This window comes from Dipodomys merriami, unplaced genomic scaffold (assembly GCF_024711535.1).
Source record: "Dipodomys merriami isolate MVZ:Mamm:240054 unplaced genomic scaffold, mDipMer1.0.p SCAF_39, whole genome shotgun sequence".
Lineage (NCBI taxonomy): Eukaryota > Metazoa > Chordata > Mammalia > Rodentia > Heteromyidae > Dipodomys > Dipodomys merriami.
In genome coordinates, this window is record NW_027205492.1 from 4,779,282 (window position 1) to 4,848,759 (window position 69,478).

At 42.9% G+C, this 69,478-nt stretch overlaps 6 protein-coding genes across 6 annotated transcripts; 1 reads left to right on the forward strand and 5 right to left on the reverse strand.

Moving 5' to 3' along the window:
- Positions 1–9,515: 9,515 nt before the first annotated feature.
- Positions 9,516–12,905, reverse strand: LOC138805216 (WAP four-disulfide core domain protein 6A-like). Its single transcript, XM_069989853.1, has 4 exons — positions 12,723–12,905; positions 11,541–11,672; positions 10,795–10,962; positions 9,516–9,809 (listed from the first exon to the last, which is right to left on the reverse strand). Exons 1-4 carry the CDS (start codon positions 12,841–12,843, stop codon positions 9,787–9,789), a joined length of 444 nt encoding a protein of 147 aa, XP_069845954.1. The 5' UTR covers positions 12,844–12,905; the 3' UTR covers positions 9,516–9,786.
- Positions 12,906–16,868: 3,963 nt separating this feature from the next.
- Positions 16,869–25,005, reverse strand: LOC138805217 (eppin-like). The gene is made up of 4 exons (XM_069989854.1): positions 24,785–25,005; positions 21,515–21,646; positions 17,946–18,145; positions 16,869–17,202 (listed from the first exon to the last, which is right to left on the reverse strand). The coding sequence occupies exons 1-4, from the start codon at positions 24,873–24,875 to the stop codon at positions 17,191–17,193; spliced, it is 435 nt and encodes a 144-aa protein (XP_069845955.1). The 5' UTR covers positions 24,876–25,005; the 3' UTR covers positions 16,869–17,190.
- Positions 25,006–27,058: 2,053 nt separating this feature from the next.
- Positions 27,059–41,853, reverse strand: Wfdc8 (WAP four-disulfide core domain 8). Its single transcript, XM_069989855.1, has 7 exons — positions 41,694–41,853; positions 37,767–37,858; positions 35,193–35,333; positions 32,646–32,813; positions 29,512–29,652; positions 27,824–27,966; positions 27,059–27,353 (listed from the first exon to the last, which is right to left on the reverse strand). The coding sequence occupies exons 1-6, from the start codon at positions 41,819–41,821 to the stop codon at positions 27,827–27,829; spliced, it is 810 nt and encodes a 269-aa protein (XP_069845956.1). The 5' UTR covers positions 41,822–41,853; the 3' UTR covers positions 27,059–27,353; positions 27,824–27,826.
- A 4,472-nt stretch (positions 41,854–46,325) lies between these two features.
- Positions 46,326–48,502, reverse strand: LOC138805219 (protein WFDC11-like). The gene is made up of 3 exons (XM_069989856.1): positions 48,274–48,502; positions 47,541–47,690; positions 46,326–46,897 (listed from the first exon to the last, which is right to left on the reverse strand). Exons 1-3 carry the CDS (start codon positions 48,380–48,382, stop codon positions 46,884–46,886), a joined length of 273 nt encoding a protein of 90 aa, XP_069845957.1. The 5' UTR covers positions 48,383–48,502; the 3' UTR covers positions 46,326–46,883.
- Positions 48,503–54,300: 5,798 nt separating this feature from the next.
- Positions 54,301–59,090, reverse strand: LOC138805336 (protein WFDC9-like). The gene is made up of 4 exons (XM_069990122.1): positions 58,984–59,090; positions 56,872–57,034; positions 54,977–55,118; positions 54,301–54,492 (listed from the first exon to the last, which is right to left on the reverse strand). Exons 2-4 carry the CDS (start codon positions 56,957–56,959, stop codon positions 54,453–54,455), a joined length of 270 nt encoding a protein of 89 aa, XP_069846223.1. The 5' UTR covers positions 56,960–57,034; positions 58,984–59,090; the 3' UTR covers positions 54,301–54,452.
- Positions 59,091–61,812: 2,722 nt separating this feature from the next.
- On the forward strand, positions 61,813–63,207 carry LOC138805337 (WAP four-disulfide core domain protein 10A-like). Its single transcript, XM_069990123.1, has 2 exons — positions 61,813–62,074; positions 62,854–63,207. The coding sequence occupies exons 1-2, from the start codon at positions 61,957–61,959 to the stop codon at positions 63,024–63,026; spliced, it is 291 nt and encodes a 96-aa protein (XP_069846224.1). The 5' UTR covers positions 61,813–61,956; the 3' UTR covers positions 63,027–63,207.
- Positions 63,208–69,478: the final 6,271 nt, after the last annotated feature.

The following is a 69,478-nucleotide window of genomic DNA, read 5'->3' on the forward strand; positions in this document are numbered from 1 at the left end:
AATACACTTCATGGTGTTCCAAAATTGACAAAATCAAATTGCCTCGTGTACTCATCAATTTGCTTGTGTTCACATGGAGATCAGGGACCCCAGGTCAACATTAAAGACAAGTTCTGAAGCCCAAAACCTCCTCTGATACTCATAGAACTCATCTTGATATTTGGAAGAGACTATTCTGATTCTGTATCAAGTCCAGATTACTTCCAGGACCTTCCCTTGAGAAAGGAATCCAGCAAACGATTTCTGTGCTGCTCCCTCCTAGCCATTCATATGTGGCAGGACCTTTCCAAGGTAAAATAACCCAGTGGCATATGGGGCCACAGTGTGAGTGAGGATAGGCTTCAGGAACATTCTAGAAAGGGTATACATTGGACTATAGCACATAATGGGAACACCTATTAAGCTAGGGGGGAAAAATGTCTTCTGTTGTGGATTTCTAGACCAAGAGTCCCTTCATATCGTGCCTTCTGAATCTTAGCAGACACACATGCAATTCTTATTATTTTAAACAGAAAATAAATGTTTTGGTGCGTGAATATGTATGCCAGTCCTGAGGCTTAAACTCGGGGTGTAGGTCCTGTCCCTAAGCTTTTGCTCTCAAGACTAGCACTCTGTCACTTGAGTATTTCTGGCTTTTTGGTGATTAATTGGAGATAAGAGTCTTATTTTCTTTTTCAGGCTGACTTTTGAACCATGATCTTCAGATCTCAGCCTCCTGAGTAGCTAAGATTAGAAGCATGAGCCACCAGTATTGGCAGAAACGCTTTTAAAGGATGTGTGTCGGGGAGAGGGGGTGCGGGGGGGAAAGGAGGTCATGGGGCTTGAACTCTGGGCCGGGTGCTATCTCTGAGCTCTTCCTCTCAAGGTAAGTGCTCTACCACTTTGAGCCACAGTACCACTTCCGGTTTTCTGTTTATGTGGTACTTAGGAATCAAACTCAGGGCTTCCCAGCCCAGGAATGCATCTTTTGCTTGATAAAAAGAGAAATTCAGTGGTTCTTCACACTCTTGCCTCTATGGGGAGCTGTGTTCTGGTCTGGAAATTAGGTGACTTTGTGGCCAATCCCAATCCCACACAGTATTTTGTTGCCACCATTGTCATTGCCTCTGCAGCCAATGTAGATACATTTCTCTCATTTACTGGTCTTCACATTGTAATTCCACCACACAAAGATGTGTCCACAACTGCCTTTGGCAGGAAGAAGTGTGGCCAAATGGAATGAGCTTGTTTGCACGATCAGAAGAGAGAAAATGGCTATCGGAAGCCAAACTCATCTTCTAAACCCATCATGGCGCATGGCCACATGGCATTAGTTGGCACATTTGTCCTCTCCCCACCCAACCATAAACTTAATCATCTCCATAGAAACTGAGAGTTTTACTTCTTATCTGGTGCTGTACCATTTGACCCATGCCTCCAACCCCACCCAGGTTTTTACTTCTGAAAGTGGCCTAGTATAGTGGGAAAAAACCTATAGTTGAGAATCCAACTCAAGTGGATTCAAATCCCAACTCTGTCATTTAATTCTGTTCAACATTATACAAAGTTAGCATCTCTAGCTCTCTATTTCTTTTTTCTTTTCTTTTTGTCAGACTTGGGGCTTGAACTCAGGGCCTGGGCACTGTCCCAGAACTTCTTTTGCTCAAGGCTAGTGCTCTATAATTTGAGCCACAGCACCACTTCCGGCTTTTTACTGGGTAGTTTTTTGGAGATAAGAGTCTCACAAACTTTCCTGCCCCAGCTGGCTTCAAATTGTGATCCTCAGATGTCAGCCCCCGAAGTATCTAAGATTACAGGTGTGAGCCACCATATCCAACTGGATATACCTTTTAAGTCATTCAAAAAATCCTTCCTTCATTGATATTTTGAGGACTCAACACTAGAGAGCCATGTTTTATGGTTATAGGTAAGAGTTCCAGGAAAAGATTTTTTGGGGGGAGGGGGGGTCTGGTCGTGGGGCCTGAACTCTGGGCCCCAGCTCTTCAGCTCAAGGCTAGCACTCTACCACTTGAGCCACAGCGCCACTTCCGGCTTTTTTCTTTTTGCTTATGTGGTGCTGAGGAATCGAACCCAGGGCCTCATGCCACTGAGCCACCTTCCCAGCCCCCAGGTAAGGATTTTAAATACTGATCTGGCCAGATTGTGTGAGTGTGAGAGGAAGTAGGCACTCTGTAGCTGTGGTGCCCTGGGGGATATTTGCTTATAACTCAGTGACTTAGCCTTGCTGAGATGATTTGTGTCGTAGTGTTTCAGTAATTCCAGAAGATGGAGACCAAGTATAAATTTTGCAGCAGGCAGCTCTTGCTAGTTAGTTATCATTTAAGGCCATTCAAGGAGTCTTACCCTGTGTCAACCATACATGAGTGTATGTGGGTAAAGAACAGCTATGAACGGAAAATGGAAGACCTAAACCATGAATCATGGCCATTGAAGAAAGAGAACTTAATGTATAGATAACCTATTCTATAAAATTATCACAGAAATATTCCTTGAGGGCTGGGAAGGTGGTTCAATGGTAGAGCGCTTGCCTTGCATGCATGAGGTTCGATTCCTCAGCACCACATAAGCAAAAAGAAAAAAGGCTGGAAGTGGCGCTGTGGCTCAAGTGGTAGAGTGCTAGCCTAGAGCTGAAGAGCTGAAGGACAGCGCCCAGGCCCAGAGTTCAGGCCCCACGACTGGACCCAAAAAAAAAAAAAAAAAGAAGAAATCTTCCTTGGCCCTAAGGAGAAGAGCGCCATCTAGATAAAGGAGGTTTGCAGAAAAAGAAACTGGCAAGCTCAGAGAAGACATGGAGATAGATATATAATTAAAACCCTAAATGTACAGAGCAAAAAAAGAATATTGAAAGCTGCAAAGAAGAGGAAAGAAGTCATGTACAAGATCAAACCTATTAGAATAACAGCAGCTTTCTCCCTAAAAAATTTAAATACAAGTAGGGCATGCTATCAAAGAAGACAACTGCTGAGACACTATGTTGGAAATGAGCTTTACAACTTGGGGTGAGGGGAGTCAGTGGGGGAGGGAAAATGGGAGAAAATGAGGGAGGGGGAAATAATGTTCGACAAGATATGCACCTCACTTATGTAACTGTAACCCCTCTGACATTGCCCTTACAATAAAATTAAATTAAATTTAAAAAAAAGACAAAGAAAACAACTGCCAAAATTAGTGTAGTGTATTTAGTGTATGTAGTGTCGTGTAACTGCCAGGATTAGGCTAGTGTCTAAGGCAAAATGAGCCTTCAAAACTTAAGGAGAAATAAAGATCTTCCCTGCTAAATGAAAAACTAAAGAAATTCCCACCGGGCTCTGGTGGCTATACCTGCAATCCTAGCTATTCAGGAGGCTGAGTTCTGAGGACCACAGTTCAAAGCCAGCCTGGACAAGAAAGTCTATGAGACTCATCTCTAATTAACTACCAGAAAACTGGAAGTGGCGCTGTGGCTCAAGTGGTAGAGTGCTAGCCTTGAGCTGAGGAGCTGAGGAACAGTGTCCAGGCCCGGAGTTCAAAACCCCACAACTGACAAAAAAAAAAAAAAAAAGGAATTCCTGATTACTAAACCAGCAAAGCTTAAAAGAGTCAGACTGTCTGTAGCAACTATTCAGGAGGCTCACACCTGAAGATCTCGGTTTAAAGCCAGCCAAGACAGAAAAGTTTGTAAGATTCCATCTCCAATTAACGGGCAAAACAACAACAACAAAAACAAACAAACAAACAAAAAAATCAGTCAAGTGAGAGTGCAAGGCTTTGGAGATTTTCCTGTTTCTTTGACTACATCCTTGGTACTTGTGGCCCAAGAATCTCTTCATCAGGATTCATCATAGCAATACGGATTTATAGACATTAATGTAACTCTGATTATCTTAGGCAGAAAATAATTTATTAAAAAAAATTAGAGTCACTTACATAATCACCAGCAGGCCCAGAAAAAAAAATAAGGTTAGAATAATGAGTGGGAATCCAGGAGGCTGCAAAGTCTCAACCAACAGAACCCTGGACACTGGTTACCTATCTGGCACCGCTGATGCTGTCTCTGTCATCTTTGCTACCCCCTGAGCTCCTTTGCTCACTAGATCCCAGCTCACTGTCTGTGTTGGTCAACTTTTCAATGCTGTGACAAAATATTGAGGCAAAAGACTTAGAGGAGAAAAGATTTCCTTTAGTTCATGGTTTTGGAGGTTTCATTCCATGATTGATGGACCCCATTGTGTCTAGACCTGTGGCAAGGCAGAAACATCATGGAAGGATGAAAGTGGGAGAAAGGTTCTCACTTAGTAGCAGACAGGAAACTTAGTGACACAGACAGAAAAGGGACAAGGGCAAGGTACAACCTTCAAAGACATACCCTCTGGTGACCTACTTACTCCAATCATGTCCTACCTCCTAATCTCCATCATTTCCCACTAATGCCATCAAGTTAGGAAGACATACCGTCATGATCCTATGACTTCTCCCAAACCCTGTTATCTGCCGAACAAGCCTTTAATACCTGAACTTTTAGGGAACATTTTAGATTCAAACTATAACACAGTCTGAGGTGAGCATATCTGATTGGCCACTTAAGCTGAGCCCCCACTTCTTAGCTGCAAGAGAGGCTGGGAAAGCAAATGTGCTCATTAGTTTAGCTTCTGTCACCCAACCCCAAACCCATCCTTTGACAGACTTCTGCAATGCTGAGAATGAGATTGTGCCTAAGCAGTTTCCCTTTACTCTTCCAAGCCAGTTTGCGTCTGGCTGTATTCAGGGAAATAAGTGGAGAAAGTTTTCTTTCCCATTTCTGGCTTTCAGTCAGCATGTGCCTAGAAGTAATAAAGTGATTCCTCTCTGACCCAACAGCACTAAAGCTTCCCGGAAGTACTAGCATCAGCTAGCTATACCTTCCCACCTAGTGCTCCAAATACCATCTGAGCCTCTGGGGGTCTGACACCAACAGTAGCATACTTCTAGAAGACTGAGCCAGCTCTGCAACACAGCTTCCATCTCTCTGTTCCCCAAAGAGTTGGCTCCAGCCGCCAACCCCTTGTCTCAATAATAATGTTTTCTCCTCCCAAACCTATCAGTGATCGATGTCTCAGCATGTTCTCCTTTTTAATCCCAGGTCACCAATAAGTAATTCTTAGTGTTACATCATCTCTGTTTGGAATGCCCAAGATGGTTTCTGTATTCTTCACTGTACCTGTCTAATACAGAGCAAGACCCTGATCAGCTCTGATACTGGAGCAGGGTCTCACTTCCTTCCAAGACTCCCCTGGTAGGGAATTCTTCAACTGGGAAAATGTAATGCTCAAATGTAGCAATATTTGTAAAATGTAATACGTGCAAATGTAGATACTGAATATTAAAAAAATCCCCAAATGAAAAATAGTCACTCAATCTACCCTGATTGTCAGGAGTTTGTAGAATCTGGCAACATCAGCCATCTCTTTTCTTACCTGAGTCTTAGCTCTGGTTTTGCTGTTGAGGTGCAAAGTTTCCCTTTGTTCAATATAGACAAAAAGATAGAGGATTAGGGGTAGGGATCAGACACTCTCTGTGCTTCCAAACCATACCAGCTTCCCCTCAACTTTTACAATTCTAGAGACAATTCCGAGGGAGAATAGGACAAGAGGGAAAAGAGGAGTCCTGGGCCTATGTAACATCTCGGTAACACCTGAAGATTCCACTTGAGGTGTCTTCTGGCATCCAGTAGGCAGATTAATGAGCAAACCATTGGTCATAACAAGATACAGGGTCATCAGCCTCCTCTGAGTGCCTGCAAGGCAAAAGTTCCTGGTGCTTAGCTCTGAGTTCATTTCTGAGCAGAATAGGTAAAACAGATGATATCAGCCACAGGGCACCCTCTGGCCATCTCAGGCCTTGTTGGTCCCTAGACTTCTGGAACAGAGCGATTTGTTCTAGTCATACACGAATGCCAACTCCAATCAGCGACCGAAGTATATCAAAAGGATTCGTGAGCACTGGGTATTTATTAGATTTGACAGGGTCTCTATACTGTCATATTCTCTTTAATGCACAAAGACATCATTAGTTCATCACTGATGAGAAAGAAATTCTGAGAGGAAAATCTCTCCACCCTATCCTGTCCCATGTAGGGCATTCATTCAACGAGGGTCAAAGTTGATTCAAATGTGAGTCTCCTTATACCATATTCCTTCAACAGGATGCAGGCCACTGATGGTTTCTGGGTAATTTAGTCTGAGTCATACAGGATGCGCAAAACTAGAACAAGCTGCTGCTCAAGATAATAGACTGGGGTCTAGGAAGGTGGCTCAGTGGTAGAGCGCTTGCCTTGCATGCATGAGGCCCTGGGTTCTATTCCTCAGCACCACATAAGCAAAAAGAAAAAAGCCAGAAGTGGCACTGTGGCTCAAGTGGTAGAGCATTAGCCTTGAGCTGAAGAGCTGAGGGACAGCGCCCAGGCCCAGAGTTCAGGCCCCACAACTGGACCCCCCCCCCCAAATAAAGATAATAGACTGACCCACAGAGATACAGAAGCAAGGAAAAACTAATGTAAGCAAATGTCACATAGGGGAACAACTTAGTGAGGTAGATATTTTACAGTGGTTTCCTGCCCTGCTCCTCCTTTTAAGGCTTCTGTCTGCCCTCAATCTTTTCTACACCAGAAACAGATGGCAAACTACTTCTTTTTAAAAGTTTATTAGAGCCAGGTGCTGGTAGCTCACACCTGTAATCCTAGCTACTGAGAGGTGAGAATCACGGTTCAAAGCCAGCCCAGGCAGGAAAGTCTGTGAGACTCTTATCTCCAATTAACCACCAAAAAACCAGAAGTGGTGCTGTGGCTCAAAACAGTAAAGCACTAGCTTTGGGCACAAAAGCTCAGGGACAGTGCTTAGGCCCTAAGTTCAAGCCCTAGGACCAACAACAACAAAAATAGTTTAGTAGCATCAGTTAGTTATACCAAGATGTTTCTTTGGACATGTCCATATATGCATACAATGTGCCTTGATCAGACTCACCCCTCTTCCTCAACAGCTCCATTGTTCCATTTCAGACATGTACATAAAGTAATTTGACCATATTTACTTCTTCATCTTCTCCACTCATCCTTTGCCCACCCACTAGTACCCACACCCCAAACAAGATATGTTTCACCTTTCTAAGTTTCATTGGTGCTAAAAGACGTAGTGATTGTTCAAAGCAGCTTTACATATACCTGTACCATACTTCAATCAAGTTGTTCCTAAGGCATTTGGCCCAGTTTAACGTGTAATCATTCAGAATTTTAGTAACCAGAGCCCACTCATCTGGCATAACTCAAACTATCCCTTCATATGCTTTGAACAGCATCTTCCTAGAAATCGCCACTCAGTTCTGCTTCTCTAAGTTTGATTATTCTACCATATGTCATATGAGCATGTACATTTTTTCTTTCTGTGTTCTGCTTATTTTATTTAACATAACGTTCTTTGGATTCATCCCTAAGGTAGCAAATCACATGATTTCCCTCTCTTAAAAGGTATTACATTGTTTGTCTATGTTATATTTTCTTTCAGTGGAACTGAGTTTTTTTTTTGTCTTCAAAGAGCCCAAAGGTTCTTTTTTCTCTCTTTTATTTATTATTATTTTTTTACTGTGAAAATACCGTACAGAGGGCTTACAATTACAGGGGCATGGTAATGAGTACATTTCTTATCAAGCATTGTTGCCTCCTCCTTTGTTTCCCCTTCCCATCTTTTCCCATCCCCCCCCCATCCTCCACCCCCCTTCCCACGGTATAACCCCTGCTTTCACTGTATTTGATATTGGTATAATTTGTGGAGGGGAAGGGAAAAAAACAAATTGTTTAAATAGGGATACAGGTGGACCCATTGCAACAATGAGATGTACAACAATGAGATGTACAACAATGAGATGTCATTATGTCGGAACTAAGATTTTTTTTGGGGGGGGGTCCAATCATGGGGCCTGAACTCTGGGCCTGGACGCTGTCCCTCAGCTCTTCAGCTCAAGGCTAGCACTCTACTGCTTGAGCCACAGCGCCACTTCTGGCTTTTTTTTTTTCTTTTTGCTTATGTGGTGCTGAGGAATTGAACCCAGGGCCTCACGCATGCAAGGCAAGTGCTCTACCACTGAGCCACCTCCCTCGCCTGGAACTAAGATTTTTAACTCATGCTTTCTAAGCAACCTCCCTTACCAGTGAACCATGCCTTCAGCCCTGACTTTTGCTGGTTATGTTTCAAATAGGATCTCATATCTTGCCAGGGCATAAGAAGATCATTAACAACTCAATATTTGCTGCTTTACACGCATGAGGAATATTTTCTTTTAGACGGAATTATATAAAAGATTTTTTTTATCGTTCTTGTGGTTCAAGGGCACAGATCTATAAACAGAACTTCAAACATCAAGGATGGCTTTGCACCCTAACTATAAACAAAATCAAATTTTACTCAGGGTTTTTTTTTTTTGTCGGCCGTGGGGCTTGAACTCTGGGCCTGGGCGCTGTCCCTCAGCTCTTCAGCTCAAGGTGAGCGCTCTACCACTTGAGCTACAGCGCCACTTCCGGTTTTCTGGTGGTTTATTGGAGATAGGAGTCTCACGGTCTCTCCTGCCGGGGCTGGCTTTGAACCACGATCCTCAGATCTCAGCCTCCTGAGTAGCTAGGATTACAGGCGTGAGCCACCAGCGCCTGGCTTACTCAGGGTTTAATGAGTAAGGTTACATGAAAAACTAAACTATCCTTCTATTCTTCGCATAAAAATCAAGTCTTACAGAGTCAGGAGCTGGTGGTTCACACCTGTAACCCTAGCTACTCAGGAAGATGATATCTGAGGCTTGAGGTTTGAAGCCAGTTCAGGCAGAAAAGCTATGAGAATTTTATCTCCAATTAGCCAACAAAAAGCCAGAAGTAGAGCCATTCTTTAGTGAAAAAGCCAAGTAAGAGCACCAGGCTCTGAGTTCAAGCCCCAGTTTTCTCTCTGTTTCTCCCTCTCTCTGTCTCCCTCTCTTTTTCTCTGTCTCTCTCCCTCTCTCATACATACACACACACACAATCCTTACAGAATTAATATGATGAATACAACACACTAATTAATAATAATTTATATGGATTTTGTGGTATTTATCTACTTTTAAAAGTTTGCAGTTGAGTTTTGTAGAAGGGGAACTTCTTTGTATAACTAAAGATAATAATAATAATAAATGTTAAATAAAGAAATGCTAAAGAAAAAAAAGTTTGCAGTTGGTTGTGAATTTCTGCTTGGCGTTTCATTCGCACTGAGGTTTTCAAGAAGCCTATAATTTTTGTAAGGTTTAGCTCATGCAAAGTCTGATCTGTTCTGGCTGCATTTTTAACATCTTTTGACAATACTGCCAGGGAGCAGTATCACCATAGTTCTGAAGCGTTAGAATGTTCACATTCTTCTTTCTTTCTTTGTCAGTATGGAGAAGCCTAAACACTTCTTGTTCTCTATAACCAGCATATAGGGAGATGTGAATATATGTGTCTTTCTGCATGTTGTAGATGGAAATTATTCAGACTCAGAGATAGCAGACCTCACAGAACACTTTATAGAGTCTTACAGAAAGTTTTATAGAAATAAATGGGGATCCTGATGAAGGGGGTCAAAGGGTGAAATGCAAACATGATTGAAGAAAAGCTTAATTGGAGGGAAGGAAGAAAATTCCATGTATATATTTTTTTTAATAGCGAAGTCCTAATTGGCTGAAGTCTGGCCAGTGAAAGCCAATAGGAAGCCTCAGTTGAGCGCACATGGAGAGAGTTCTCGAGTATGAGCCAATCCTATGGTTTGTTCCATCTCTGCTTTACCCCATCCAGGAAGTCGCATCTGTAAGATAGCAAAATAAGGGTTGAAGCACTTAAGGAATCAAATTCAGAAGTTAATGCAGAAGAGAGCTGAAAGCATTTTGACATCTTTGGGAGGAAGTGAAAACCAACGTGAGATGCGGGGGGGGGGGGGGGACGACTCACAAGGAGATTGCACATTCTATTTTGTCCAGTATAGTCCCAGTTGATACCTGTTGCTCCAGCTTAATAAACAGCCACACCCTTTTAATTCTCGTAATTGTCTTGATTTGGCCAGTTAAGTATGTGGCTTCCCTGGCTTTAAGTGACCTTTCAAAGTCTGGGTGAGAAGTAAAAGCCTGTCAGGAAGGCAGGTGAACGGGCCAATGCAGGGCCCCCTACTGGTCTGATCTGACACACTCCACTGTCTTCTCTGCACTGACACTTGCCAATTTTCCTTCCTCTATGTCCTTTCCTGTCCTCTCTTTCCCCAGAGGCCCTCCTACCGACACCAGCACAAGGTACATTCTTTCCTTTTTCTTTTTTAGATCCAAGACACAGACTCAAACTCAGTACCTGCCTGATGACTTTGCTCATTGGCCAGTGCTCTACCAACTGAGCCATGCCTCCAGCCCCACAAGGTACATCCTTTTTTTGTTTTTTTTTGGTCGGTTGTGGGGCTTGAACTCTGGGATTGGGTGCTGTCCTTGCGCTCTTCAGCTCAAGGCAAGCGCTCTACCGCTTGAGCCACAGAGGCACTTCCGGTTTTCTAGTGGTTTATTGGAGATAAGAGTCTCATGGACTTTTCTGCCCCGGCTGGCTTTGAACCATGATCCTCAGATCTCATCCTCCTGAATAGCTAGTATTACAGGCGTGAGCCACCAGCGCCTGGCAAGGTACATCCTTATCTCGTAATTTGTACTACTTCTGTCAGCCCCAGAGCATCCAAGGTCTTGAAATAAACCAATTCCTAGATCTCTCAATGTAGGCCTGGTGAGCATGGGTGTCTGAGACCTCATGGAACTTACGTTTTCTTTTGCAGGTGACAGAGCAGACAGCTTGGGATTGGAAATTGTTAAGGTTCCCTTGGCAACCGCCATAGATGAACTTGGTGCAGAGCTCAGTTTCTTTATTATACCACCAGCGCGGAAGGTAGGCCAAGCAAGGGCCAATTTTCTTTGGCATACTGCATACATCTAGGAAGATCACAGAGCAGAACCATTTGGATGTCTGTCTCCCTGGAGGACATTCACCCTACCCGCTTGCTCTGTCTTCTGCTCTTTTGGTCTCCACTGAAGCATATACAATAAATGTGATATGATTATTATATTATAAATGATTATTGTACTGGCATGCGATTATTATATGATGTGATCTATAATATGATTATATTTAATATATCTTGTCTTATATAGTATATTACTTTACATTTTGTCTATTTATATTTTATATTTACAGCACATATTCTGACTCTCATAGCTATTATATGCGTGGGAATGATGCTCACATCAGGTAGAATTTAAGTGGCTACTTGACTTTAATTGCAGACAATCACTAAAGAAGGGCTAGGCAACGCTATGGTCCAGCTTCCACATCAGTCTATGGGAAGGAATGCCAAGATCCAGAAAGAAAAAGAAAACCCACACTGCTAGTGTGACGGGGGCAAACAGGCAAAAGGAGCTACAGCCACATCTCCGTGATCCAGGAGGAGGGGTGGGACTGCAGAAGGGGCAGGGAAGAGGGCATCCCCTGGCTCCGGGGACCTGGGAGGTACCTTCTGAGATGTCTAGACATTTCTTTCCACAGCTGAACCAGCAACACTTCATTCTGTCCGGGCACTGGGTGCTCTTCTGACATTGGTTCAGTTCTTGGATTTCACACTTTACTCTGATATGAGGACATGACCCTGAGGGAGGAGAAATGTGCTCCCTGAGGCCTGGAAGAAACCATTGCTCTTGCTTCCAAGACCCAGACCCCAGAAGGTGTTTTAGCCCTCAGAGAGTTCAGGGGTGCTCATACGAGGAACACTCTCAGCCCCATAACAACTTAGTATCTAACTCCAAACACCCACCCTGCACCCCATTGCCTGCCAAGTTCCTGGGGAAAGGATGTGATCTTCTAGGACTGGTCGGGTAAGTTGTCCTTGCTGTGTTGGGCAGGAGGTTTTGTACCCTTTGGTGTTTGAGATCTTCTTTTCTGACATCAGGTCTGGGTTTTAGAGTTCAGTTAAATTTTTGGTATGGAAGGTACTCTCTTGATTGGTTTGTTGCCAGTCCTGGACTCTAGTCTTGGGCACTGTCCCTGAGCTTTTATGCTCATGGCTAGAGCTCTACCTCTTGAGCCACAGCTCCACTTCTGATTTTTTTGGTGGTTAATTGGAGATAAGAGCCTCGGAGACTTTCCTGCCTGAGCTGGCTTTGAACCATGATTCTCAGCTCTCAGTCTCCTGAGTAACCAGAATCACAGGGTGAGCCACTGGCATCTGGCTTAACCAGGACTTTTTAAAGTGCCCAGTATATTCTAGTTGCCAATTGTACAGTCTCCATATTTCAGCATTCCAAGGGACCTCTGGAAAGTTCTTTACTACGACGGCATGGGCCCTAAGTGGCTGTGGGGAACACAGGAACCAATATGGGTAGTGCTAGGGAAAGATCTATCCTTAAGGGGACACCTTTTTGACTAGTCAGCTTTCAGAATGGATTCCATGACTCTAGATCCAAGCATCTCCTGGAAGAACTCCTTGGAATGCCAATAAGGACTCCGTTGGCATAGATCTAGCTCCTTGCATTTACCAGGAGCATCTTACCAGGAGGAAAGGGACTGACATACAGCTTCCAAAGCGCTCCTCTCTCCTGCCCCAGGGTCCCAAGCTGAACTGTGGAAACTATTCTTCATTTATTCTCTCCTCCCCATCAAGGTCCCTCTCCCTGGACAGGCCTGTGTCCCCAGTACTTACTTAAGAAGGATCCCTCAACCAGCCCAGGGTCTCGGACACCTCTCAAGAGGATGGATGGTACCATGAATGGTAGAAGTCCCAAGAGTTCCATTTGAGGAAGTAGTGGCCTAACTGGTAGCATCAAAACCAGGAGTAATGGCTCAGAAGCTCCTGCCTCTATGCTGTGGCTGCCCTGGCCTGATACGCCGGGAGAGGAGGTTGGACACAAGCCAGCCACTCTCCCTCCACAGAGAACACCAAGTCCCCAAGGCGATTGGTGAAACCAGCTGGTATCCACAGTGCCGGCCCTGGGGAAGGGGCTCTTGATGGGCTGCTCTTGGCCTCAGCTGCTGAGGCTGTCTGCTTCTCATGTCGACCCTTGGCCAGGACATTGCTTAGCAGAAGGGTTGCTCAACTTGAGATTTCTTTTTCCCAGAGGCAGTCTGGAAAACAAGAGTATCCTAGCTCACGTCTTTTTCATTTCCCTCTTCTCCTAGCATAACTGTTTCTCACTATTTTTCTTCTTTGTACATCCTTATGATTTTTTGTTTTGTTTTGTTTTGGGGTGGTTTTTTTTTTTTTTTGTCAGTCATGGCACTTGAACTCAGGGCCTGGGCACTGTCTCTGAGCTAGCTCAAGGCTAGCACTCTGCCACTTGAGCCACAGCACCACTTCAGGCTTTTTCTGAGTTGTTTATTGGAGATAAGAATTTCATGGACTTTTATGGCTGGGCTGTCTTTGAACCATGATTTTCAGCTCTCAGCCTCTTTATTAGCTAGGACTACAGGTATAAACAACTGTGTGTGTGTGTGTGTGTGTGTGTGTGTGTGTGTGTGTGTGTGTGTGTGTGTGTGTGTGTGTGCGTGTGTGTGTGTGTGTGTGTGTTTTGTTTTGTTGGGGGTCCGGTCGTGGGGCCTGAACTCTGGGCCTGGGTGCTGTCCCTCAGCTCTTCAGCTCCAGGCTAGTGCTCTACCACTTGAGCCACAGCGCCACTTCCGGCTTTTTTTCTTTTTGCTTATGTGGTACTGAGGAATCGAACCCAGGGCCTCAGGCATGCAAGGCAAGCGCTCTACCACTGAGCCACCTTCCCAGCCCCTGTTTTTGTTTTTTATCTCATGCTTGTTTCTGGTTTCTATTCCTTCTAAGTCTCTCTGTCTCTCCCTCTCTGTCTATCTGTCTGTCTGTCTCTCTCCTTCCCTTCCTCCCTCCTTTTTTTCTGTGCCTCTTTCTCTCTGTTCTTTACTTCCTCTCCATTTTCTTTCTTTCTTTTTTTTTTTTTTTTGGTCTAGTCATGGGGCCTGAACTCTACCACTGAGCCACCTTCCCAGCCCTCCATTTTCTTTCATCTATCCATTTTCTTTACCTATTGTTAGGGTAAAGATATTGTTGGGACCAGAGTGGAAGGAGAAGAAATGGATTCCAGGCTGCACTCTTCAGAGTGTCTGACACTGTTAAAGTATTTTGAAAGCAGGAAAGAATAGCAGAATGGGCAGAGTATCTTGCATAAGGTGCAATTTAACATAAGCTGTGCAGAAGAAGAGTAGCAATATCACTAACAGCTTTAGCTGCTGCAGCAGAGCTGAAGAATGCTCCACTGATTGCTCCCGAATATTTCCACAAATATCGATAGTAGAGGGTAGATTGTGGATGTATTGTAATCTGAGCAATGAGAGGGCTAGACTGTAGTAGGAACTGCTATTGCTAACGCATTAAGTTCACCTTTGATTTCACCAGCAACTTCACAAGACAGTTCTTTATTATTTAGCCATTTTTCTTAAGTTGAGATAGAACTTACATCACCTTAAAGCAATAATTTTGTAGTTCTTGATGGCATATATCTGTAATCTAGCACTCCGGTGGTTGAGACAGGAAAAACAGAGTTCAAAGCCAGCCTGGGATACATAGTGAGAACTTGGAGAGAATTTAAACTCCCATAATCACATTGCAAATCAGCACAGAGGTTCTTCAAAAATCTAAAAGTAGACATGCCTGCTATACTCCTTGGGTATATACAAAGTAATATAAATTAATACCAACAGAGACAGTTATACTCCTATGTGTTTGGGTCTTTTGTTGTTGTTGTTTTTTGTGCTGTTCCTGGGGTTTGAACTCAGGGCCTGGGTTCTGTCCCTGAGTTTCTTTTGCTTAAGGATAGTGTTCTACTACTTGAGCCACAGCACCACTTCTGGCTTTTTCTGAGTAGTTTATTGGAGATAAGAATCTCAAAGACTGGGCTGGGAAGGTGGCTCAGTGGTAGAGCGCTTGCCTTGCATGCTTGAGGCCCTGGGTTCCATTCCTCAGCACTACATAAGCAAAAAGGAAAAAGCCAGAAGTAGCGCTGTGGCTCAAGTGGTAGAGCGCTAGCCTTGAGCTGAAGAGCTGAGGGACAGCGCCCAGGCCCAGAGTTCAGGCCCCACGACCAGACCACCTCCCCCCCAAAAAAAAAGAATCTCAAAGACTTCCCTGCCCAAGCTGGCTTTGAACTCTGATCCCCAGACCTCTGCTTCCTGAGTAGCTAGAATTATAGGCATGAGCCACCAACACACAGCTTATACACCTTTGTTTATTGAATCATTGTTCACAACAGCCAAATGGTGGAATCACCCCAGTAACAGATGAATGGATAAAGAATTTGTGGTGTATATACACCATGGAGTATAATTCAAAAGTATGAAGTGATCCCTACAGCAGTAACAAAGTTCTTGCTGTAAAGTTCTTGCTGAAAAAAAAAGAAGAAAGAAGTTATGCCATTTGCAGGAAAATGGATGAAACTGGTAGCTGCCATGTTGACAGGACCTAGATGTAAAATCTTTAAAAATAACAATAATAATGGGACTTGAGTGTAAAAGGAGCAGTGTTGGGTGGTGGAATCAACAGGAGGGGGAGGTGAAATGGGGAGGATTAGGGGTGGCTAAAGATGATCAAAGTATATTACATTATATTACATATAGGTATTATGAAGACAGAATAAACAAAACCACAGAATATTGTTTTTCTTGGCGGGGGGAAGAGAAGATTGAGAGTATAATAGAGAAGGTGAACTTGCTCAGAATTCACTGTATACATCTGTAGAATTTTCATGTGATCCTCCCAAATACTTAAATAAATCATAAATAAAAATAAACAAGCCAGACACTGGTGGCTTACACTTATAATCCTAGCTACTCAAAAGGCTGAGATCTGAGGATCACAGTTCAAAGCCAGCCTGGGCAAGAAAGTCTATGAGACTCTTATCTCCAATAAACCACTCAGAAAACGCCAGAAGTGGCGCTGTGGCTCAAGTGGTAGAGTGCTAGCTTTGAGCAAAAGAAGCTGAAGGACAGTGCTCAGGCTCAGAGTTCAAGCCCCAGGACAAGCAAAACTTAATTAATTAATTAAAATAAACAAGTTCATTTGTAGGTGAACTATTCAGTGATTTTTTTTCATATATTCATGATAGTATGCCATCTCGCTTCAATTAGTTCAAAAACATTTTTCTTACTCCAAATTAAAGCCTTCTACCCATGAGCAGTCACTCTGTTTTTTTTTTTCCCTCAATCCATAACTACTAATCTACTTTCTGTCTGTACAGATGTACCTAGTCAGATATTTTATATCAATAGAATCACACATGTTTTTCAGTGTAGTATGTATTAATGAGTCCTTTTCACTATGGATAAGCAACTTGCAGCGTACCTGCTTCTCTCTACAGTGGGTTTTCTCGGGCTTCCTAGGGACTTGCTCAGCTTGTGTGTGGAACAATCTGGAAGAGTGAGAGATTTAATGTCCCAGGCATCTGGTGAGGAGTAATACTCAGTGATCAATACCTCAGCCTCCCCAACACTTGAGGCATGTTTTACATGGTGACTCATAGTTAATTCCTCTCCTTTCCCTAATCACTTCCCCCCTCCTCCTCCCCCCCTCCCCCGCCCACACCTATGCTCCTTGAAAAAACTTACAGGTAAGTTCATTTGTGTGGCTTCCAAACTAAAGTGATGCCTGTGGGTCTCCATTTTAAGAGTTTCACCACTTTTTGAAGAGAACTCTCCACTCTCTAGGTTCCCATGGCCCTCACACCCTTGAATGGTGTCACCAGAAACTTCAGTGAGGACTTACTCTCTACAAAGAATAACATCCCCCACGGATGTGAATTACTCAGACTCAGAAGGCATGGGATTAAACCAACATTTTATTTAGAGAATTAGTTTCTACCCAGAGATTAAACAGCAAGTCTTGGAAGTGGGGATGGAGGGGTGAGGCTTTCCCAATGGAAAGCAGCAAGCCTTGGAAGTGGGGATGGAGGGGTGAGGCTTTCCCAATGGAAAGCATGAGGCTGGAAAGAGGTGGAGATGGAGGGAATGGAGGCAGATCTTCTGTCCTCTGTTGGGAAGAGCTAAGACCTTGGAGAGCTGAGTGGAACAGTGGAAGCCAGTCTGGATCATCAGTCAAGTGCATAGACAGAGCCGACAATGGGGGCCAAACCCTGGTGGTTATTCCAGTGAATGCTTCTCTATTCAGGTACCTGTTGACAGGGAAAGTATAAGATATGGCATCTTGAACTCAGCTTCTCTTTAAAGTTTGAAGCTACACAGCTTCCAGAAATGTTTATGCACCTTTTAAGATAAAAGGAAGACCTGGAATCCTAGCTACTCAGGATGCTGAGAGCTGAGGGTCACAGTTCAAAGCCAGCCTGGGCAGGAAAATCCATGAGACTCTTATCTCATGGCTATGGCTCAAGTGGTAGAGCGCTAGCCTTGAACAAAAGAGCTCAGGGACAGTCCCTAGGCTCTGAGTTCAAGTCCCAGGACTGGCCTATATGTGCACGCATGCGTGCGTGCGTGTGTGCGCACACACACACACACACACACACACACACACACACACACACAGTTTAAAGAAAGAGGTTTAAAGTGGATGTTTAACCCTTTTAAGGGAAAGTAATGAAATAGGATGGCTGACAAAGAGATGAGGAAGTTGGTGGGCAACTTGGTTGGTTGATCAATGTGTCCAGTGCTAAGCTGGATATTCTATGATTATTTTGTGATGGGTCTCTGAGATTCCACCTCCTTTATCGCTACTAATTCTCCCCATACTCCTACCTCTCTACACCCTCTTTCCATTCCTGATTCCCAGAAGACCACTGTGTCCCTTCTGCAAGGTACATTTTTGGGGCTCCTGATTGGAGCTGGCTCTGTTCTGGAACAAGCCAGCCAACACCCAAATGGCTCTGGTGAGAGAATAGGAGCCAAGGGCTCTGAGACTCACGTTTTTTTTGGCAGGCATTCTGGCAGATGTTTTTTGTTTGGAAGTTGTTATTGTTTCCCTGGCAACCACCATAGATGAAGCTGTAGCAGGTATTATTTTCATTACTATACCACCAGCGATGAAATAAAGCCATGCAGGGGCCAGAGTCCTTTGGAAGTTGGCACACATCTGTAGAGAGATGCCCTCACCCAAGTTAAGAACTCAGAATACTCAGCTAAGGGGAAAAAGTGTTACTGCAATAACAAATCATTTTATAAAATAAGCCCTAGGAAGCTGAAAGCTGCTTTTTTGGTGGGGACCACAAGAGGGTGAGGACACAGGAAGGGAGAAAGGAAGGGTGAGCAGATGCAGTCATTGTATTCAATGTACATTGTGTAAAAAATTGAGCTATGTAACTTGAGGGTAGGGATGGGATGGGGAAAGATGGATGGGGTGCACTGAGCAAGATGCATTGTACTCCTAAGCTGACTGCTGGGGTTGAAACCCATTTGTACAACTACCTAGTAAAAGTAAATATTTTTAAATGTTATTATTTTTCCTGGAAAACATCATGAATACCATGACCAAAACTGAAAGCAGATTCTTTTCTCTATCACATTATGTGAGTCCAGCTTCATGGATATGTTACATACATTTGCAAGGAAGCCCCAGAGTATCTGTATCCCTGAATATAGAATTGTTCCACATGATATCTTCCTTTCCTACTTCCTTCCTTCCTTCCTTCATTTTTTCTTTCCTTCTTTCTTCCTTCCTTTCTTCCTTTTTCTATCCTCCTTCCTTCCTTCTTTTCTTCCTTCCTTCCTTCTTCTCCCTCTCTCAACTCCTCTGTGATGTACCCCCTAACTCCATTCTATGTCCCATACAATCACAGTTGCCTGAATCAAGCCTGCATTCCCTACCTTGCTTCTGATCTTTACATGTACATTTATCATTTACTTATATCTTCAGTCTTGTTACTGAGATTCTAAGTCTCCAGATTGCACTCTTCTCCACAAGTGAATTATATAACTACACAGGGATATTCTGTATGCATGCTGTTCCCCTTGTCTTCATCTTCTTTCTTCCTTATCTATTCCTTCACCCTAATTATTATTAACACCCTAGTTACAACCACTACACATATTATTTTTTATACTTTCAGCCCCCTAGAATACCATAAAAAATGTAACTCCCCTGAATATACAATGTAATTGGTTGTGTAGCTTATGTTATCAATGGAATTTTACAGTCTGTAAATATCTAGATGGGTACCGAATTGGATGCCTTTGTTGGGGCTGAGGCACAGTGAGAAATCACATATCAACCCAGCTAATACACAGAGTAGGTCAGTAGAAAGACTTCAGGCAAATAAAATCTCAAACCAAAAATTGTAAATCTTGGTTTGAGATGAGTAAATCTCAGCATAGAAATACAAGAAGTGTGAGAAATCAGGGAAATATAATCCTTACAGAAAATGACATCACACAACAAAAGATTAAAACATCAATGAAGTAGAGGAAACCCCACAAATTCAGTTCAAAGAAATAAGAATGCTCAAGAAAATGCAAGGGGACATTTATAAACAGCTCAATGAAATAAAAGATAATGCTAAAAATACTTGAGTGAATTCAAAAAGAATTCCAAAAGCTCAATGGCCATTAAGTAAAAGTAAATGAATAGCTAACTGAGATCAATGATAATACAGCTAAGGAGCTACAAGATTCTCAAGAGACAACTTTTCAATTTTCTTTTTTCTTTTTCTTTTTTTGGTCAGTAGTGGGGCTTGAACTCTGGGCTTGGGCACTGTCCCTCAGCTCTTCAGCTCAAGGCTAGCACTCCACCACTTGAGCCACAGCGCCACTTCTGGTTTTCTGAGTAGTTTATTGGAGACAAGAGTCTCACAGCCAAAAACAAAATAAAATTAAAAAAAAGAAGGAACTTTTGGGCTTGGAAGATGGCTCAGTGGTAGAGTGCTTGCCTTGCATGCATGAGGCCCTGGGTTTGATTCCTCAGCACCACATAAGCAAAAAAGAAAAAAAGCCAGAAGTGGCGCTGTGGCTCAAGTGGTAGAGTGCTAGCCTTGAGCTGAAGAGCTGAGGGACAGCGCCCAGGCCCAGAGTTCAGGCCCCATGACCAGACCCCCCCCCCCAAAAAAAAAAAGAGTCTCACAGCCTTTCCTGCCCAGGCTGGCTTGGAACCATGATCCTCAGATCTCAGTCTCCTGAGTAGCTAGAATTACAGGCATGAGCCACCAGCACCTGTTCAACTTTTCAATTTTCAAAACAACTAAATGAAATAAAGAAATCCATGCAAGACATGAAAACTACTATCAATAAAGACAATGAAGTCCCCTCCAAAAAAAGATGAAGCAGGAGTCCTGAATATGAAGAATACAGTGAAAACCCTCTCCAGCAAAGTAGATGAAATGGAAGACAGAATAAGAAAATACAGAAAGATCAGAGAAACATGAAAGGAATTTTCAGGAATTTTAGGCCTCTATTAAAAGACTAAATACATGAATGATAGGCATAGAGGAAGGGGAGGAGGTGACTGCTGAAGATGTAGAAAACATTTGGAAGCAAACTTCTCAAATCTTGTCTTTTTTTTTTTTTTTTTTTTAGGTCTGAAACCAAGAATCAAACTCAGTCCCTGACACTTTTTTTTTGGGGGGGGGGTGGGGGGGTCCAGTCGTGGGGCCTGAACTCTGGGCCTGAGCGCTGTCCCTCAGCTCTTCAGCTCAAGGCTAGCGCTTTACCACTTGAGCCACAGCGCCACTTCCGGCTTTTTTCTTTTTTCTTATGTGGTGCTGAGGAATCAAACCCAGAGCCTCAGGCATGCAAGGCAAACGCTCTACCACTGAGCCACCTTCCCAGCCCAAGTCCCTGACATTTTTGCTCATTGGCTAGTGCTCTACCAACTGATTCATGTCTCCACCCCCAATTTCTCAAATCTTGAAAAAGAGAAGCCCATCCTGATACAAGAGGCTTTTAGAACACCCAACAGACTAGGAAGCCCATCAGAATGAGAGCAGATAATGGAATAAAACCAGGGCTTGACAGTAAAAGATATAATCAAAAATAAGGAGACTCGACAACACACTATTGAGTGGTGAATGGGCCATAGAATAAATAAGAGGGGAAATTCTAAAGTTCCTAGAATTGATTAATATGAAAAGTTGGATTTGTACAGGTGGAGAGGCAATGAACCAGGAGCCAAAGCTAGGGGAAATTGATTTCATGTATCACTTGCAGCAACAACGTTGGTGTATGTTAGGACAACAATGGCTTCCTGGCGACTCAGAAAATCCTGAGTGACAAATAGCCAATAAACCATATGATTCAATCCCATTCCTGTTACTGTCATTTTTTTTCTTTTTAGAAATAGTCCTAGATATTATCAGATGGGATAAGAACATAACCAGTGTCACCCACCATATTAGCCACAGTAATGCATCTAAATCCCAGATCTTTCAAATCCAGAAATCTTGCCCAGAGACCAGCCCTCTGTGAACTAAAGGACAACGCCACTCCAGTTGGCCAAAAGGGAAGAACATGGGTAGAGGAGGTGGTTATTCCAGGACTGAATACTACCTTGTCGGACATCCAAACATTTTTTCCCACAGCTGAAGACGCAACATTTCTTGTTGTCTCGGCATTGCCTGTCCTTAGTACACATGTCCCTTTCTTGGAATTCACAGTTCTCTCTGACTCTGGGGCATTTCTCTAGGAAAAGAGAGATTTTTTTTCTTTTTTTTTCAGTTTCATTTTTTAAAATTTATACACATTGTTACAGGTAATTTTTCCAATATGTCACAATAATACCATGGCAATAACAATATCTCTTCTTGTTAGATGCTTATTGAAACTTTCATATTTATTCTAAGTATTATTTATTTTAATCTTCACTACTGCTATGATTTTTTTTGGGGGGGGGGTCCGGTCGTGGGGCCTGAACTCTGGGCCTGGGCACTGTCCCTCAGCTCTTCAGCTCAAGGCTAGCGCTCTACCACTTGAGCCACAGCACCACTTCCGGCTTTTTTCTTTTTTGCTTATATGGTGCTGAGGAATCGAACCCAGGGCCTCATGCATGCAAGGCAAGCACTCTACCACTGAGCCACCTTCCCAGCCCCAACTACTGCTATGATTTAAGTATTTCATTACCCCCACTTCATTAATGATCAAATTAAGAATTTTAGAATTTAATTTATTTTCCAAATTTACACATCTCTTTAGCATTTAGTCAAGATTTCTGGACACAAAGTCTGTGGTAATAATTTTTTTAATCCATACCCTCGGCTTACTAAATATGTCCTGAAACATTCTGTGGAAATTTCATTAAAGAAAACATCATTGTTCTTGCTGCTATACTTTACAGAATTACATGTTGGACAATATATTAATACAAGTCATTTAAACTCAGCTTTTCAATAGTACACACTTCTTGCAATTTTTTCCTTTTTAATGGATTACTCTTCTCAGTTTACATTTGTGTTAGCAATTCTGAGCTAATTCATTAACATTTCTGTCTCAAATTTTATATCCCTACAAATCTCTGAAGCTATTGGGGCATGGTTGTAAAAAGAATGTATGCTATAACACCAAGATAACAACAAAAATGCAAACTAATAAATACAAGCAGCAAAACATCAACAACCTGAAGGTATACTTGCTATGATAAATTGTCCCCAGATACTAAATAAATATCTTCCAAGACACAAGGGACACCAACCACTAACTGACTGATTTCAACTTTGAGGCATAGGTGTACTTTGAAGAATGTACAGTAAGAGGATAAAAGGATTTCTGTAAAGATCATGATATCTGATTTCAATATCATAATACATTTCATGTTTGTGCCCCTTCCAGACACCAAAGTTTCCTAGAGTCTACTTAAGGGACTTGGAGGAAACACTGTTCTTTGACTTTGTATTTTGAGATAATTTTAGACTTATAGAATAATTACCAAAATAGTTCAAAGAGCTACTTGTCTTTTATCAGCATCTCCTAAGAGAGGTCTTACAAACATGAACCATGGAAGACACAGTCCCATCCTTCTCCAGGCCCAGCTCTGGGGAGTTGGGTAGATTATATTCACTTTGTTCATCCCTAGGAGTCCTCTCTTTCAGGGCCTCCTTGTGCCATTCCCAGCACTGTTCACTCTACACACCTCCTGGTCACCCCTCACTCTACCTCTCTTAGTCCCACCCCTCCTGCCCCCACCATTCGGAGGCAGAACTTCTCAAGCACTGGTGATACTTGTGCTGGATAATCTCTGTCAGGAGTGAAGACTTCCCTGTGCACTATGGGACATGAAGCAGTGTCCCACTACTCCAGACATTGCAAATGCTCCAAGCGGGAGGGGAAGGGAGAGTTGCCTCACTGAGAGCCCCTGATGCAGGCTGACCTGATCATTCCTACCTTGCTAAAATCAGCAAGGGAGAGGCCAATATTATACAGTGATTTCTATCATCCCAGGGTCTATCCTGGACCTTGAACTCAGGGCCTGGGCACCGTCCCTGAGCTCTTCTTTTTGCTCAAGGTTAACACTCTACCACTTGAGCCACAGACCCACTTCTGGCTTTTTCTGTTTATGTGGTACTGAGGAATCGAACCCAGGGCCTCATGTATGTTGGGCAAGCACTCTACTACTAAGCCACATTCTCAGCCCCTTTTTCTTCTTCTTTTTAAAAAATTCTACCTCTTATCCTGTCTGAGACTGGGTTTTTTCATTTGTAAAATTGCCTTGCTCTTATGGAGTTGTGAGGAAGAAATGAGACATAGAATGTAAAGTATGGTCGTATTACCTAACATTTGTCAAGTAGTTATCATTAGCCACACAGGCTTCTAAGCATTGAAGTGCATCATCTCCTTTAATCTCTACAACTGCTCTAAAAGGAAAACCCTAGTAAGATCTCTATTTTACAGAGGAAGAAACTACAGCACATGAATTTAAATGATTTGCCTCAGGTTTTGTGGCTGCCAGGATTCCACTGCCATGTTCCACTCCAGAGTTCTTCACTCAAAAATCCCTATTTTTTCCTCAGTGTTCAGAAAAGCTAACTGTTATCATAATTACCATATAGACATGGAACATGTCTATACAGTAATCATATAGACATGCTTTACATCTAAAGGGACTTCTAGATTCTATCCTTGATTCCAAAGTCAAAAACATTTCACCTAGGGCTGGGAAGGTGGCTCAGTGGTAGAGCAGTTGTCTTGCATGCTTGAGGCCCTGGGTTCGATTCCTCAGCACCACATAAGCAGAAAAAAAAAGCTGGAAGTGGCGCTATGGCTCAAGTGGTAGAGTGCTAGCCTTGAGCTGAAGAGCTGAGGGACAGTGCCCAGGCCCAGAGTTCAGGCCCCATGACCAGACCCAAAAACAACAACAAAAAATTTCACCTAAAGTCAAGAATATTTTATAGGAATACATTAAAAAGAACCAGAAGATAGAGACAATGTTCCAAAAATGAGGGTTTTTTGGGGGGAGGAGGTTGTTGTTTTTTGTTTTTTGTTGGCTGGTTGGTGGAGGGAGGTGAAGGGACACCCCCTTAGTCTTCTCAGATTCTCGTATACTCTTCGATAAATGCTGGATCCCATGTCTAACCCCCCCCCTCCCCAGGGATGATTCTCAACTTTAAAGGAGATGAAAGTGAAGACTGCCCAGGCTTAGTTTCCTGCATTCACAGAAAAGATCTCCCACAAAAGGGGTCTTCCCTCCTTAAATATCTCCCTCCTCTCTTAACCCATGGCCAAGGCTAAGATGGAGGAATGCAACCTACATCTGAGAAATTGTCCCTGAATTCTTCCTCCTAGCAAACTTCCCTCCCTCCCAGGCAAGAGTAGAGGCCCAATACTTACTGGGGAAGAGCCAATCACTTAGACCAGGCCCCTGGACCTGTGCAAAGAGGATGAGTAGCACAAAGATGCTCAGGATTCCAGATGATTCCATTCTAAAGAGTGTCTGAACTGGTTTGTGATTCCAAAATGTCTGACTGCCTGTTCCTCTAGTATCTGGCTCCCTTGGATATGAGAACTGGACAAAAGCCAGCCACCTCCTTTCATGCTGGGAACACCAAGTTCTTGAGGTCATAAATAGGACTGCTGATATCTACAGCCCACAGCTCTGATGGGATGGGTGTGTTATTGGAGATCTGCACTGCATTGGTCTGGACCCTCTGGTCAACCAGGGGAAGTGAGTAAGCCTGCCTCACATTATCTAGCATGTTCCCTTGCAGATCTTCATCTTGATAATCTGAGGAGATGTGAAATGTCCTTCACACACACACACACACACACACACACACACACAATGAGCGCCTTCACTTCTATTTGTCTCTAACAAAGTCTCCATTGAACTCTTAGCTGTTTCTTTGTGCCTCTTTGTGCTTAGCTTTCTCTCCCTCTTATCACTAGCTTTCTCTCCCTTTCTTTTTTTTCTCTGGGTCTCCTGTTATCTCTGTGTTCCTTTCTCTCTCTCTCCCATGGTTTCTTCCCAACATTCAACCTTGTGTTTTCCCTGAGGATCACTCATTCTTTGACTCAGGCCAAATCATAAGGATATTGTCACAGAGCAGAGTGTTGGAGAATTGGACTAATAATAGAGTTTTCTGAGAGTGTTTGTCACAGTGGTGTTCGTTTGAAAGCAGGACAGAATGTTGGAGTTTACAGGGAGCCTCTACTCCTTTCTTTGAGGAGAAAATAGGAAGGTAAAAAACACACACAAGCCGGGCGCTGGTGGCTCACGCCTGTAATCCTAGCTACTCAGGAGGCTGAGATCTGAGGATCGCGGTTCAAAGCCAGCCCGGGCAGGAGAGACCGTGAGACTCCTATCTCCAATAAACCACCAGAAAACCGGAAGTGGCGCTGTAGCTCAAGTGGTAGAGCGCTCGCCTTGAGCTGAAGAGCTGAGGGACAGTGCCCAGGCCCAGAGTTCAAGCCCCACGACCGACAAAAAAAAAAAAAAAAAAAACACACACACACACAAAAAACATCTGCCTGAGTGACAAATGATCCAAGTAAAGTAACTGAAGATTCTAACTGTTGGAGTCTAAGGAAGCTACTGGAAAGAGGGTTCTGGAGAATTTGAACTGTAAGGTTACAAATCCGCAACCTTAAACACTTAATCCATACATGTAAGAGACACTCTTCAAAAAACAAATGTATACTCCTGTAGACTCCTCCCCCTTTTCTTTTCTAAATAGGTATTACCCCATTGTGATCACTGATTCTCTCCAAATTCTCTCATGTGATAGAAATGAGATGAACTCAGTCTTAACCTTTTGTGAGCAACTACATGGTCACAAAATTTAAGATCACAGACAAAGCCTTCTCAGGAATCTTATCCCATCAATTTCACACTCTCATTGAAGAAAGAGACTAGGGTATAGAATGTGAACCAATGTCTCATTCTACTTCTATATACTTCCAGACTCCACAGTAGACAGTGAAAATCTGGAATGTCCAGGTGGCAGGAGCCACTGACTAGAAGAATGAATTATGCAGTAATCAATGCCATGGCTTTGCATGTTTATTTGTTTGGTGTTAATGACTGCACCCAGAGCCTGGCACATACTCTGTCTCAGACCTTGTTGTCTTTACTTGCGTTCTTATTCCAGAGTTTCTACATAATAGAAGATGGTTTTTAAAAGGTCACTGAGGGAGAAAAAAGAAGAGTAGGATTTAGCATAATTTTCAGATTCTATGGGTATTTTTAAAATAAGAGGCTGGGCACTATGGCTCATGTCTATAATCCCAGCTACTTGAGAGGCAGACTTTGGGACGAACACAGTTCAAGTACAGCCTAGACAAAAAGTTAGAGAGATCCCCTTCTCAACCAATAAACTAAGAATGGTAGTGCACATAAGTTGTTCCAGACATACAGGAAGTGCAAACAGAGGGATCATGATCCTTGCCAGCTCCAGGCAAAAACCGGAGACCTCCTTCTGAAAACTCCATGTGTGTGGTAGGATGAAACACCAAGCATACCATCATCTGAAGTTTGCTGAGGCATTCATAAATCTCCCTTGTCAGTCTAATGAGCAGATCCCAAGCAACCAATTTATCTGAGCATCAGAAGGGGTCTTCTTTGAGTGGATCACATCTTTAGTTAAGAAGTCTTTCACCTCTGTGGTCTTTGCTATAAGAACTCCTTTTATTCTTCAATTTTATATTAGTAATATTTTCCCTCATTGACAGAGTTTCTCCCTTCGCCGATCCTTTCCTACCTCCCTCCATAACAAATTCCTGGTTCTTTTTATTTACAAGTCATACATGTAATCAATCAGAGGTTGCAAATGTTAACCTTCAAGTCAAAATCTTTGTTTCTGGCAGTTCAAGATAATGGATGTTGTAGTCCATCTGAATCTTCTGCATTCTTATTCTCATAACTTCTGGGGTTTCTTCAGAATGTGGTCTACATTATTTTACTCTGTGTAAGATGAAGAATAGTCTATTAAAATTACATTGTCAACATACAAGAGTTCTTGATGACTGCTGTTATCCTTCCAAATAAATCAATTGCTTGGGTAACAGATGTCAAAATCAGAATCAAACTGCTAATAGCCCTGGTAGTGTACATTTTTGAAAAGTAATAGTTTCAAAGCTGGATACCAGTGGCTTCCAACTTAGGCTGAGATCTGAGAACTGTGCTTTGAAGCTATCCCAGGCAGGAAAGTCTGTGAGGCTCTTATCTCCAATTAACTACCAAGAAGATAGAAGTGTAGCTGCAGTTCAAGTGGTAGAGTGCCAGCCTTGAGTGGAAAAAAAAGCTCAGGGGACAGTATCCGGGCCCTAATTCAAGCCCTATGTTCAAGTACCAGCAGGCACACAAAAAAAAGCGAGAGTTTTTAATTATGCTGCTCATAATTAATTATTTTGATGCTACTATTTCCCGCTTACCATTCAGTTTTTAGGCTCAAAGCACTTGAGGCCACAACGCGAACAGCATTTCTCCTCGAGTGGACAGTCGCTGTCCTGCAGGCATTTAGGTTTATCAATCTTGTTACACTCCGCCGGCTTACGTGGGCAAAAACCTGGTTTGACTTGATGGGATACAATAAGACACATTTGACACAAATTTGGAGGATATAGTTACCAACAGAAGAGTTCTTGTCCTTTGGAATGATGAAGTCTCAAAAGAGTCCCCACTTGCCCCCAAAGAAATAGTGGATACAGACAGCATCTAGAACTTCCTTTTCTCATAAACTGTTGAAATGGAGGAGCCCCCTGGAGGAAGGGCATTGCCCAAAGCCACACAGAAACATACAAGTTGAAGCCAGTTGATAACTTTTGCCTCTCTCCGCCATGCTATGCTGTGCCTCAAAGCAGTAACAATCCCCTGCACCACACACAGAAGTTTGTAGCTTCTGCTTTAGAAACAGAAAGAGTTGACACCCAGCTCAAAAGTATGTACTATTGGCCTTTTCCCTAGCGCACCTTACAGAACAGGAATTATTAGGAATATACCTAATGGTAAAATGGGTGTGGGTGTGGGGGTGGGGGTGTATCAGTGGACATTGCCACTGACTTGAGTTCAAGCCCCAATACTTTCACACATGCACACATACATATATATATATATATCTATATGAATTTTATGTAGCCATCAGAAAGAATGAAATAATAGTATTTACAAGGAAACGAATGGATCTGGAAAATATAATACTGAGTAAAGTCAGCCAGGTCCAAAAAAAATACATATCTTCCTTCATACATGGATTTTGGACCCAAAATTTAACCTCCCACATAAATACACTCAGGGACAGATGCACACACACAATTTATGCTAACTATAGTCTGGGCAGCAGTGGTACCATGGATTAAACCTTTGAACACCTAATGGACAGTTTAACAAAATGAATACAAGAAGTTGAAGCAAGTTTGAATAGGGAGGAGTCTTGGAGGGGAACAGATTAATGTAAAAGGGACAAGGAACAAATACAGTCCAAATACTCAATGTACACATGCAATAAACAAAGTGGGAACTGTGAAGTGAGTCTGTGGGAAGGGGGGAGGGCAGATGGGATAGGGGAGGATAATAGGAGTGTCTCTGACCGAGAAGCAGTGCACACATAAATGAACAGCTTAAATTATAACACCCTTGTACAACTATTTGAAGTTCCCAAGTTGTGTCAACAGTCAGTTTAAGAGACATCTGACACTATCTAACCAGATGTGGTTGCTCACACATATAATCCCACCACTTGGGAAACTGAAGCATGAAGATCATAAATTCCAGGCCAGACTGGGCTACATATAGAGACCCTGTCTTTAAAAACAGACATTCTCAGGGCTGGGAATGTGGCTTAGTGGCAGAGTGTTTGCCTAGCATGCATGAAGCCCTGAGTTCGATTCCTCAGTGCCACCTACAGAAAAGGCCTGAAGTGGGGCTGTGGCTCAAGTTGGTAGCATGCTAGCCTTGAGCAAAAGAAGCTCAGGGACAGTGCCCAGGCCCGGAGTTCAAGCTCCAGGATTGGCAAACAATAACAACAACAACACCCAGGGCTCCCCGCCCCACATTCCATGGGCTGCCGTGGCATTCTTGGCACACACCCAGTGGGTGCTGGAGTCATACTCATAGTCCTTACCGTTCCAGATCTTGGCACAAACAAAACCACACTTGGAGTCACAACACTTCTCCTTCTCAAGGCAGTCAAAGTCATTCTTACATGGGAGTGGACACTCCATTCGCGAGTTGTGAGGGAAGATTGGGCAGTGTCCTTTCTTGACTAAAATGAGAGCAGACGTGAACTCCTGCAACCCCCACTTCATCCCTCCATCCTTGAAACTACTTTTACTTCCTGTTCAAAGCTAACTTTTCTCTTCCTTTTTTCTTTCTTTCTTTCTTCCTTTCTTTATTTTTTTCTTTCTCCCTTCTTTCTTTCTTTCTTTCTTTCTTTCTTTCTCCCTTCTTTCTTTCTTTCTTTCTTTCTTTCTTTCTTTCTTTCTTTCTTTCTATCTTTTTTCCTTTCTTTCAGTCTAACTTTCTTTCTTTCTTGTGTGCTACTCCTGGCACTTGAACTCAGGGCCTGGGCACTACCCTAAGCTTTTCTACTCAAGGCTAACACTCTACCACTTGAGTCACAGCTTTACTTCCAGCTTTTTTGTGTGATTAATTGGAGATACAAGTCTTGACAATGCTAGATAGGAAATGTACTTACTCATGACCTTATTCATGTAATTATAACCCCTCTGTACAGTATCTTTACAATAAAAATATATACAATTTTTTTTAAAAGAGTCTCTTGGAGCTGGGAAGGTGGCTCAGTGGTAGAGCGCTTGCCTTGCATGCCTGAGGCCCTGGGTTTGATTCCTCAGCACCACATAAGCAAAAAGAAAAAAGCTGGAAGTGGTGCTGTGGCTCAAGTAGTAGAGCACTAGCCTTGAGCTGAAGAGGTGAGGGACAGCGCCCAGGCCCAGAGTTCAGGCCCCATGACCAGACTGAAAAAAAAAAAAAAAAAAGTCTCTTGAACTTTCCTACCTGAGCTGGTTCTGAACCTCCATCCTCAGATCTCAGCCTCTTGGGAAGCTAGGATCACAGGCATGAGTCAGCGGCATCCAGCCAAGGCTAATCTTTGTGAATGCAGCATCTCCTTTGTCCACTTCCTAGGGGGCTATGGAGGAACAAGGCATCTCACCACATCCTGAAATATTGTTGCTGATGCCTCAGCACGGAATCCCAGCCCTTCCTGTCACTTGCTAAGTGATTTCATGTTCACTACCACAAAGGAATGGTTAGTACCTATGGAAGTTTTCCACAAACCAGCTCAAACTCACCTCCATGGCCTCTTATTCCTGCTGGCCCTTAGAAAGAAGGACTGACATCTTGGCCACAGGATCATGATCCCCTAGAGTCTCCCACACATAGAAGCTTATAGTAGTACTAGCTTCATCCAGTTGGGTGCCATTCAGAGAAATTTATGGGATTAAAATTCTAGTTCTATCCCTGACCTGCTACTAGTCCTTGAGCAAGAAAGTTTACCTGTCTGACTCTGTTTCCTTATTTGAACCTGGCACTGGTGGCACATGCCTGTCATACTAGCTACTCAGGAGGTTGAGATCTGAGGATCGCAGTTCAAAGCCAGCCTAGGTAGGTAAGTCCATGAGACTCTTATCTCCAATTAACCATCAAAAATCCAGGAGAAATGGGGCTAGTGTTCAAGTGGTAGAGCACCAGTCTTGATCAAAAAACTTAAATCCTACTTTAGGATTTGTTTTTGTTGTTTTGTTTTGTTTGAGATAAGGTCTCCCCATGTAGCTTACCCTGGCCCTCAATTTGTGATCCTCCTACCACAGCCTCTTGCAGTGCTTTATCTTTTTATGCCTACTGTGTTTTTATTCTTCTTTTCCATTCTCTATGATATACCTGGAGTCCGTATCAGGGACATCATAGGTGAGTGAGAATACATTGAAATGTTGCGCAGATGAATGAAGAGCAAAGGATGGCTGAATCTGGTCATACTATCCAATGTACCCAGGTGAATGGAACCAAGTATCTTGAAGGGTACAGTGCTGCATTTTCAAGGTCCCTGTTCACCATTACCACGGTTACCATTTAGTGAGCCCACACCCTGGACAGCCACCCTGTCAAGCCTTGGTGTCTCTGATCACGTAGAATCCTGTCAACAATTCAGCAAGATGGTTCCCATGATCCCAACATTACAGAGTAGGGAACTGAGATGAAGAAACACAGTAAGCTGGAAAAGGAGGATTTTAATAACCCAGGAGCAGGAGGGACACTGTCCCCCAGCACTACACTGAAGAATGGACACATAGCCTTTCACCTTCCCCCCACCTACTTTCCACCGCCTTCACGGCACTGCAGAGCTTGCCCGTGCATGTGTCATGCGTGGGTGGGCTCTCAGCAGTCTCTGGACAGACTTGAGCTTGTGAGGAAGTACCACCCACCGAGGGCTGGTTCTCAGCTGGCCCCATTGGCCATTAATACTTTATTCATACTATCTCATTTTTTCTTGTAGGAGCGGTGGCTTTAAGGATAGAAACATTGTAGATGGAGAGGGCATAAAAGCAAGCTCTGGAAGAGCAGAATAAAGTTCCTGAATGAGAGTCAGGGGCAGTCATGGGCCTGAGAAGTGGAGAGTGGGCCACCCATTTGCTCAGAAGAGAAAAAAAATGATCAGGCGACTCTTGGGCATTGCGCTCTGTTACTGGGAGGCAATGAAGAGCCTTGGAAGTCCTGCGAGAGTTTACTTATTTGTAGGGAAGGGGAGCCTGGGTGCAGGAAAGGCATTAAGGTAGAAGCTATGGAGGGAAATCAGCTCATATGAATGTGAAATGACCTGGAGAAGGAAGGATCAGGTTTTATATCCCTGGCTCTTCTCCCCGCCCCGGCTCCCCACATTCTAAGGAAGCATCCCAGAGTGGTACTTCCATCCCTGGCCTGACTCCCAGAGGCCCCTTCTAGTCATTTTTATTTAAACGTTCAGTTCCCTGCCTTAAGATTCCCATTTGATCTCATTTTTCTTTTGGTCATGGTAAATCTATTATTAAGTACATGCTGTTATTATCCTCATATTATAGATAAGAAAACTGAAACTTACAAAGGCAGCTAGCTCACTAGCCCAACACCGCCCAACCAGTGAATTAACAGAGCTACCTCTTGAATCAAGGAAGATCAATCTCAATGATGAGTCTAAAACCATACTCATATACCATTTCTAGTTAAACCAGGCCCTCCTACTGCTAGTGATAAAGGTCTTACCAAGTAACTGGCAAGCATTCCTGCAATCTTCCTTGCTGAGGAAGTTGTTGGCATTCCCCATGCAGCCACCATAGGTAAACAATCTGCATTGATATTGTTTAAAGTCAAAATACCACCGACTCAAATTCTTCGCACAGCTTCCTGTGTTTAAAGGTTGCATGCAGGGTTCTGATGGCAAGAAACAAAAAGAGAAGAACATAAAAGTTAGTGATAAAAGACTCCCAAGCTTGGGCTGGGAAGGTGGCTCAGTGGTAGAGTGCTTGTCTTGCATGCATGAGGCCCTGGGTTCAATTCCTCAGCACCACATAAGCAAAAAGAAAAAAGCCAGAAGTGGTGCTGTGGCTCAAGTGGTAGAGCGCTAGCCTTGAGCTGAAGAGCTGAGGGACAGCGCCCAGGCCCAGAGTTCAGGCCCCATGACCGGACCCCCGCCCAAAAAAAAAAAAACAAAAAACAAACAAAAGACTTCCAAGCCTTTAGGCAAGTTCTGGTGGCTCACGCCTATAATCCTAGCTACTCAGGAATCCAAGATCTGAAGATCTTGGTTAGAACCAAGGCAAAGCAGGAAAGTCCCTATGACTCTTACCTCCAATAAGACACAGAAACAAAAGCTGAAAGTGGCTCAGGTGGTAGAGTTCTATCCTGGAGCAAAGAGAAGCTCAGGGACAGAGCTCAGGCTCTGAGTTCAAGCCCCAAGACTGGCACCCAAAAGAAAAAAAAAAAGGTTCCCGGATTCTTAGTCTTTGTCATAATTCACAATGCCATTGGCCAAGTCACAGAAAGAGCCACAGTCAAGAAAAGAAAAATAAGACATATGTTCTAGTCTTATCTATACAAGGAACACTTCTGAATTTCATTGGTAAATTTCACTGGTAAATCCCAGGCTAGCCTGGGATTTACTATGTCAAGCAGGCTGTCCTCAGACTCATGATCTTTCTGCCCCAGCCTCCCCAGTGCTGGGACTGCATGTGTATGCCATGGGTCTGATGTTATAAGCATCACTTGCTTTCTTACGAAGGGTATTATGAAGAGCATGGCAAAGTACTTTGGGGTTTATCTTTCTTCTCCGAGACTGAGTTTTGAGAGAACCAGACCTGACAACAGCTGTATCCACAGTGCTTAACAAAGTAGTTGGCACAATGGAAACAAAGACATAACCCCTCCTGTCCAAAAGCTGACCTGACATAGCTGAGAGCTACTATTTGCCTGTTGGACATAAAAGTTCTCATAGGACACCAGCATTGTTCAAGGCCACGCTACTGCTGTAATAAAGTGGGACAAAAATTAACCCTGAAACAATAAAATAGCAAACACCTCCTTCTACCGGCTAACACGAGTGACTTTCACCTTATTAACAATTACAGCTCTAGCCTCATTCTAGCTGCTCTTCCTACAGAGAACATTCAACTATTGAGCCAAAGAATTGCCCCATTCGGGCTGGGACTGTGGCTCAGTGATAGAGTTCTTGCCCAGCCTGCGTGAAGCCCTGGGTATGATTCTTCATTACCACATAAACAGAAGACGCTGGAAGTGGCACTGTGGCTCAAGTGGTAGAGTGTTAGCCTTGAGCAAAAGAACTCAGGGATAGTGGAGTTAAGTCCCAGGACTGATCAAAAAAAAAAAAAAAAAAGAAGTGCTCCATTTTCTGAAAATGCCTAATCCAAGGCAACCCCCCACCATTTCTGTGGATCCCCTCCAAATTATCCAACCCAGGCCCAAATACTACAATAAATTCCTACAGCAAGACTTCACAGTGGCCTACAGTGGAGCCTTGCACTGTAATGGGTTAAATTCAACGTGTCCACCTAAAAATGTGTTCCTCGTAGACTTTGCCCAAAGGTCACTGACAATAGATATTTGTGGAAGAAATAACTGAATAAATGAATCATTACGGAAGGCATAGTTTCCTATATATAATAGATGCAAAATACTAAGCAAGGGGAAAAAAACCTCCTTAAAGATCAAAGAGTAAAAAAATGATCCAACATCTCAGCTGAGTTTGATTTTTTTTTTTAAACCACAGTGCTAATGATAGTCTCCTGACGTGTCGTCATGAACATACAAAAGGTATTAGTTGGAGGCTGGGAAGATGCTCAGTGGTAGAGCGCTTGCCTTGCATGCCTGAGGCCCTGGGTTCGATTCCTTAGCACCACATAAGCAAAAAGAAAAAAGCCAGAAGTGGTGCTGTGACTCAAGTGGTAGAGCGCTAGCCTTCAGCTGCAGAGCTGAGGGACAGCACCTAGGCCCAGAGTTCAGGCCCCATGATTGGACCAAAAAAACAAAACAAAACAAACAAACAAACAAACAAAAAAGGTATTAGTTATTTGTGAATGAATGAATGTTGGACTAAAGAAGACCAACATCTGGCTGATTTTGCACCGGGTCATGACTCAGGATTTATACTTGAGGGTGGAGAATTAAATCAGAGAATGAGAAAAGCATGAAATCTGGCCTGTTTGTCTTGCTTTCCCTGGTTCTGGGTGGGTCGGTTGTGGATAAAGAAGTGGAAAGCCCCCAGAGCGACGTCGCCTTCAGTCCAGATGATATTACCCACAAACGGATCCATGCACTTTTTCCCACAGGCAAAAGGGCAGCACTTCAGGAAGGCTTTGCAGTTGTAATCTGTCTTGCACAGATCCACAATGCTCGTTCTACACTGGAACCTCTCTTGGGGGCACTGTCCTGCTTTCTCTGCAAGAAAGAAATGTTTGGACAAACACATACCTCGAGAACTTCGATTTTTCTCCCATGGCAAAGGCGAATAGATCATATCTCTCAACCCCATCATCCTGTACCTTCAATTCTCAGTTCTTATTCTGCAATATATTTAGGGCCCAAATCTGTTCCTTAACACTCTTGGCCTATCTAGATAGATCTGAACCAAGAAATCTGTGCTCAGATAGGACTAAAGGGAAAGTATCTTGGGTTTAATGTAGTGGTGTACTCCTATAAATTTAAGATTTAGGAGGCTGAGGCAAGAGGGTTGCAAGTAAAACCCTGTCTCAAAAACAAAACCCTTACCTTTGTGCCATTGCTGTATTCTAATGAAAAAGATAAGTCAACAACCTCTTGTCCCAAACAAAACTAAACAGAAATGTACCATAGACTCCAAGGCATGAAATAAGGTAGAGAACAAGACCCTGCCTTAAGTTGAGGAGTTCTTTTCTTGAAAGCTAGTATTTTATTTTATATTATTTTTTATTTTGCCAATCCTGGGGCTTGAACTCAGGGCCTGAGTGCTGTCCGTGAGCCTCTTTGTGCTCAAGACTAGTGCTCTACCACTTGAGTCACAGAGCCACTTCTGGTTTTTTCTGAGTAGTTTATTTGAGTTAAGAATGTCATGGAAGGGCTGGGAAGGTGGCTCAGTGGTAGAGTGCTTGCCTTGCATGCTTGAGGCCCTGGGTTCGATTCCTCAGCACCACATAAGCAAAAAGAAAAAAGCCGGAAGTGGCGCTGTGGCTCAAGTGGTAGAGTGCTAGCCTTGAGCTGAAGAGCTGAGGGACAGCGCCCAGGCCCATAATTCAGGCCCCACAACCAGACCCAAAAAAAAAAAAAAAAGAATCTCATGGAGTCTGTAATCCTAGCTACTCAGGAAGCTGAGATCTGAGAATAGCAGTTCAAAACCAGCCCGGGGAAAGAAAATCTGTGAGACTCTTATCTCCAATTAACCACCAGAAAACCAGAAGTGGCACTGTGGCTCAAGTAGTAAAGCACTCGCCTTGAGCTGTAGAGCTGAGGGACAATGCCCAGGCCCAGAGTTCAAACCCCAACAACCAACCAAAAGAGAAGATGAGGACGAAGATGGAGACAAAGACGGAGACGGAGACGAAGAAAATCATCTCATGGACTTTCCTGCCTTGGCTGGCTTCAAAGCACGATCCTCAGATCTCAGCCTCCTGAGAATCTAGATTACAATAGGTGTGAGCCACCAGTGAGCAGCAAAAAGCTAGTATTTTTAATCCTTAACTTCTCTGCCTCTAGCTACTTTGTCCAAAGGGGACTAAGTAGTAGTGGAAACATCATGGAAACAGAAATCAAGACTCAACATTGGTCCTTAACTTCTTTGTGATTGCAGTCTGAGTTTAACTGTGTAACTTTTGAGTTGCCTCTAAGAGTGGAGGAAATGGGGTAGAATCATATTTGCCAGACAGATCTGACTTAGCAGCCTAGCTCCAATATTAACCAGGTAGATAATCATGGGAACATATCTTCCTTCAACTGTGTTATAATTCTCTGTTCTTTGAAAAGAGAATAGTTCAGAAGAATGAATTGGATGCTATGACAAAGACAGTCTTAATTAGAACTCTCCTTGTAGCCTGGCCACGTGGTCATAGCCACTTACCTTATGTATAGTCTTTTCCCTAGTACACATACCCAGAGGGATTCCTGGGGACACTTTCAGAGTTCTGGTCTCTCCCAGCATTACTGGGCATCCACTTACAGGGAGATCTCATCTATTCCCACAATCTCAGCTCTGATTCCCACATTTTCTTCCAAACCTACCCTCTATTCCAAGCTAAAAAAAATAATCCTTATTTCCAACTGCCTGAGAAACAAAAAAAAAAAAAATTCAGGTATCTCATTATCCCTGTTTAAAAAAGAACTGTGTCACTCCTGGCCTAAATCAGACCTGCTTATACTCTGTTCCCAATCTTCACCTTTGGCACCAACGTTTTCCGTGTTGTTATGTTTTCAGTGTTGTTAAAATCCAGAGATTCATTCCCTTTTCTTCATGAACCCCAGCATGCTGTCCATCAAGGATTTTGATCAATTCTATCTCCTAAATCTCTCCCCAAATCAATCTTCTCTCCCTCTTTACTGTTACTTTATAGCGCCTGACCTCACCCCATCTCTCCTCTCAACTATTATACTATGGTTCTCACACATCTTGTCTCTCAGGCTCATTCCCAGTGACTTATCAATATTAAAACAATAAACCGGGAAACTGATAAGTAGTTGGGAGGGACAAGCAAGGGGGAAATGGTGAACAAGGGTAGTTTTCTGTGTCTTTGAATCCAACCAGCAGCAGAGGCCTCAAACAGCACCAGCCCCTGCCTCGTGTCTACGTCTCTGTTCTCAAGACAGCCTCCCGAAACAGAAAGGCCAGAGCCTTTTGGAACCTACGTTGGATTTTGTTTCTCTGTGATGCTGACGTCTGCTCCAAAGAGAGGGAGAAAAGCAGCAGGAGAGCTCTGTTCCTCCAGGAAAAGGCGGAGCTGTGGAGAGGGAGAGAACAAGATGGGGCAGGGGAACACACAATCCAGAGAAGGAATATAGCATGTGCAGAAGAGCCTTCCAGATTTGTAGGCACATTCTAGTTACCACAAATGAGGAAAACCATGCAACCTGTGTTACTTGAGCTCTAGCTTACTTTGCTTCCTATAATTTTCTCCAAGTCTTTCTACTTCCTTAAGAATGGTGCAATATCATTCTTTCTGATGGATAAGTAGAATTCCATTGTGTCTATATAACTACATTTTCTTGATCCATTCATCCATCTGAGTTGATTCCATAGCTTGGCTATGGTAAACAATGCTATGGTGAACACGGTTATGCTGGTGGTTAGCTTGTATCTGGAAGGTTAAGGTTGGGGGCGGTCACAGAAAAGGTAGAACAAAGGGTGAAAAAATACAACAGTGGTACTCACTAGGCACTATGTGGAAAATGAACTGTACATCTTGTGGGTGGGATGGGAGGGAAAAACTGAGAGAGAGCGAGGGAAGAGGAGACAGACAATGGTTCAAAAAGAATTACCTGATTCATTACCTCATTACCTGATTCATGTAAATGTAACCCCTCTGTATATCAACTCTACAATAACAATAAAAATAACAATACTTTTTTTTTTTCAAAAAACAAAGAGCTTTCCAGAGGATTCTCCCAAGTCCTGTTACTTCATGAATGAGAAAACTGAGATCTAGAGGAAGGAAGGGGTTTGTCTAAGGTTGAGTGACAGGTGGAGGAAAGGTATTACCAGGCTTCCCCAGGGGCTTTATACTCTGTCTTGGCTCTCTGTTTGCCTTCTGAAACACTCGCCCATTACTGCACTCTGGACTAAGCGACCATACTTGAATGATAACAGGGGTTTGTTTGGAACCAGGGCAGGGTTATTTTGCTTGCAATCATTCCTGGGGCAATCCCAGCTGCTAATGTATACCTTTCCAGTGCTTTACTGATGAAACAGATCCTATTAGTTTTTCTCTGGAGGTCCCACATAGACCATATCAGCTCTTGGTTTCCTGAGAAGCAAATAGGATCACGGATGAATGGCCTTGAGTTAACAAAGTCATTTCCATATTGTAAGACTCTTAGTGAATGTATCCATAAGTGCCTATTACCCTTTAACTATTGAGTCTACAGTCAGAGATGGTATATGTCATTACTTCAGTTCCCCTAAAAGATTAAAGGTCCTACAGTACTTTAAATTTATTTGATCAGGCCAGCCTTTTGGCTTAAAATTTAACATAGTTATGTCTATTAACTGGAGTCTTGAAAATTAGTTGATTGAATTAGCCTATGGCCTAAAACAATAATCAGAAAGTCTTAGTAGAAATCAGAGTTTCTGGGATGGGCATGGAGGAAGAAATACAGAAAATAAAGGATGTTCAGTTATAATTTTGCTTATGGATTTCCTAATGCAATGCAAGTGACAGTTATACTAAAATTATTTGTTGTTTAGTTGACATTCCAATTTAGCTCTTCATCATGTATTATCTTTGTCAGTCCTGTGGCTTGAACTCAGGACCTGGACACTGTCCCTGAGTTTCTCTTGTTCAAGGCTAGCACTTTACCATTTATTTGGGCCACAGCACCACTTCTATTTTTTTCTGTTTATGTGGTACTGAGGAATTGAACCCAAGGCTTCATGCATGCTAGGCAAGCATTCTACCACTAAGCCACATTCCCAGCCCTAGTCATGTATTTTATATTTGATAAATCTAATAACTTTAGCACAGACTGATCTGTTTTGGTAGGAGGGAAGTTTAATTGGGCAAGATCCTATAAGACACGGGTGCACAGGGGGCAAATACATATGATCTAGCAATCTCATTACTGGATATGTAGCCAAAGGCAATGAAATTGTTGCATTGAAGAGATACCTGTATCCATGTTTATTGTGGCAGCATTTGCAAAGCCAAGTTATGAAATCAAAAGTCCATGGGTAGAAGAATGGCTTTTTAAAAAATGGGAATATATGTATAACCAAATATTATTCAGACATAAAAAAGTATAAAATACTGTCATTTATGGCAACACAGCTGCAACTGAAGGATATTATGTTAAGTAGAGTAATCCAAACACAGAAAGGCAAATAGTACATGTACTTTTTCATTTGTGGAAGCTTAAAAAGTTGATCTCATGAAAATGCAGAGTGGAACAATGGTCAGTAGAGACAGGAAAGGGCAAAAGGGAAGGAGACTAGAAGAAAAGGGGATAATGAGACCAAATTACAGTTGGAGGAAAAGTGACTCTAATATTGTAAGTTAACTACTGTCTGAAATCAATTCTGCATTTCAAATAACAACCAAGGAAGAGTTTACAAGATTGTAACACATAGATATAATAATATTAAAAGTGATGGAAATGCTGTTTGCCCTGATTGCATCATTATACTTTATATAAATATACCAAATTATAATGCTATACTACATAAAGATTCTATTTGTTAATATAAAAATAAATACTAATTTGAAAAGGTGTTATTCACCATGATAAAGTAGGACTTTTGCCCTGGATACAAAGGTGGTTCATATTAAGCACACCAATAAGTATGACAGACAATATTAACAGAATTAGCTGGGCACCAATGACTCACCCCTGTAATACTATCTACTCAGGAGGCTGAGATCTGAGGATTGGGGCTCAAAGCCAGCCCGGGCAAAAAGTTAATGAGACTCTCATCTCCAATAAGCCACCAGAAAACTGGAAATGGTTCTGTAGCTCAAGTGGTAGAGTGTTCGCCTTGAGCTGAAGAGCTGAGAGACAGCACCCAAGCCCAGAGTTCAAGCCCCATGACCAATCCCCACCCCTCCCCCCAAAAAACTAACAGAATGATGGACAAAAAAGCCCATAAGATCATCTCAACAGATGGAGAAAAGGCATTTTACAAAATTCAATACCTTTTCATGATTAAAAAAAAAATCTCTGCATGGAGGACTGAGACAGTCATGTCCGACTGAACTCCTTTTGGCATTAATACTTTTTATACTTTGTTCCTTGCTTGTATATGTTTTCCGTAATACACATGTTAAATAAAGGTTTTTTTTAAACTCAATGAATTAGATTTAGAAGGAATTACCTCAAGACAATTAAAGGTCTTATCTCAACTTATAGCTAACATTATACCCATAAGAGAAAAAAATGTAAGCTTTTCCTCACTGATTAGTAAAAGAAAAAGATGCCCATTCTCATCCTTATTTTATGCCAGTTCAAGAGCTTGAACTCTGGGTCAGTTACTGTCCCTGAGCTTTTTTGCTCAAGGCTAGTTCTCTGCCACTTGAGACACAGCTCCATTTCTGGCTTTTTGGTCTCATTCATTTTCTTTTAGTTCATTTCAATAAATGTTATCTTATATGATCAGAGGCACATAGACATTGTGCCTTCATTTATTTCCTTAGCATGAAAGTCCTGTGTCAATTAGGCATAAATAAATAATTGAATAAATAAATGAGTTCTTTAAGAAAGAACGAAATAACCAGTTTGTTGATGTAATCCTTACATAGAAAGCCTTAAAGATTACTTCAAAAGCCTGTTAGAACTAATAGATGAATTCAGTAAAGTTACAGGATACAAAATCAACATGAATAAATCAGCTGCATTTCTACACTTTAAAAAATAATCTGTAAAAGAAAATTTTAAAAACTAATTTAATTAGCATTAAAATATATCCGTCAGCAACTATAACCAAGGTAGTAAAAAAATCTATACAATAAAAACTGTCAAACACTGATGAAAAGCATTGAAGAAGATTCAAGTAAATGGAAGGATATCCCATGTTCATGGATTGAAAGACTTCATATTGTTCAAATATCCATACTACCAGCAACCTACCATTTTCCCCAGCTTTTCCAAATGACAGTGGTTGCTCTTGGTAGCAAACCGAGGAGCATTTTGTGACTGAAAGGTCTAAATATGGCCAGGAAAGGGAAAGCCAGTGTCAACTTCCAGGTTCCAACCATGAAGAACTACAGGCAGGACCCTACTCTCACTCTAGTACCACCCACTTTGGCTCTCATGCAGGAAGCACCCAGCTTTCTACCCTGTTTCCACGGCTGAGAGCTTGTTCACACCCCTCTTCATCCCAGGGACATGGTACATTTCACTGCATGGCCAGTTAACCAGGAATGTGCCTGTAGCCTGGGCAGAAGACCATGAGGAGAACAGCTAGCTCTATAAGTCTCTCTAGTATACCTTGCCCTAAGCTCAAGTAGAGTAAGTAAACAAGCTTCCTCCAGAGCTCTTTGTTTCCAAATGACTCCTACTTTGCTGCGTACCCTCATATTGAAGCAAGGAAGTAGGTAAACGTCCGGTGTGAAGTATTCCACACACATTTCCATAACATGTTCCTCAATCACCTTAAATCTTCCAAAAATTTTCCCCTTTTAACCTTTCAGTGATTGAGAAAAGACTGTCAAGAACTCTCAACATGACCAGAGATGAATTTTAAAATTCTGTGTTCTGGGGCACCAAGGACTATCACTATAAGGAAACTGAGTCACGAGGGTATCAGAACAAAGATAGGGCAGAAAGTGAACTCAGACCAAGAGGCGTTGGAATGAAGCCTGGGAAGGGTAGCCAAGTCTCCTTCAGCATAGAGAATATCATCCCTACAACTAGGGATCTTTAAATATTAGGCAGAACAGTGAAGTGGAGGGGGGCAGATGGAAATGGGGTGAGATGGAGACAGGATGGATGAGCAATGCTATTTTGACTGAAGAGTCTCAAGGTCTCAATAGCCTCTGTGTTCATCAGGGGCATTGGCATCTAAGGGGCCTTGGTCTCAGACTCTCTCCCAAGACCACTGGTGGTACATTGTTCAAGGGGACGGGGAGGGAAGATGATTCTTCAGTGAGTTCAGCAGCAAGGACAGTTCTAAGCTACAGCTGTCAGGTGGCAGCAGGGGGGGGTGGGGAAGGGCAAGGGGAGGGTGGAGCTTTAGGTTAAGTCCTTTTTTCCATCAATACATAAGATTTGTTGGTCCCAAATTTCCAGGGAGCTGTCAATAGTGACACTGCATTCATGCTCAGCTTTGAGTTTATCCAAGACCCAGGCATACTTGAAAGAAAGCTTTCCCATCTCAGTAGCTCCTTTAAGTTTTCAATGGTTTTTGTTATTGTTGTTGATGATGATGATGATCTCACTACATTTGTAGACTGGACAGCCAGTAATGGTAGATTTGCTTGAATCTACATGTCCAATAACCAAAATGTTAGTATGAGCCTTTTCCTTTTCCATTTTTGGTTTCCGCTTAGTGGTGGTTTTCATCACAACTGTTCTGATGGCAAACCTGGTATGCAAATGAACCCTTCAGATATCCTTTGATCTTTATTTAGCATGTGCTTTGATCTATGAGATTCTAGAACTTATGTAACCAATACTAGCCATAGTTTTCCTTTAGGATTTTTGCATTTCTTGCTTAAGAAGTTCTCTCCAATGCTAAAAAGATGAAATTTTCCTCCTACCTTTTCCTTTTTTAGGAGCAAGAGGGGATATGATTGGTATTTGAACTCAGGGCCTATCACTCAGGCCATACCTCTAGCCCTTCCTATCTTTCTTCTAAGTTGTGTCATTTTTCACCTAACATAAAGAACAGAGAGTTCTGGAAATGGAGTAGATGTACTTGTCACTATTTTTCCCCCTTAGCAAAACCAGAACCTCCAGACTGTTGTGTTAGTTAACTTTCTGTAACGTGCAAACAAAATACTTCACTGGAGCAAACACCTCAAATGGAAGAATTACTTATTTTCTGCTCATGGTTTCCAAGGTTTTCATGGTTTCTATAGTCCTCGGCTCTGTTGATGCAGATCTCAGCCTCCTAAGTAGCTAGGATTATAGGCGTGTGTCACCAACGCCGGGCACGTTTCTTCTTTTTTAATCCAAAAATTTTAAATAATTTTATTGAGATTCATTACATAAATTTCACAATATTGTGGGATAGTGATACTTAGTTAAAGTCACAAACATTTTAACCTTCACAATTGTCATTATCGTGGTCTATAAAGTTTGTGAATTCTATGAGCTTTGACAACACAACTACTTCTTCTGCTTCGGGTGATATGTACAACTCTTTCCGTTTGTTTAGTGTCAGCTGTTCCCTCTTTCCCTCTCATTCCCTCCCTCCCATCGCTGCCCTTGAGTTGCTTAGTTCGTTTTCATCAATGTCCAGTGCAGCTGGTGGGTAATCCAAATGGTTTTTATTGCTATGAGGTCAGGTTGATTATCTGTTATTTCTGATTCCCACGTTTACTGAATCATTAAGAGTCATTGGTTTCACAATGTTCAAGAGGAAGTGTACTCATTACCTCACTCATGTAACTGTAACCCTCTGTATAGTATCTTTACAATTAAAAAAAAAAAAGAGTCATTGGTTTCATTAGAGTATTCCAGAACCAAATTTGGGCTTTGTTAATTTTGTGTTTATTCCTACTTATTACTTTCAGTTCTAATCTTAGTCTTTCTATTTTATTTAACATTACTTCTCTAATTTTTTAGATAAAAGGTAAAACCATTTATTCGGGGGGATTTATTCTCTTTAAAAGTACATATTAGTAAGGCTAGAGCTCTTACTCTAGTTTTAGATGTTATCCATTGTTTTTGTGAGTTTGGGTTGGTTAGTTGATTTTGAGATAGAGTCTTGCCATGTAACCCAGGTGGACCTTGAGCTCACTTATATTGCCCACGTTAGCCTTGAACTCATGATTCTCCTGCTTCTACTTCTCCAGCAATGGAATTATGTACATGTGCCCCTAAGCCTGCCTTATATCCACATGTTTTTTAAGTCCCAGTTTTATTTTTCACTTAAAAATATTTCCCTTATAATTTCATCTTTGATCTGTGATTTCTTCGTGTTTATTTTTTTTTGGGGGGGGGGTCGTGGGGCCTGAACTCTGGGCCTGGGCCCTGTCCCTCAGCTCTTCAGCTAAAGGCTAGCGCTCTACCACTTGAGCCACAGTGCCACTTCCAGCTTTTTTCTTTTTGCTTATGTGGTGCTGAGGAATCGAACCCAGGGTCTCAGGCATGCACGGCAAGCGCTCTACCACTGAGCCACCTTCCCAGCCCCACAGTGTTTTAATTTCTAATCACACAAAATTTTTTCTAGCTATTTTATTTCTAGCTTAATTATACTGCAATTTAAATCTATTGACAACTGTTGATATACTTTTTAAATGTCTCATTTTAAAAGTATGTATACTTTACAGTACTTCTGAATACTTTCTACCCATGTTGATAAGTCACCGTTTTATTTGTGTTGTGAATTCTGCTCTATGATTGCTGATTTTTTTTTTGTCTTCTTATTCTGTGACTGAAATTGCTTAACTTTGGTCAAACTTCTATGTCGGTTTACTTTGGACCAATCCTTCCAGTAAAAGCAAAGTAAGACCCCTGGAGGATCTCAGCCCATGCCTTTAAAGATCAATCTCCTGCCACTTTTGAAGCTTCCAGAAAAGACTAACTCCAGGCTGTGAAGCAAGACAACCGGAAACAAAGGCTCTGGGTGTACCTTTGTGTACCCAGGGGGCAAATGAGAGGTCATTTCTACTCCAGTGCCCTAACCATTTATTCTCCAAGGCCATGTTAGCACTCTTTCTGCCCAGTGCTCCTCCATAATACTCTTCCCCACCCAAATCTGTATTTTAAACCTATCTCTGACCCCTGAGATACACATATTTCAGACAACTCAAACACTACTGTACATACATGGTTAGAGAAAAGGCTCTGTTTGTTCACTCAGTGTGCCGAGTGAATTTGGGGAAGTTCAACTACCAATCTGTGTCTATTCATTCTCTCCTTTGCTATTTTTAGCAAAACCATATTCTAGCACTATAATGAATTATTTTGCTTAGCACATCAGCATGTACTACAATCTAGAGCTTAGATCCAAGTTTATGATCAATCTTATCAGTGGCTTCAATTATTGTTGTGTAGTGGGATAGGGTATCATCCTTTCATTACATTCAGATTGGCCTTTTCCTTCCCTCATTTTATGTATAATCCCACCAGGGAAGAAGAAATCATTTTCACCCTGAGGTATAGCAATTCCTTCTCATCTTTCAGGGTAGGACCAAGTATGTCTTGTTCCAGGAAAACCACTCTGATGTGCAGCCCATCTAACCATCCCCTCCTTCTTCATACATCAAGGTATTATCTGTATCCTTTGTCCCTTCTCCTCGTGCCCCTCCCTGGCTTCCATTTGTTTGGATCATATGAATTAACTCTTCCTTGGTCTCTGTACCAGCAAGATAAACAGTGATAAACTCTCGAGTGTGAAGTAGCTTTTGCCCATAATCTGGGTGTTTTATAGCCCTCTGAAGGGTGTTTGTTCTTCCCACAATACTTACATAGAAAAGACTCTGCTAAATCCCAAATAACTGAATAAAGACAGTAATACATTAGTCATTGCTGAGCAAAGGACATGGTGAAAGAGGCCATGCCATCTCCTTCCATGATAGACCATGGGTGCTATTAGCTTTATGCAAGATTTTATTTCCAGACATTAGTTACAATAAGAAGTAGCTTGTGGGGGACCTACTTGGATGACAAGTCTGACGTTATGTGAAAAAAACTAAATCCAGATATGGGGAAACACAGAGAGATCATAGCTTCTATCACCAAAAGAACATACCATATCATATATAGGACATTAATTAAGTCCTTGGCTTTAAAAAAGACCAAACCTCTGAAAGCTAGGAAGGTAGAGAGATCCAAACTAGGAGGAAGGGAGGCTGAAAACAAATAGTTGGGGCAGCAAATAGTTCTGAGACCAAGAAACAAGAAATGGAAACCCTTGATTACATATTTGGCAAGGACCTAAGACTATGACTGTGATAGCTAAAAGAAGAGGAGAGAGAGGAAAGAGAGACATTGTCCTGGGTACATGTCTCCAACTCCCAACTCCCACCTAGGGCAAAAAGATGGTTCCACAGGAAGTCATGTAATGGTTTTCCCAAACATTCCATGTGTCCTCCAGCTCTCATTGCGGGGTTAAGGTCCAGCGCTGAGCATGATGTTGCTGATTTTATGTTATTTGTCTTTCTCTGGAAAAAGAAAAGGGATAGGGATTTAGTCACAGAGAGGGCTTTTAAACCAGGCTCCCTACATTTGGGGGATAATTTCTGTGGCTTAAAGATGACCACACAATGCAGCGGCATGAACTCATCATCCCAGCTGCTCAGGAGGATGAGATCAGGAGGCTGAAAAGGAACTGACAGTGGTGACCAGCCAACTGGACAAAAAAGTTCTCACAGCCCCATCTCTACAGGAAAAAACCAGGTGTAGCATCTAGCTGTCATGCCAGCTAGACCAGAAAGTGTAAATAGAATGGTGTTCCAGGCCAGTCCAAGCAAAGAACAAGACCCTATGAAAGAAAGCAAGGAAGGAAAGAAGGAAGAAAGGAAGGAAGGGAGAAAGGAAGGAAGGAAGGAAGGAGTAAAATGGACTGGTAGAAGTGGTAGAGCTCCTCTCTAGCAAGTACAAACCCTGAGTTTAAACTTTAGCACCTCCAGAGAGAGATAGAGAAAGTTCTGTGAATACATCCAAGAAGCACAGGTGGGAGGGGATGTCAGGCCTCCTAAGGTTTGATTGACTTGGGTGGGGGTAGGGGTGGAGAGTGAAGACTCTGGCTAGTCCACAGTCTTTCCACGCTGGATGAAGAGGGGAAAGTTGCTTTTCAGATCCTACCAAATTCTTTGCGGGGCATACAGACACTTCCACAGTAGGAATGGCAGCAATAATGCTCGCCGGCACAGTGCTCATGCTTCATGCAGTTGGGCTTGCATTGATCCTGCGTGGGTCTCTTCCTGCAGGGCTCCAGTATGGGCCCACTGATAACTGGAACAGAAGGTGTACACACAGCAGCCCTCAAAAGACCATTTCTGTTATCAGGTCCTCCCTTGCCCACATACCCACTCCACATAGCTCCCCCCTTCCTCTCCCAGCCCAAGGACCTAGTGGTCTCTTTGGTTCTTGAGAGTAAAGATCCACTCCCCATAACTCTGATAATAAAATCACCTCACTTTAAATCCCCAGAACTTAAATCCAATTCCCAGAACCAAGAGTCCTGAGAGATCTCATCCCTCACCCTTATTTTACAAGGAAAATACCCAGATAATTCTCACCGAGTAGTTGTCAGCTGACTAGCCTTCTGACAGTGGCCCAAGCATACATAAATAAAAGCATTGTTCTACTCATAACATCCGGAGGTGCTCAAAAGTTGAGCTCTAACCATTTCGTTTCTCCTGCACATCCTAACCTTACAAAGGAACCAATAAAGGTTTTTGCATCGTTTGTTTTTGTTATTGTTGTCTTATAGCTAGCCTCTGGCTCCGCTTTACAATCAAACTACCCACCCCCCCAAAAAAGTCCTTTTAGTTTCTATTCATGATTCATTTGAAAGCCCAGGCAAAATACCTACGGTACTCAGGGATGTCAAGGTCAAAAAAAGTTCTCCCTTTCCAATTTCCGCCCACAGGGACAATCAAGAAGCAGAGGAATAACAGCCATTGCAGAACCAACCACTTCATGATTTTGATTCTGGAAGCTGAGTTGTAAAGGCAGCAGGAGACTCAGGACTTTACCAGTCCCCTGATAAGGGTAGAAAGAGAGTCTGGGTGGGGAGCTGGGAGCTCATGACTGGCTGGCCACTGCTTTATCTGGTTTCGCATCGTCTCCTTCTCAGTCTGCCACACTCGGAAGGACATTGTCTTCTCATGAAATGCTTTCCCTCGCTTGCATTTCACGCTCCTCTCCTTAGAGGAATGCAGGTTTGCTCCCACCATTTCCTTGTACCTTAGGAGTTTGAAAAGCCAGAAAAGTACAAAGTGATCAAGTGTAAGTTATTCATTACCGAGCCATAACAACTGTTGATACTTTTGTGGATGGGATTTCAATCTTTCTACTCTATCAGTATATTGATTTTCTACATTTATATCTACTATTACCCTGGGCAATCTACATTTATATATATGTATGTTTTTCAATATTGGTATCCAATTGCATGTACTGTTTCTGATATTTTTAAAAATTTAAGCAAATATTTTGGACATCATGTATTTTCCATAATTTTGGGGCAAGTACCACATATTGTCCTTGACCATACCACTTATCCTGAGTGAGGTCTCACAAAATTAACATATTCATGTAAACATCACTGTGATTAAGACAGAGAAGACCAGTACTTGATGCGTACCTCAGTGATAAAGAACTTGTACACACAAGGTCCTAGGTTAGATCCCCAGCACTGCAATGGATGAAATAAAGTTGAATACAGTTTCAGTATGGCTAGTGCAACCTAACTAGCTTAGTGCTGAATTCATGAAAAGAACTGCATACTATTCTTCTATTATCCCAACAGACAGAAATCAGTAGTCTAAATTTTATTTCCACAACTAGATCTGCATGTTTCAAACTGTCTATAAGAGGAAGAATTAATGTAGTATATAGTATTTTGCATCTGGCTTCTTTTCTCCTTGTGTTTGAAGATTTTGTCTATATTGTGAATTTTGTCTATTACTGCATAATATTTCACTGGTTTGGTACAATATACTTTGTTCATTCTGCTTTTGATAGATATTTGGGTTATTCTGAAGTAGAATGTTTTTTTAAAAAAAAAAACATTTCTATGGGGCTAGGAAGGTGGCTCAGTGGTAGAGTGCTTGCCTTGAATGCATGAGGTCCTGAGTTCGATTCCTTAGCACCACATAAGCAGAAAAAGGCAGAAGTGGCACTATGGTTCAAGTGGTAGAGCACTAGCCTTGACTAGCCTTGAGCTGAAGAGCTGAGGGACAGCACCCAGGCCCAGAGTTCAGGCCCACGGCCAACTAAAAAAAAAAAAAAAAAACACCCAAAAAGCAAAAAACACATTTCTATGAGTATATTGTTAGTGCCAGTCCTAGGGATTGAACTCAGAGCCAGGGTACTATCACTGAACTGTTTTGTTGAAGATTAGTGCTCTACAACTGGAGCCACAGCTCTACTTTTAGCTCTTTATTTCTGGTCCTGGGGCTTGAACTCAGGGCCTGGGCACTATCCCTGAGCCTCTTTCTGTTCAAGGCTAGCACTCTACCACAGCCACTTCTGGCTTTTTTGAGTAGTTTATCAGAGATAAGAGCCTCATGGGGACTTTTCTGCCCGGGCTGGCTTTAAACTGTGATCCTCAGGTCTCAGCCTCCTGAGTAGCTAGGATTACAGGCATGAGCCACCAGCACCTGGCTTGCTTCCAGCTTTTTGGTGAGATGAGAGTCTCAAGTACTTTTCTTTCTCAGGCAGACATTGAACCATAATCCTCAGATCTTGGCCTCCTGAGTAGCTAGGATTATAGACAGGAGCCAACAGTGCCTAATTCTGTGATTATTTTTACATAAGACATTGAGCATGTATGGACAGTCAGCTCTCTGTGAGCTATATAGCTATGGTTTCAACCAATCATGAGTCAAAAATACATATTTCCAGTTCTTGTTTCCAGTTCTTTTCAGACTCAAAGTTACTGGCTGAAGTCACACACCTCTAGTTATAGGTGGATCTCTTCGCTGGCAGAATTCATTACCTCTTGCAATGGTGCAAAATCAATTCCTATATTATTTAGCTTTATTCCTAACTTTAAAAGTTATGGGGTAAGCTACACCAGTATTCAAAGCTTAATCAACAAAACACTTAGTTATTAACTAACCCCTACAAAGGGAGGGGAACAGAAAAAACAAAATGTTTAACTAGGAATACAGGTTGACCCATTGTAACAATGAGATGTACAAGACACTATGTTGAATATGAATTTACAACTTCAGTCGGAGGAGGAAGAAGGAGGTAGTTGTGGAGGTAGTAGGGAAGGGATGATAGGGGAAAAACAAAGGAGGAGGCAACAATGCTCGATAGGAAATGTACTCATTACCTTGCTCACGTAACTGTAATCCCTCTGTACAGTATTTTTACAATAAAAACATACAAAAATGAATATAAAAAAGAAAACTATAAAACCTTGGGGAAAAAACTGAAGAAGACACCAGAAAATGTAAAGACCTCCCATGCTAATAGATTCATAAAATTATTAAGAAAATGGTCATACTACCAAAAGTAATCTACAGATCCAATGCACTACCCCAAATCCCAATGTCTATCATCACAGAAATAAAAAAAAATCAAGCCAAAATTTCATATGGAACCATAAAAGACACCAGATAGAAAAGGGAATTCTGAGTAAAAGGGTATTATAATACTAGACCAAATAGCCAAATTATACTACAGAGCCACAGTAACCTGACAACTTCAAACTGGCACAAAAACAGACACAAAGACAATAAAACAGGATAGAAGACCCAGTAATAAAATCAGCCATCCTATCTTTTTAATAAAAAGAGGCAAAAACATATGCCAGAAAACAGACAGGCTCTTCAACAAATTGCACCCAGGAAACTGGTTTTCAACTTGCAAAAGACTGAAATTTGACCCCATCTCTCACTCTGTACAAAAATCAACTCCAAGCTGGGCACCAGTGGCTCAGACCTATAATTCTAGCTACTCAGGAGGCTGAGATCTGAGGATAGAGATTCAAAGCCAGCCTGGGCAGGAAAGTCCATGACTCTTATCTCCAATTAACCACTAGAAAACCGGCTCAACCATATGCCTGAGTCAAGCAGAAAAGGTCAGATAAGTCGATGTTAGAGAAATGAACCCCAAGATAAGTATTCAAATGTTTTTTTCTTTCATGCTATTGTTTCTAACATATTTATAAGATTATTTCTTTGTTGCTTTGTATGTCCCTCCCCCATGGTATAACCCCTGCTTTCACTGTATTTGATGTTGGTATAATTTGTGGAAGGGAAGGGAAAAAACAAATCGTTTAATTAGGGATATAGGTGGACCCATTGCAACAATGAGCTGTACAAGTCGTTATGTTGAAAAATGAAGTTTACAACTTTGGTGCGGGGGGCAGGGAAGGGAAGAGAGGATTGGGTGGGGGGGTGGGGGGATGGAAAGGGATAGGAAGGGGAAACAAAGGAGGAGGCAACAATGCTTGATAAGAAATGTACTCATTATCTTGCCCATGTAATTGTAACCCCTCCGTACGCTATTTTCACAATAAAAAAAAAAAAGAAAAAGAAAACCGGCTCAAGTGGTAGAGCATTTGCATTGAGCTGAAGAACTGAGGGGCAGTGCCCTAGCCCAGAGTTCAAGCCCCACAACCTACACACACACACACACACACACACACACACACACACACACACACACACACACACACACACACACACACACACATACACACATCGACTCCAAATAGATCAAAGAACTTAGAAAGCCTTGAAACATTAAATCCACTACAAAAAAATAAATCTGTAAAACTCTGGAAGTTGTAGGCACAGTTAATTGTTTTCTGAATAGGATTCCAATTACTAAGAAACAATAGGACTACATCAAATTAATGTTTCTGCACAGAAAAAGAAAAGATTACCAGAACTAAGAGAATGTCTACCCCCAAGAAATGGAAGAAAATCTTTGCCAGCTATTCAACTCACAAAAGGATCAATATCCCGGATATACAAAGAACTTGAAAAAGTAAACAGCAAACAAACAATTCAATTAACAAAATGGGCAAGTGAATTAAACAGATAGTTCTCAGAAAAAAGAAATACAAATGACTAAATAGAGGCATGAAGAAATGTTTAGCCATAAAAATGCAAATCATAACAACACTAAGATTTCCTCTCACCTGAGGGCATTTTACTGCATCTCTGAACCACTGTCCCTTCCTGTACATCTGAACTTGAAGCCACTAGCCAGTATGTTGTTGGGCCCTAGCCTTTGTCTTACCTTGATCTTTGCTGTGTCATACTATAAAGCCTTTTCTTGTCAGGGACTGGTGGCTCACGCCTGTAATCCTAGCTACTCAGGAGGCTGACATCTGAGGACTGTGTTTTGAAGCCAGCTTGGGCAGGAAAGTCTGTGAAACTCTCATCTCCAATTATCACCAAAAATCCAGAAGTGGAGCTATGGGTTAAGTGGTAGAGCATTAGCCTTGAGCACAAAAGCTCAGGGACAGCACCTACACCTTGAGTTCAAACCCCAGAACCAGCATTTAAAAAAAAAAAAAAAAGCCTTTTCTTGTTCTATAATGTTTTGTCTACAATATTCTAACTCATCAATATAAGTGAGAATATTCTGTCCTCTTTTCCAGGACGAGACACCAGACTTGATATATGGATAGTGCTCTATAATAGCCTCATCCAAAGGAAGCAAACTTTTTTTTTTGGTCGGTTGTGAGGCTTGAACTCTGGGCCTGGGTGCTGCCCCTCAGCTCTTCAGCTCAAGGCGAACGTTCTACCACTTGAGCCACAGTGTCACTCCCGTTTTCTGAGTGATTGGAGATAAGAGTTTCATGGACTTTCCTGCCCAGCTGGCTTTGAATCTCTATCCTCAGATCTCAGCCTCCTGAGTAGCTAGGATTACAGGCATGAGCCACTGGTGCCTGGCAAGGAAGCAAACTTTTAAAACTGATCTTCTAGATACTAATGACAAATTGAGGAAACACAGACATAATCTGTGAAAACAGTATGAGCAGCAAAGCTTGCCTTGTATTACCTGATGGATTTGAATGCTATCACCCGAGCAAAACTACCAGACAGTCAAAACTGACCTAAAAGAAGTAAGAAGAAACTAAGAATTGCAGGAGGATCCCATTCTAGAAGCTCATGTGTTCTCTCCAGAAGGCAGGAATGCTTTTTTATTCTGTTGGGCAGAGTGATAGGCTGGCCTTCAGTCTTTATTAAAGAGTTTGATTTTGCATGAATGCACAGGTCACAGACTGTCATGTGTTCACCAAATCCTATTTTCGGAAATATGACTAGACTCCATTTCCCAGCATCCTTTGCAAAAAGGAGGATGTGTTTGCTAATGGGATGCAGACAAAAATGAGCTCAACTTCTAGACCCAGTCCCTTTTGCATTTCCTTTTTGCTCCCTTTTACTTTTCCTCTTCCATCTGTTGATTGAATGTAGAGGAAGCAGCAGAGGATGCAGGAGACGACAGACTCTCAGGTGGAAGGGTCATTGAATTATGGCCAGATGACTGAACACCCTTGGTGAAATGTATACAAACAAAGTAATGAAACAAAGTACATTCTTATTTTGTTAACTCCATGCATTTTTTTCTTTCTGTTTATTTGTTTAAGACAGAGTCTCACTATGTAGCCTTGGCTGGCCTCAAACTCACAATCCTCCCAATCAAGGATTGGCAACTCTATAAACTTTTTGTTTTCTTTTATTCTATTTTTTTTTTTTACAAATCTCTGTATTATTGCTACATCAATTAGCCAACCTGGCTAATACATAGGTTTAACAGGGAAAACAGAGTTGAGTACTTGTGCCCATATGAAATGGACTGTTAAGGACTGTAACAAAGGAAATTAAATCATAGAGAAAGGGGTAGAGGAAAAACACAGAGCCTCGGGTTCATGTATTTGTTTATTGGGCAAAAATTTGAGCCTTCTCAAGGCTGCTCAGAGGGCAGAGTGATTTTTCTTTTTTCAGCTGGAGCAAGTAAGTGTCCCAAAAAAGAACCAAGTAGCACTCTTCCTAGAACACGGAGTCATCCTTCAGCCCACTAATAGTATATTTTAGTCATCATTGTTTTAAAGGGCTCTCTGGAAGAGAAAAATCTGGCGATCAGAAACCAAAATCCTGGGAGAAATCCATTCCAAACTTAATAACACCCTAGGTCCCAAATAAGAGCAGAAATGCCACTTTAAAATAATTTCCCACCCCCCAAGAAATTCACTAATTGAACAGATAGGGAACAAATCTTGGGTCTGGCTGAGAAGGAAAGGTATGCTAATCAAGTCATTAAACAAAGGAGGGACGTAAAAACTGATTGGAGATATTTTGAGGAAAGCAAAGAGACTGGGTATGAATAGAGAAAAAAATCAGAAACCTCATCTTGAGATCTTGGTTTATTTTGCCAGGAATGTCATAATTACAGATAGGAGGCCATCGTCTTAGACTGCCTGTTTCTTTAACTGGTGTCGGGTGACTGAACTCTGTTTTCAGGGGTCACAGTTTCTGAATAATGGGATAAATACAACAACCAAGACCAACCAAGCCCTAACTTCCCCAGTCCAAGCAACTCACTCATTGTCCAAGCAAATTTTCCCACAGTAGGTCCAGCAGCATGTAGCATTTGGATTGAAACACTGTTGTTCTATGGTGCACCTGGTGTCACAAAGCCGTATCGGAGGCTGGACCCAGCATTGCTCAGTTTCTTTTAATTCATCTGGAATTGAGATGCTGTAAGTTAGTAAGGCCCATTCACTTCTCAACTGGAGAAAGAAAGAAAGAAAGAAAGAAAGAAAGAAAGAAAGAAAGAAAGAAAGAAAGAAAGAAAGAAAGAAAGAAAGAAAGAAAGAAAGAAAGAAAGAAAGAAAGAAAGAAAGGAAGGAAGGAAGGAAGGAAGGAAGGAAGGAAGGAAGAAAGAAAGGAGGGAGGGACGGAGGGACGGAGAGGGAGGAGGGAGAGAGGGAGGAAGGGAGGGAGGGAGGGAGAGAGAGAGAGAGAGAAGAAAGAAAGAAAGAAAAGAAAGAAAGAAAGAGGGGAGGGAGGGAAGGAGGGAGATAGAGAGAGGGAGGGAGAGGGAGGAGGGAGAGAGGGAGGAAGGGAGGGAGGGAGGGAGAGAGAGAAAGAGAAAGAAAGAAAGAAAGAAAAGAAAGAAAGAAAGAGGGGAGGGAGGGAAGGAGGGAGATAGAGAGAGGGAGGGAGAGGGAGGAGGGAGAGAGGGAGGAAGGGAGGGAGAGAGAGAGAAAGAAAGAAAGAAAGAAAGAAAGAAAGAAAGGAAGGAAGGAAGGAAGGAAGAAGAAAGAAAGAAAGAAAGAAAGAAAGAAAGAAAGAAAGAAAGAGGGGAGGGAGGGAAGGAGGGAGATAGAGAGAGGGAGGGAGAGGGAGGAGGGAGAGAGGGAGGAAGGGAGGGAGGGAGGGAGGGAGAGAGAGAGAGAGAGAGAAAGAAAGAAAGAAAGAAAGAAAGAAAGAAAGAAAGAAAGAAAGAAAGAAAGAAAGAAAGAAAGAAAACATTTCAAGCTGAGCAATTCCTTGGATCTTGGACTTCAAACCACAATGTCTCTACCTTCCAAGAAAGTTCCTCTGAGTCCTGAAAACAGAACCTGGGATAGCTTCACCACACAGGACACCACCCCCCACCAAAATTACTCTCACTGAATTTTTGTTTGGGGACCTTCTATTCTCTATTTGTAGAATTGTAGAAAACTGAACCAAGAAAACACAAACGATTCCCTCTCCCTCTCCTCTAAGTGTGTGTCTTCCACGGTCCTGCAGGCCTCCCCCTCCATTCCTTTACTGTCCACAATTTCTCCATGTGATCGACTAAGAACCCCTTAATTGTCTTCTCTGTTTTTTCACTCTGAGAGGTTTTTGCCCTTCCAATGAATAGATGTATGTAGGTGTTAACCATCATCCTTTTGGTAGCTATCAAATGTTCGCCCAGGTGAGAAACAGAAATTCTGAAGATAAGGGCTCAGCAGGAAACTGTGTGTTGGAGTTTGCTCTGCCAAAGATGAGCTGGCATTGGAAGATATTATTCCTGCTTGTGTGTACAGAGTCTAGTTTTGTTCCCTTTCCTGTACCCACTTTTTCTTTCAAAGTCTGGAGAGAGAGGGAGCTACAAGGGATACTGGATTGGGAGCATCTCATCTTGTGGATGTCTCTGTTTAAGGAGAATTCTGATCCTCACAGGGGTGGGGAGCCTTTGTTTCTCCCAATGATCATCTGGATATTTGTAATATCATTCAGCAGCCACATGAAATTGTCAACATAGCAAATTGGCTGAGGGGAGCCAAAAAGAAGCATACATATCTGTCCCATAGGTACCAAATTATTTATAGGCCTTAGATAGCCACCTGCTGGACATTTCCCACCCATTCAGGGCTGACCCTGGACCTGTGAGTCCTGACAGACAGCAGTGAGAGATATCTGGATGGGCCAGGGGCTCCTCTCCCTTGCCCCAGCACGACTAATACCAGTTCTGAACCTGAAGCCTCCCAACACAGGCAGACGCATCCCAATCCCATAGATGAACATGGCAAATAGGAGAGTCCAGAGCTTCATGGCAGTCTCTGCTTTGTGTCTCTGTTGAGTTCCGGCAGGAAACTGGGTCCCAGTATTGCTAGAGGTGGAAAAGGGCTTGAGGAGAATAGAAGATAAAGGAGGGAAATGCTTGTGAATACTGCTTGTTATTCTTTCTCCTAATTTTCCTTATTTGTCCTCCAGAACCCACCAGTTCCCCAACTACCCATGGACCACTCACATTTATAACTTTTTCTTTGGGAAATTATTTCTTTTAAGCTGTGTCACTTTCATTGTAATGAAAAGCAATAGCCCAGCCACCAGTGGCTGTAATCCTATCTACTCAGGAGGCTGAGATCTGAGGATCATGGTTCAAAGCCAGCCTGAGCAGGAAAGTCTATGAGCTAATCTCCAACCAACCACCAAAAACTTGAAGAAGCCGGGCGCCGGTGGCTCACGCCTGTTATCCTAGCTACTCAGGAGGCTGAGATCTGAGAATCATGCCTGGGCAGGAAACTCCGTGAAACTCTTATCTCCAATAAACCATCAGAAACCGGAAGTGGCGCTGTAACTCAAGTGGTAGAGCACTAGCCTCGAGCTGAAGAACTGAGGATAGCGCTCAGGCCCAGAGTTCAAGCCCCATGACCAATTTTTTTAAAACAATGAAGCAGGCTGTGGCTCAAGTGATAAAGCATTAGCCTTGGGGGGGGAGGGGGGAGCTCAATGACAGTTCTTTTTTTTTTTTTTTTTTTTTTAAACTATTTTTTTTTTTTTGGGTCCAGTCGTGGGGCCTGAACTCTGGGCCTGGGCGCTGTCCCTCAGCTCTTCAGCTCAAGGCTAACGCTCTACCACTTGAGCCACAGCGCCACTTCCGGCTTTTTTCTTTTTGCTTATGTGGTGCTGAGGAATCGAACCCAGGGCCTCATGCATGCAAGGCAAGCGCTGTACCACTGAGCCACCTTCCCAGCCCCCAATGACAGTTCTTAAACCCTGAGTTCCAAGCCCCAGGACGAGCACCAAAAACAGACAAAAAAAAAATAAGTTTTAGAAGCATAAATCATTAGATACGTTCATTTTGAGGCCTATTAAGTTATCTGAGAGAAGCTGGTTGATGGTGGCTCACACCTGTAATCCAGCTGTTCAGGAGGCTGAGATTTGAGAATCATGATTTGAAGCCAACCTGGGCAACAAAGTCTGGAAGACTCATCTCCAATTAACCATCAAAAAGCCAAAGAGGATTCATGGATCTGTAGAAGAGCACTCATCTTGAGTGAAAAAGCTCAGGGATAGTACCCAGGACCTGAGTTCAAGTCTAGTACAGGCGCATGCACACACCTCCTCCCACCCCCCACCGCCCCCAGCCACACACACATGAAAAAAAATCCCAGTAAAGAAAAACAACATCATGTTCAAGATACTTCTTACAACATTCTCAGAGTATCCCTCACACCCAGAGTTCTGAGTGAATTCTTTTGGTCATCTATGAAAAAGTATAGGCCAGTTAAAAGGCCCTCAGTCATCAGAAAGACATCAAACTACTACATCCTCCCCCATACTTAAGACAGTGGGTTTTCCCTATTGTATTAAAGAAGAAAAAAAGAGAAGCTCGTGATAGAGCCAGGGATACTGCTATGTTGTTTCATCTGTCTTCCATTTACCTTTGGGACCTCAGACAGGTCATGCCATGTCTCCCTCAGTTTTCTTAATGAATAATAAATTCCCATATCCTAAGCCGAGCACTGGTGGCTCACGCCTGTAATCCTAGCTACTCAGAAGGCTGGGATCTGAAGATCAGGGTTCAAAGCCAGCCTGGGCAGGAAAGTCTGTGAGATTCTTATTTCCAATAAACCACCAGAAAACCAGAAGTGATGCTGTGGCTCAAGTGGTATAACACTAGCCTCAAGCTGAAGAGCTGAGGGACAGCGCCCAGGCCCAGAGTTCAAGCCCCACAACCACCACCAACAACAACAAAAATTCCCATATCCTAGAAATGGCTGATGGCTTCCAGGCACATCTGAACAACCCACAAATAAAAGCTCACATCTAAAGACCCTTACTTCACCTACCTCCAAAAGTGGCAGTGGTAGCTGGCTGACAGCTCTTTTGTCTACCCTGTTATTACTAGGTTTTGAGTGGGGGCCTGGAACAGGGCACAGACAAACAGGAAATCAAGGTCAAAGGCCTAGAACCTTGGGTGATTTGGGTTGTGGTAGATCTTTAAGTTCCACACAGGAACTACACGTGGGCCATATGACAAACAATTTCTCTTGAAGTCCATCCAAAAGCACTAGATTTTCTGATATGGGTAGTACCTCCTGATAGGCTTGGAAGAACACGATGGACCTGGGTTACAGCATTTGCTACCCACTGCATACCCAAGTCACATGACCCTCAAATTTCCCACAGGCAGGGAGTCAAGACATACTCTGGACATCTTCTCGGTGTTGATTGTCCTTTGCCAATAACAGCACAACACTACCTCTCACCCAATACCTTCCAGTTTTATGGGGATAGAGATTAGATAACCTTAGAAAACCCTTTAGAAAAGCTGATGACCATCCTAGTGAAGGAAATGAAATGATCAGATCGAAGAACACCAAGATCTTGACATGGGCTTGTTCTTTGAAGCATAGAGAGAACAGTTTATTTTGCCTAACAATTCTGGTTGACCTCATTACGCTGAGTGACAATACATCATGGATGAGAGCTTGCTGCAGAGCAAACCACTCAGTTCACAGCCGGGGGGGGGGGGGGGAGAGAGAGGGGGAGAGAGAGAGAGAGAGAGAGAGAGAGAGAGAGAGAGAGAGAGAGAGAGAGAGAGAGAGAGAGAGAGAGAGAGAGAGGGAGAGGGTATCTCCTCAATGACTTAAATCTACCACTGGACCCCATCACTTTAAAGTCCACCATTAAGCCGGGCGCATGTTGCTCATACCTGTACTCCTAGCTACTCAGGAGGCTGAGATCTGAGGGGAGTGGTTGAAAGCCAGCCCAGGCAGGAAAGTCCATGAGATTCTTATCTCCAATTACCAGAAAACTGGAAGTGGCTCTGTAGCTCAAGTGGTAGACCACTAGCCTTGAGCTGAAAAGTTCAGGGACAGCACCCAGGCCCAGAGTTCAAGCCCCACCACCAAAAAAATAAATAAATAAAAAGTCCACCACTATTCCTAGCACCACAGGCCATTAAGACATAGGCCACTGAAGGGGCATTCCACAACCTAATTTATACCATATGTGTTTGTATGATATACATAGAGTATCACACATATATACCAAACGTTAAGGACAATATTTATGGTTTATAGGTACTTTTTTGTACATTTTCATGAGTTTCATTGTGACATTTCAGACATGTATTCAATGTATTCTGATTGTATTTCTCCCCATTACCATCTCTCTCTCTTTATTTCTCTCTCTCTCTCTCTCTCTCTCTCTCTCTCTCTCACACACACACACACACACACACACACACACACACACACGTCTTTTTGTCCTTTTTTTTTTTAAAAAAATGGATTCTTTATGTAAGAAAGAGATTTGATATTTTTCTTTCTGAATCTGGCTTATCACTTAGCACAATGATCTCCAGATCCATTCGTTTTCCTAAAATTATGCATTTTCATCCATTTTTGCTGAGTAAAACTCTGCCATGTCTATATGCCATGTTTTCTTTATCCATTATCTGTTCATAGACAAACACCTACTCTATTGTGTTTCCCATATACGTTATAGACAAATTTATATCATATTGTGAGTGCACTTTCATTTTGATTGTGATTATGAAGTGAGATCAGGCAACAGATTTTCTCCTGTGGAATCATGCCGGCACTCAAAAAAAGTGTTTCGGACTTTGGAATTCAGATTTTTGGACTAGGGATGCTCAACCTGTACTTACATATGTATCTATTTAATATATGCTTGCGTGTTCTTATATATTTATACTTGATACATTTAGCCACTTTTACTACCTTTTACTTTAGTCTAAAAGAGTGAAAATGTATGAATAGAATTCAATGTATATTGAATAATATTCAATTGCCATCATTGTCATAATAGTTTTAGTTGGCAATCTGTCATAATATTTAATGAATATTCCTACAAAAGTAGGAAAATGGAGGGGATGGGTGGGGTTGCGAGGGATGGGAGAGAATGGTGAGAGGAATGATACTGATCAAGATGCATTGTTCTTATACACTGACAAGGTGGATTGTAATTCCTTTATACAACAACTCAAAGATAATAATAATATAATTTTTGAACATGCTAACCAGGTGCTGGTGGCTCACAGCTACTCAGGAGGCTGAGATCTGAATATTGTAGTTCAAAGCCATCCCAGACAAGAAAGGTCATGAGACTCTTATCTCCAATTAACCACTAGAAAACTGGAAATAGTGACCAAAAACCACAAGCGGCTCTGTGGCTCAAAGTGTAAAGCACTAGCCTTGAGTGAAATAGCTCAGGGACAGTGCCCAGGCCCTGAGTTCAAGGCCCACCAACCAGCAAAAAAGAAAATGTTCAATATGACGTCTTGTAGGATATTGACAGTATTTATAGTTTACCCAAGAATGATGCAGTTATAGAAACCCATCTTTGAGAAATACTTCCATGATTAAATAAGGCAGAAAGTAGGTAACAAAAATGACTGACAGAAAAAAAAATGAGATAGTTGTATTAGACAGATGGAGAAACTCAACACGATACAATGAAATCTGGGTCAATTATCAGTAGTGAGGTATTTCAAATTACATATTTGCATTTTTCTAGGAAAGGCTTTGAGTTTGGAGCAGGAAGACATATTTCTTAAGAGAAATTCTGTGAGCGAGAAAAGAGGGTTGGTTTTATGAGAGCAGGTGACGTCCCTGAAGAGGGCCAATTCCACACCAGTGAAGGGCAGGCAAAGGGCAGGAAACACAGGGGCTCTTGTTCTTCTAGGCTTGGCCAGCAAGGGCAGCAAAGAGCAAGAGGACAGCCTCCTTCTTTCTTTCCCTCTCAACACCCAGCTCTGCAGGAAAGTCTTTGCCATCCTTCCCAGACCTAGACTCATGACTGTAGTCAGAGTCATGCGACCTAGGGCTGTGTTGTCACTCATGCTGCTCCTCTGGGTGTTGCTGTGGCTGCCTCAGACTCACGGAGGGCCCCGTAGTCGGAGGAGGATTGAGGGTAGGTGATGGTTGGATGGGTGGAAGGGGAGGTGGCCCGGAGGGGCTGAATCCAGACTAAGGAGAACCTGGGTTCTGATGCCTTTGTGCAAACTCAGCATTTCCCACAACACTGTTCAGAGATCCAAAATGAAGGGTGACACGCTGTGGTGAGAGGTGGATGGAGCAGGGCTGATGGGAAAGAAGACAACTGTCCTCTGGTTTATGAACAGCCACAGAGGCTCCCAGGGCAGACACAGGCGTAGAAATGCTGTGGGTGTGGGAAGGGGCACTGGACAGGAAAAGGATGACATAGGGAGGCAAGTTGATGCCATCACAGCGGGGAGCAGGAGGGCGTGGGAGGGAGCACGCTGAGCAGGCACACGGAGGCCAGGCCAGTGCAGAGAGCAGACAGGACCATGCTGAGTCCATCTTCCCCTCGCACCCTACAGGTCCAGAAGGTGGAATGGGGCTGGGGGGGGGGGGAGGGAGGCATCTCAGGGTGCTCTGAGCTCTCAGGCTGTGAGTATAGAATGAGCAGGGTGCCTTCACCAGGCCTTGTCTACAAGGGAAGACAGGTCCCGGGTACAGGGGTGTGGACAGGGTCCGGGAAGGGCAGCAGGGCTCATTGGGACCTAAACACCACCCATGCCAAGGGTTTGGCCAGGGGCCCAGAAGAATCCCCTGGGGGTGGTGGGGTGCTGTGAGTGGACCTGCATCCTGGGGGCTGGGGCAGCATCAGTGGAAGGAGGACACTGTCCAGGCAGAGGGCCCCATCCCCCAACTCCCACCCCTTCCCAGAAACCCAGACAACCAGCTCAGAAACCCAGGAGCCTTCCTCAGGAATCAAGAGGTGTGAGAAGCGCACCAGCATCTATCTGTGCAAATACCCCTGTGAAGTCCAAGAAGACTGTGAGGCAAGCAACGTGTGCTGTTCCACCTTCTGTGGGAACATGTGCATCAACACCCTGTGAGTGGCCGGGGCTGAGCTTCCTGGGACTCCAGGTTCACCATTCCAAGGTGCAGTGCCCCCAACCCACCCACAGCGGAAGCAGGAAGACGTCCACTGCAGGGCCCACCACATCACCAGGACAGACGCCCTCTCTCTGTGGAAACCCTGTGTTCCTGTCCAATAAACCAGAATGAAATGCCCGGGGATGCGGCCTGTGTGAGTCCCACTGCTTGTGATCAAAGGACCCACGCAGCTCCCCACTGGCCCCCACTCCTCAGCCTGCTCTCCCCTCCCTCCCTCCCTCCCCCTTCCCCCTCCTCCTCTTTCCCCCTCCAGATTTCTCTGCTTTCTCCCTTTGGTCCATGACCCCATCGGCCCCCAGGAGGCTCCATTCTCTGGCTCTGCTCTCTGAACCAGCTCTCCCTGGGGAAACTGCCACTAACAGCAGGGCACAAAGCTCAGGAGAACATTGCTCAGCAGGACCCAGCCAAGCATGAGAGTGGTGAGGGTAGATCCTGCAGCACAGGGTGGAAGGCCCCCTAGGGTTGTCCCTGCCCCACCTCCCTGCACTTGGCCCTGGTCCTCAGTACTCTATTCTCCCACATGTGCTCCTGAGCCTCTGATTGGTTCCAAGGAGCATCAGGAACCCATGGAAGTCCAGAGATGCTCTAAAGGCCACAAGCAAGGGAAGCAGTCTGGAGTGCCCGGGGGAGGATGTTTCCTCACTGTGTCCATCGCCTGAGGCCTGGGGCCTGCTTGTGAGAGCCTGCCTACACCTCCTCCTGTCCACCACCGCTCAGAGTGGCCACTCTGATGGTGGGGCCTGGGTTGGGAGTGGGCATTGGATTGCCCAGGGCCTTCCATGAGCTGAATGTCCCCTCTGTCCCCAGCCCTCTAATTTTCTTTGGATCCTGAGGATCATTAAACAGCGGAAAACTTGAGGTTTATGCTGGTGTTTCTACAGTTCTGTATACAGAGACTGTATGTCTCTGTATACACACAAAGCCAGTGTCATCCACCATTTAAATAGCCCCTGTGTGCCAGGCTCTTCCCACATGAATGCATGAACCGTGGAGCATGAACTCTCCAGGAGTGAATACATGAACTGTGGAGCTTGAACTCTCCTAGAAGAGTTGCTCTGCTGCCTTGTAATAAGAGCTATCATTCCAGTTCTCTCTGGACAGCTACCTCCCCCCCCCCCCCCAGGTAACTCAGAGGTTCTACACAGCATATGGCTGCCAGAAGAAATGCCCAACTGGTTGTAACTGAGTGCATGTCTTCCCTCTGCAAAAATGCAGCTCCTTTTTTCCTCTCCTAAAGGGATTTATGACAAATTCTTCTATTGCCCACCCTGTGCCCTAGCCTCTAAGTTGCAAATGAGAACTTAGAAACATGTAAGTCTACCGGCTGGAAAGGTGGCTCAGTGGTAGAGCGCTTGCCTCGCATGCCCGAGGCCCTGGGTTCAATTCCTCCGCACCACATAAGCAAAAAGAAAAAAAAAGCCAGAAGTGGCGCTGTGGCTCAAGTGGTAGTGCACTAGCCTTGAGCTGAAGAGCTGAGGGACAGGGCCCAGGCCCAGAGTTCAGCCCCCATGGCCGACAAAAAAGGGAAAGAAAGAAAGATGTAAGTCTACCTAGATCATAGACCAAAGGGAAAGGTAGGTGTGTGTATGCGTATGTGTGCGCACGTGTGTGTGTGTGTGTGTGTGTGTGTGTGTGTGTGTGTGTGTGTGTGTGTGAGAGAGAGAGAGAGAGAGAGAGAGAGAGAGAGAGAGAGAGAGAGAGAATACTATTTTCTGTCTGGCAGGGTTTACTAAACATGTATCCCCAGGAGCTATTTGATAGCCTGCTCTAATCAGATTTCACTGGAGAGGAAATGGGATAGATAAACAGTAGCACTTTAGCAGCCTGGAGCTTTGCCCTTTGCTAAGCCTCTCTTCTGTGTTTGCTCCAGGACTAAATCCACATTTATTATTTTTCCTGGAAGGAGTTTTCCGTGCACTCCGTGGCACAGAATCTCCAGGTTTCATTCAAGGGACTGTCCGTCTAGCAAACTAGCTCTTCAGGCTGCATTCTAGATTGACCCTAAACCATAGAACACAGAGTTCAAATCTCAGGACTGACAAAATCAAAAGAGCAGAGCTAGATGTATCGCACTACTGGATATCAAAGTGTATTCCAACAGTATGCTAGCATAAAAACATGTATGTCAAGTAAGGAAAATGTTAGAGAACCTAGAAACAAACCCACATATTTATGATTAATTCATTTTCAGCAAAGGTGTCAAGGCCTTACAAGGAGGTAAAGAACAGTGTCTTCAATACATGACACTTGAAAAACTGAAAACCCACAGGCAGAAGAAAACCTCATCCTTTAGCCAAGAACCAATGCAAAGTAGATTTTCAGGAAATGTAAATATAAACATAAAACTCCTAGGAGAAAACCCAAGGAGAGTAGGTGCCGTGGCTCACACCTGTCATCCCACCTACACAAGAGTTAGACCGCCAGTCTGAAGTCAACCTGGGCTACACAGTGAGTCCTTATCTCAGAAAATAAAATGGACTGGGCTGGGAAGGTGGCTCAGTAGTAGAGTGTTTGCCTTGCATGCGTGAGGCCCCGGGTTCAATTCCTCAGCACCACATAAGCAGAAAAAGTGGGAAGTGGTGGCTGTGGTTCAAGTGGTAGGGTGCTTGCCTTGAGCTGAAGAGCTGAAGGACAGCATCCAGGCCCAGAGTTCAAGCCCCACAACCGGCAAAAAAAAGAAAAAAAAAAGAAAATGGACAAAAAACCTGAATTCTCAAAAGAAGATGTACATTAGATCAACAGGTATATAAAGATGGTCAGTATCACTAATGATTGAGGTGACGCAAGTCATATTTATAACAAAATATCTCCCCACACCTGTTACCAAGATGATTATGAAAAGAACTGCTAGTGTTGCTAGGACTTGGAGGGGGCGAATGAACACTTGCACTCGAATGGTAGCAATGTAAATTGGTAAATTCATCCAGTCATTATGGAAAACTACACGGAGTTTCCTTGGAAGACTAGAAATGGAATTACCATATTATCCAGCAATCCCACTTTGGGTATATATCCAAAGGAATTGAAAGCAGTATGTCAAAGAGAAACCTCCATTTCTGTGTTTGTTGCATCATTATTCACAATAACCAAGACGAGCAAACAAACGTAGGCTGTTTGCATAAAGTGAATGGATAAAGAAAATATACACAATGAAATACTATTCAACCTTGAATAAGAAGGAAATCCCATCATTTTCAACAGCTTGGAGGACATTATTCAAAATGAAATAAGCCAGGCACAGACAGACAAATATGATACGACCTCATTTATATACAGAATCTAAATATAGCCAAGCTTTGCTGGAAGTGTGGCTTAAGTAGTAGAGTACCTGCCTGGCAAGCTCAAGGAGTTCAATCTCCAGTACCACAAAAAAAAAAAAAACCTCAAAAACAACAGCAACAACAATAACAACAAAAGTCAGGCACATATAAGTAGAGACTAGGATGATTGTTAGCAGAAGCTAGGGAGGGGTGTGAGAAGGGAATCAAAAATGTTGATCAATGGGCTGGGAAGGTGGCTCAGTGATAGAGTGCTTGCCTTGCATGCATGAGGCCCTGGTTTCGATTCCTCAGCACCATATAAAGCAGAAGGGAGGGGCTGGGAAGATGGCTCAGTGGTAGAGTGCTTGCCTTGCATGCCTGAGGCCCTGGGTTCGATTCCTCAGCACCACATAAGCAAAAAAGACCGGAGGTGGCGCTGTGGCTCAAGTGGTAGAGCGCTAGCCTTGAGCTGAAGAGCTGAGGGACAGCGCCCAGGCCCAGAGTTCAGGCCCCACTACCGGACCCAAAAATAAAAATAAAAATAAAATAAAGCAGAAGGGGGAAAAAAAGCCGGAAGTGGCACTGTGGCTTGAAATGCTGAGAGACAGTGCCCAGGCTCAGAGTTCATGCCCCATGACCAGACCAAAAAAAAAAATACAAAATGTTGATTAAAAGTATAATAGCTGGGCACCAGTGGCTCATGCCTGTCATCCTAGCTACCCAGGAGGCTGAGATCTGAGGATCAAGGTTCAAAGCCAGCCCATGCAGGAGAGTTCATGAGTCTCTTATCTCTAATAAACCACCAGAAAACTGGTCATGGTACTATAGCTCAAGTGGTAGAGTGTTAGCCTTGAGCTGAAGAACTGAGGGACAGTGCTCAGGCCCAGAGTTCAAGCCCCATGACTGACAAAAAGAAAAGAAAAGATTCCCGTACTCCAGCTCACTTCTTTTTTTTCTTCTTTTTCTTTTTTCGGTTTTTTTTTTTGTTTTGTTTTTTTGTTTTGTTTTGTTTTTTTTTTTTTTTTTTTGGTCATGGGGTTTGAACTCAGAGCTTGGGCACTGTCCCTGAGCTTTTTATACTCAAAGCTAGTGCTGTACCACTTTGAGCCACAGTACCACTTCCAGTTTTCTGATGGTTATTTGGAGATAAGAGTCTCTTGGATTTTCCCTCCTAGGCTGGCTTTGAACTGGGATCCTCAAATCTTAGTCTCTTGAGTCACTAGGATTACAGGGATGAGCCACCAGTGCCCAGCTTCACTGAATTCTTATAGTGCCCCATGGAATGAAGCCTATTATTGTTGCCATGTTGCATTATTATTATTGCTGCATTTCAGAGAGGTGAAATGACTTAACCAAAAACCACACAGCAAGTCAGATTTCAAATCTGTACCTGAAGATCCTGATGCCTGTAATTATGGTACCACACTTCTATCAGCTTCTAGGAAATATCTCACTAGCTCCTCCTGGGGAAAGTGCTGTATTATCCTTATTTTACAAATAGGTAGCTGAGGCACAGGAAAGATCCATGACTTGCCCAAAGAATGTGGGAACTAAGATTTAAATCTAATATAAATCTGCTTTAAATATCCATTTTTATTGTAGCCTTTTCCAAGCCTCCTTGGACAAGATCTCTTGACTGGCATTGTCAGGATGATGCTAATAGTGGAGAAATTCATATAAAGGTGAATGGGACTTCACAAAGCTTACTGCAGAACACTACAGAAAAACAAATCCATGAATCTGCTCCTGACCCCCACGGTCTCTGTGACATGTGAGCTAGGGAAGGAGAGGTCACACAGGTACATGCTGTTCTGTGTTTTGCCTGCAGTAAGAAAAATAAGACACTCCTTCAAGAGGAACTTACGCACAATGTTCTGTATATGCCCCACTTATGACTTTGGACAGAACTCCCGGATTTGTCACAGCTGAAGCATGATTACAGGGTGAGTCACTGAAATCTGTTCTGCTGGTCACCTGTCTTGCCAGGCAGAGGTTCCACAGTGAGACCAAAGAGCCACCAGACAAAGAATTATTATTTCCACCAACTTGGACATCTGCAGAGGTAGGTGGGTATCAGGATTTGGGGGCTGGAAGTACGAATCCATAAAAGCTTATTTGCTTAGATGGGTCCAATGTTGGCAATGGAATAAATGATCATCTTTATTGCTCAAATAGAGAAACTGAGCTAGAGAAAGGAGACATGGATGAGCCTGTGAACTCCAAATACAAAATGCTGAGAACAGCACATCATCTACCAAGTAGTGAGAATGTAGAACTTGAATCAAACAGAATTCTCAGATAAACTCCCAATGAGGAATGTTCAACGAAAAAGATTGACTACAGTCTTCAAAACTGATACATAGGCAATTTTAAAACATTATTTACATAAAGACCAAATACAAGTTTGTTCTAGTATTCATGGTATGTAGCGGCAGAAGATGCATGTTAAAATTATGAATTACTGCAAACCAGTTGGATTTTATAAGTCAATCACTTGGAAAATAAAAGTGAGAAATCACAAGTGAAAAAAAAATGCGTTAGTGCCAATTAACAGTGGTTTACCCCTGTAATCCTAGCTACTCAGAAGACTGAGATCTAAGGATTGTGGTTCAAAGTTAGCCTGAGCAGAATAGTCTGTGAGAGTCTTATCTCCAATTAACTACCCAAAAGCCAGAAGTAGAGCTATGGTTCAAGTGGTAGAGTGCTAGCCTTAAGCAAAAAAAGCTAAGGAATAGTGTGCGCAGGACTGAATTCAAGCCCCAGTATCAGCATACACACATACACACACACACACACACACACACACACACACACACACACAATGCCAATGAAACAAAACAAAACAAAATGTCACAAGACAAAAACATTTTAGAGCGAGTGGATAAGATGGAATACTCATGGCAGAATAGATAAAAATATGATATGTTTTAATCAATGTTAAAATGAAGTTGATAACTGTGCCATGTTCATGTAAGATAATTACCATTTTGTTAAGAAATATTGAAGTATTTAGAAATGAGAGCCATCATAAATAAAAATTACTCTCTAGTCATTCAGGAAAGAGAGACAAAGACAGACAGAAAGACATGAAAGAGCTGAGGTAAACTCTTAAAATAGATGAATCTGGGTAA

Coding starts and splice junctions, on each gene's coding strand:
- LOC138805219 (XM_069989856.1), bottom strand. CDS start 48,382: ATGAAGTGGTTGGTTCTGCAATGGCTGTTATTCCTCTGCTTCTTGATT. Junction 47,691..48,273: donor CCTTGACATCCCTGAGTACC/GTAGGTATTTTG, acceptor CTTCTGTTCCAG/TTATCAGTGGGCCCATACTG.
- LOC138805216 (XM_069989853.1), bottom strand. CDS start 12,843: ATGCTACCAGTTAGGCCACTACTTCCTCAAATGGAACTCTTGGGACTT. Junction 11,673..12,722: donor GGTTGAGGGATCCTTCTTAA/GTAAGTACTGGG, acceptor CTCCTCCCTCAG/GGTCATGTCCTCATATCAGA. Junction 9,810..10,794: donor TGTCACCTGCAAAAGAAAAC/GTAAGTTCCATG, acceptor GCTATCTTACAG/ATGCGACTTCCTGGATGGGG.
- LOC138805336 (XM_069990122.1), bottom strand. CDS start 56,959: ATGAAGCTCTGGACTCTCCTATTTGCCATGTTCATCTATGGGATTGGG. Junction 55,119..56,871: donor AGGCTTCAGGTTCAGAACTG/GTATTAGTCGTG, acceptor TCTCAATTCCAG/ATGAATTAAAAGAAACTGAG. Junction 54,493..54,976: donor AAAATTTGCTTGGACAATGA/GTGAGTTGCTTG, acceptor TTTCTCTTCCAG/AGAGCCCTTTAAAACAATGA.
- LOC138805217 (XM_069989854.1), bottom strand. CDS start 24,875: ATGGAATCATCTGGAATCCTGAGCATCTTTGTGCTACTCATCCTCTTT. Junction 21,647..24,784: donor AAGTGATTGGCTCTTCCCCA/GTAAGTATTGGG, acceptor CTCTTTTCCTAG/AGAAATGCCCCAGAGTCAGA. Junction 18,146..21,514: donor ATGTTTGGATGTCCGACAAG/GTAGTATTCAGT, acceptor GAGTATTCTGAG/TTCTTAACTTGGGTGAGGGC.
- LOC138805337 (XM_069990123.1), top strand. CDS start 61,957: ATGACTGTAGTCAGAGTCATGCGACCTAGGGCTGTGTTGTCACTCATG. Junction 62,075..62,853: donor TAGTCGGAGGAGGATTGAGG/GTAGGTGATGGT, acceptor ACCCCTTCCCAG/AAACCCAGACAACCAGCTCA.
- Wfdc8 (XM_069989855.1), bottom strand. CDS start 41,821: ATGGTTGGAACCTGGAAGTTGACACTGGCTTTCCCTTTCCTGGCCATA. Junction 32,814..35,192: donor GTGCATGGATCCGTTTGTGG/GTAATATCATCT, acceptor TCTTGCCATCAG/AACCCTGCATGCAACCTTTA. Junction 29,653..32,645: donor GAATGCTTGCCAGTTACTTG/GTAAGACCTTTA, acceptor CTCTCATTTTAG/TCAAGAAAGGACACTGCCCA.